The 67,867-nt window shown below is 40.8% G+C and overlaps 12 protein-coding genes and 2 pseudogenes across 14 annotated transcripts in view; 7 read left to right on the top strand and 7 right to left on the bottom strand.

Moving 5' to 3' along the window:
- The first annotated feature begins 6,268 nt into the window (after window positions 1-6,268).
- NRT1.1 (nitrate transporter 1.1) lies at window positions 6,269-8,635 on the top strand. Its single transcript, XM_089600789.1, has 3 exons — window positions 6,269-6,533; window positions 6,651-6,868; window positions 6,961-8,635. The coding sequence occupies exons 1-3, from the start codon at window positions 6,416-6,418 to the stop codon at window positions 8,386-8,388; spliced, it is 1,764 nt and encodes a 587-aa protein (XP_089456915.1). The 5' UTR covers window positions 6,269-6,415; the 3' UTR covers window positions 8,389-8,635.
- Window positions 8,636-17,604: 8,969 nt separating this feature from the next.
- On the top strand, window positions 17,605-18,385 carry LOC149405936 (lipid transfer protein EARLI 1-like). Its single transcript, XM_089600801.1, has one exon. It carries the CDS (start codon window positions 17,706-17,708, stop codon window positions 18,144-18,146), a length of 441 nt encoding a protein of 146 aa, XP_089456927.1. The 5' UTR covers window positions 17,605-17,705; the 3' UTR covers window positions 18,147-18,385.
- A 1,645-nt stretch (window positions 18,386-20,030) lies between these two features.
- LOC149405937 (Bifunctional inhibitor/lipid-transfer protein/seed storage 2S albumin superfamily protein) lies at window positions 20,031-20,837 on the bottom strand. Its single transcript, XM_089600813.1, has one exon. The coding sequence runs from the start codon at window positions 20,724-20,726 to the stop codon at window positions 20,079-20,081; it is 648 nt and encodes a 215-aa protein (XP_089456939.1). The 5' UTR covers window positions 20,727-20,837; the 3' UTR covers window positions 20,031-20,078.
- Window positions 20,838-26,050: 5,213 nt separating this feature from the next.
- Window positions 26,051-26,932, top strand: LOC149405938 (14 kDa proline-rich protein DC2.15 pseudogene; annotated as a pseudogene).
- A 5,136-nt stretch (window positions 26,933-32,068) lies between these two features.
- On the bottom strand, window positions 32,069-32,651 carry LOC149405939 (putative lipid-binding protein AIR1 pseudogene; annotated as a pseudogene).
- Window positions 32,652-32,728: 77 nt separating this feature from the next.
- Window positions 32,729-34,114, bottom strand: LOC149405940 (Lactate/malate dehydrogenase family protein). Its single transcript, XM_089600834.1, has one exon. The coding sequence runs from the start codon at window positions 33,959-33,961 to the stop codon at window positions 32,900-32,902; it is 1,062 nt and encodes a 353-aa protein (XP_089456960.1). The 5' UTR covers window positions 33,962-34,114; the 3' UTR covers window positions 32,729-32,899.
- A 781-nt stretch (window positions 34,115-34,895) lies between these two features.
- LOC149405941 (YbaK/aminoacyl-tRNA synthetase-associated domain-containing protein) lies at window positions 34,896-36,318 on the top strand. The gene is made up of 5 exons (XM_089601584.1): window positions 34,896-35,218; window positions 35,284-35,361; window positions 35,430-35,514; window positions 35,591-35,679; window positions 35,999-36,318. Exons 1-5 carry the CDS (start codon window positions 34,967-34,969, stop codon window positions 36,152-36,154), a joined length of 660 nt encoding a protein of 219 aa, XP_089457710.1. The 5' UTR covers window positions 34,896-34,966; the 3' UTR covers window positions 36,155-36,318.
- A 204-nt stretch (window positions 36,319-36,522) lies between these two features.
- RGF6 (root meristem growth factor) lies at window positions 36,523-37,864 on the bottom strand. Its single transcript, XM_089601596.1, has 4 exons — window positions 37,748-37,864; window positions 37,479-37,554; window positions 36,973-37,022; window positions 36,523-36,749 (listed from the first exon to the last, which is right to left on the bottom strand). The coding sequence occupies exons 1-4, from the start codon at window positions 37,838-37,840 to the stop codon at window positions 36,615-36,617; spliced, it is 354 nt and encodes a 117-aa protein (XP_089457722.1). The 5' UTR covers window positions 37,841-37,864; the 3' UTR covers window positions 36,523-36,614.
- Window positions 37,865-40,655: 2,791 nt separating this feature from the next.
- Window positions 40,656-41,474, top strand: LOC149405943 (leukocyte receptor cluster-like protein). Its single transcript, XM_089600896.1, has one exon. The coding sequence runs from the start codon at window positions 40,730-40,732 to the stop codon at window positions 41,291-41,293; it is 564 nt and encodes a 187-aa protein (XP_089457022.1). The 5' UTR covers window positions 40,656-40,729; the 3' UTR covers window positions 41,294-41,474.
- A 32-nt stretch (window positions 41,475-41,506) lies between these two features.
- LOC149405944 (phosphatidylinositol/phosphatidylcholine transfer protein SFH11-like) lies at window positions 41,507-44,677 on the bottom strand. 3 transcript variants are annotated; one of them, XM_089600878.1, is made up of 11 exons: window positions 43,750-44,677; window positions 43,570-43,669; window positions 43,208-43,474; window positions 43,058-43,135; window positions 42,890-42,991; window positions 42,761-42,810; window positions 42,584-42,692; window positions 42,420-42,500; window positions 42,287-42,328; window positions 42,178-42,219; window positions 41,507-42,105 (listed from the first exon to the last, which is right to left on the bottom strand). In XM_089600878.1, exons 1-11 carry the CDS (start codon window positions 44,082-44,084, stop codon window positions 42,058-42,060), a joined length of 1,254 nt encoding a protein of 417 aa, XP_089457004.1. In that variant the 5' UTR covers window positions 44,085-44,677; the 3' UTR covers window positions 41,507-42,057. The 3 variants fall into 3 exon arrangements, with proteins under 3 accessions (XP_089457004.1, XP_089456995.1, XP_089457011.1); XM_089600869.1 differs by having other exon boundaries at window positions 42,890-43,006; XM_089600885.1 differs by lacking the exons at window positions 41,507-42,105; window positions 42,178-42,219 and having other exon boundaries at window positions 42,401-42,500; window positions 42,890-43,006.
- Window positions 44,678-44,826: 149 nt separating this feature from the next.
- LOC149405945 (Eukaryotic aspartyl protease family protein) lies at window positions 44,827-46,548 on the bottom strand. Its single transcript, XM_089600858.1, has one exon. The coding sequence runs from the start codon at window positions 46,323-46,325 to the stop codon at window positions 44,928-44,930; it is 1,398 nt and encodes a 465-aa protein (XP_089456984.1). The 5' UTR covers window positions 46,326-46,548; the 3' UTR covers window positions 44,827-44,927.
- Window positions 46,549-48,819: 2,271 nt separating this feature from the next.
- Window positions 48,820-51,772, top strand: LOC149405946 (elongation factor G, chloroplastic-like). Its single transcript, XM_089600908.1, has 4 exons — window positions 48,820-48,962; window positions 49,427-50,790; window positions 50,854-51,348; window positions 51,430-51,772. Exons 1-4 carry the CDS (start codon window positions 48,953-48,955, stop codon window positions 51,598-51,600), a joined length of 2,040 nt encoding a protein of 679 aa, XP_089457034.1. The 5' UTR covers window positions 48,820-48,952; the 3' UTR covers window positions 51,601-51,772.
- A 98-nt stretch (window positions 51,773-51,870) lies between these two features.
- On the bottom strand, window positions 51,871-54,209 carry LOC149405947 (hsp70-Hsp90 organizing protein 1-like). The gene is made up of 6 exons (XM_089600920.1): window positions 53,244-54,209; window positions 52,885-53,173; window positions 52,729-52,814; window positions 52,413-52,636; window positions 52,209-52,335; window positions 51,871-52,132 (listed from the first exon to the last, which is right to left on the bottom strand). Exons 1-6 carry the CDS (start codon window positions 54,105-54,107, stop codon window positions 52,019-52,021), a joined length of 1,704 nt encoding a protein of 567 aa, XP_089457046.1. The 5' UTR covers window positions 54,108-54,209; the 3' UTR covers window positions 51,871-52,018.
- A 13,449-nt stretch (window positions 54,210-67,658) lies between these two features.
- LOC149405948 (non-specific lipid transfer protein GPI-anchored 7-like) overlaps window positions 67,659-67,867 on the top strand; it is a 660-nt gene continuing 451 nt past the window's right edge. The window contains exon 1 of the mRNA XM_089601646.1: window positions 67,659-67,867. This exon is cut by the window's right edge and continues 451 nt beyond it. Coding sequence (XP_089457772.1) covers window positions 67,821-67,867 — 47 coding nt within the window. The 5' untranslated portion in view covers window positions 67,659-67,820.

A 67,867-nucleotide genomic window follows, 5' to 3' on the forward strand; every position in this document is an offset into this window, starting at 1 on the left:
TGAATGAAGATAATTGGTGTTTATATATAAATATTATAGTCAACGTCAATGAAAAGTCAATAAACAGAATATTCGTGACATTGTTGTCTATTTAAGAGTATAATGTCATCATTTTAGTTAAACAGAGAGTATGAACTCGACATTTTTGAAAATCAAAAGTCAAAGTCGACATATCATTAAAACACAAGGTAGATATGTGTCATTTTCTCTATCTATAATTATATTTTAAAAAAATGATCGATAAATGAAATAAAAAACATATTTAAAAATCAGAAAATTAGGAAAATAGCCAATTTAAACGTTTGACATTGTTAAATAGTCAACGTTTGATAAATTTTAGGTAAATAACCGTAATGGTGACGTAGCCTAATACATAGAAGTGGTTATGTACCTAAGATTTATGTCTGTAAATATATGAAAGTGGTTATTTACCTAAAATTTACCAAATATTGACTATTTAGCAATGTCAAACGTTGACTATTTAGCAATGTCAAACGTTTAAATTGACTATATTCTGACCCTTTCAAAATATATAATATTGAGCAAAATTGGTGTAGTAGTGCGTAGATCAGATTGGTTACAAATGTTTGATGAGAAAAATGAAAAAGTGAGACTTAAAAAAAAAGTGAGCAAAATGGTAATAGGAAATCATGTAACGTGCCACAAATTCGAGAAGCCACAAAATTATGATAAGCACGTCTGTGTGTGGTTCCGCCACATCATGCATCGTCCATATTTCTATATTATCAACAGCTAAACTCTATTCTAATAACTCATTTCTTTAGTCGCTACTACCTATTTTATTAGTAATAATCGCTAAAATTATGTATTATACAGACAATACTATATTCTTGTTTATACATTGTTTGACAACTTTGTACAAGACATTATGAGAGCTAAGCTAATATATATATGTAAGTGAGGTCTGTTAATTTTCAAACATTATATTCAATTAGTTCACATTTAATATTATGAGCCGTCCAATGCGTATGCCCTAGGTAGGTCATTTATTATTAATTTAGGTCATATATATGTTTAGCTATGATACATATCTATGTACACACACACACAAATTAATGATTAAAACAAAAACAAGGGATGACTTCAACATTATCTGAAAAAGTGGCCTTTGCCCTTCTATTGTTGGACCTCTCTCTCTCTCTCTCTCTCTCTCTCTCTCTCTCTCTCTCTCTCTCTCTCTCTCTTATCATACACATATAATAATGTTCAAGCAAGCATATGGAGCAAGATGACAAAGGAGGACCAATTAGTATATTCTATACTAAAAGATCCAGTCATACAAATATAAAGTATATATAGATTTGCGTATTATTGATCCACTTGTCATAGCTTGTCTGGAGTATTGGCTCTTGGAGAACATGAAAGAATACAATCAAGGCTCGAGATCCTATCTTATTCCCTAATATTCATACTTTTATGTCATACAAAGGCAGATATCAGTTGCTTTCCATACGAGTATGGAATCACAGAGCCAAAAGGGTTAAATTTGCCTTGACTTCTTTGTAACATGCATATGTCATTTCTTTCTTTCATGTATTACCTCTCTACATTATACTAGCGCACATTTATACATATGATTACATTAAATAAATATATCACATATATATATATATTTGTTTTTTTTCCTTCGATTCTTCTACTTAAATCGGAAATTATAACTAATTAATAAATTTGTCAAATAATATATCTAAAATTAAATAACTAAAATTTTCAAAATGTAGAAGTAGCAAGTGTTCATGATTTTTTTTACCCTTATCAATAAATTTACATAAAAAAAGTTGATATATACCATATGTACATATTGTCAAATATGTCACAGCCATGTTATAGGTAATGTCTAACGTTGACTGTTTTATTAAAAAAGTTGAAAAATTATGTCCAAGTGTTGTTGGTCTAATAGTCAAGTCCTTACTTTATTTTTAAGAGGTCATGAGTTCGATTCTCACCAACACTTTGAGTACTCATCTAGTAATTGATAGTGTTTTCAGCTCTCAAATATTGTGGGGTCAGACAGAGAACAATAATTAAAAAAAAAGGTTGAAAATTATTTTACTATTTTGATAAAAATGATTAATTAGTTTCGAGTGATTGTTTTATATAATTTTTTATTCCATATTTTCCTAAATAGATTATATTTCCCAATAAGAGAATCAAAATTAACTATTTTTTTCTTCTTTATGATGCAGGGGATGCCATAGAACCAAACAAACCAAGTCTTTTTCACCTCTTGTTCTAGTTCCATAACTTTATTTTCTTTTTATTTTATTATGTATGTGTGCTTGCTTTATATTTTTATACATATATAGCTGACGCAATGATTGTTGTCTTTCTCTGACTACCTTAATTTATTATATCGATGCTCACTGATCAAACTGGAATTTGATACCAAATGTAATTGGTCGATATGAATAAGATGATGGAGGAGAACAATTAAAACCCAACTTCTATATTTTTCTTTTTTACATTTCCTTTTTCTGTGTGCTACAAAGACTTATATTCTCATTCAATTATCGTTTTTCTCGTGATATATAATGCCATTCTAGCTGTGGCAATTTGTTTTAATTTGAGATTGGTGATGGAGATGTAAGGGCTAAATGTCCCGACCTTAATCACCAGCCAATTTAATATCATGAAGATTTGTGACGACCGCTATTTTAATTTTTCTAGTTACTTAATTCTTATTGACTTCTTCATTTTCGAGTCATCATTGGTAGAATGCAATTTGTTAAACCGTCCGAAGCTTTGGAGCTTGTGGTTATAGACTAGAAGTAATTATTAATTATACATGTGACAATAGAAGAAGAAAGATTAAGAAAAGTACATGGACGTAAATAAGACATGTCATGCATATCGGGTCCTACTTTACTTAAAAAAAAAAAGTTAAAACATTTTTCTAAAATGAAATTAAAATTTTTCAGATAATATAGTGATCTTAGCATAGAACCGACAGCAATTAGAATTAAACATAGATTTAACACAAATGTTAAGGTTAATCAAGTTATTAAGAATATTTCGATCAAAATAAATTTTAAAAGACTAAAACTAATGGATTTTTTGTTTCACCCATTTCTAGAGATAACTTTTACCGAAACATACTTGTAGATATTTTTAAGCATACATATCCCAGCAATATCGTATCTTTCTAGCGCCAAATTATAGATACACAAATTTTTTAGAATAACCGCTCGATGGAAAACTCAGTTGTCGAGCAAAAAATGTCAAGTACATTTGAATTTCTAGACAAAGTTTGATATTTACATATGAATCTAATGTTGATGGACAAAATTAGTACAACAATTGTCTCAAGAAAAGCACTTGATTTCGAGCACGCGGTCTCGAGAACTCCGAGTGTCTAAGCAAGATTATCTCTAAGTACAGACGAATCTAGTAAAAGAGATAAAATAAATTAGGGTGCTGAACAATATGTGAAGTTTCTGGTGTGTGCTTATGTGCATGAAAAGATTTGAATTGTCCTTGCTTCAGTCCTATGTTCCTCTATTTATAGATCATCGGGTCGAGTACGTGGGGTGATCAATCTCACGTCCTTGACAGCTGCTGAAAAAATGTTCCTTGAACGTACGTAGTGGGTGATTATTTGCTCGTTTACTCGGTATAACTGTCGAAGTGAGCGTTTTACTTAAGTTGAATTTGTTTACACGTGTTTACGCTTGTTTTGACTAGCCTTTGACCTATCAGCTTATCTTCTATCCGAAGTTCTGCTTGGTAGGGTTCATTCTTACCTTATGAACGGATCGTTCCTTAACTTTCATGAGCCCAGGGGTCTATTTGACTCAGGCTCGACGCTAGATTCCTGGAGTTCTCGGTGCGTCCGGGCTCTTGCTCGGACCGTGCCGATTTTATGAGTAACATCTAATATAGTGAGAAAAATGAGATACATGACTACTTATCGAATTTCTAGACAGTGCTCAGTGGAAGTTGTGATACCTGAGATTTTCATAAATAAGGCTTTGAACAAGTGATCATTAAGATTAGAGCATTGCGTACTCTTAACTACTTATTGATTAGTGAATTTCATTTTGATTGAGAAGCAGCCCTCTAGATATATGTTACATTGCATCGAATTTGGTTAACAATTCATCTGTATTTATTTTACGGAGTATTTGATTTTTATCTATTGCATCAGAACATCTTGCCACAAAATTTATTGTACCGACAATTTGTTATTTAGTAACATATATGTTTAAAAGTAAAATTAAAAATAAACTTGGGCTCATCGACAATCTTTCTACCACGTGGACATACAATATGTTACTCATTAACATATGTTTAATTGTATAGCAGTAACTATTTTTGTGAATTAACAATACTAATTAACAATAGCACAAGATTATTAATATTAGATCGGAATGGATGAATAGCGAAGTTAGTTACATATAATACTCTTGGATCTGTTTCAACGTAGCAGTTGAAGTGACGCTAATTACGAAACACACACACACACATATATGTGTATATATATATATATATATATATATATATATATATATATATATATATATACACGCATGGGTGTGTATGTATCTATGTATTATTTGAGGCAATTTGTCAATCAACTGGGTATATTTTGGCATCCATCGATATATTTGACTGTACTAGAGACTGAAATTCAGCGCATCTCCACAAGTCGCGTGCAGTGATGAGACATTCAAATAAATAGTTTGTCATTTAATGGTCGATGTCAACCTATAATTGAATCATATTCTGGATCAGTAGTTGAAAGGAAAGAAAAATCCACAATGCGGGTCCTCAACCTCAAGCACGCCCTGCACTTTTTACGATATGACCTTCCATGTTGAGCTCAAACTCACTCCTAATTACGAAACACTACCACTTACGTCCAGATCCACTAATTAATGCGGCCTAATCAAGACATTTCTATCTTTCACTTAATTATTCAATAGCCTTATGTCCCCTAGCAAACTAGCACATCTCTTATATATATGATTTTAATGTTAATTACACATTTAAATATTTTTCCGGTGAATTAATACGTAAGCACTTAGCCTTCCCTAGTTATACTTATATATCGGACAGTAAAATAATTAGAAACTTGTGCATATATGCACGTACAAACGCATAGACACATAACATAATATATGTGTTATGTACTTATGGAATTGCCTGTCTAATAGTTTGTAGACACGTTGTTGAGAATCTGTTTCTAAATTTAATGGAATCGGAATGGGAACTGAGTGCGCAATAATGTAGCTTGATAATATCAAAAATAAGAAAGTTGACTATAATTGTACATAGGCTACGCCATTATAATACACGACTATTGAGACTCTTGGTTCAGCCCTTCTACCTGGGAAAAAGCGTGTTAAAATGACCAATCATATCCCAAAAGTTGGATACAAAAGCTGGTTCAATTAATGGCAATCGTCTTCCAACATATATACATAATTAAATAGATGCCAGGTGGGCCATAACAATAATAAAATAAAATACGCATATGTATTGGAAAGTAGAAAAAAAAGTTGATCTTATTCATGACTTTTTGGATGGAAGGAAGTGATTCAATACATTATACAAATGTATTATAGGGCTGTATTTATGTGATTTACACGTTAGCGCGAAAAGGAAGCAAAGGTTTTGGTAAAGAAAGCCACAAACCCATTGTTAGTCAGTAATTAATCTTCTATCTTAAAAAGAAGCAAAAAAAAAGGTATTACGTAATGTTTTTTGTCCAATTGCACCACTACGATGCCAAAGTCGTCCTTAAATAATATAAGTGGTACCTCTGTCGAATTATAAGAGAAGATTAGATTTCCTGATCTACGCATAAAAATTCAAAAATGTACCATTCGAACAAATTTTTAAACTACTGGGCAAATAATTAGTGATTAAAGGACATTTGAAGAAAACTAAACCGGAGTTGGTATATAAAATTAGGTCGGCCAGTTGCGGCTCTAATATTTCGTAATAATTATAAGACAGAGAGTGTAAATCAGGATACAGTTTAAAGCGCTATTCCATCTTAACTCAATATAATAATCGGAATATATAATTATACTCATTTCCAATATTTGACTTTTTTATTATTGTTTATAAAGTTGGAATAAAGCGGAGAGAGAGAGAGAGAGAGAGAGAGAGAGATGATGTCAATTAAGAAGGGCACAAAAAGGAAAAAGAAAAGGAAAAGAATATACAAACTACGACCCCAAACGTGGGGACTCAAAAGCTCTTACTATATAAACACCACAAAGCCACTCATTCTTACCATACTCTCTCATCATATTATCTTTCCAACTACTATCTCTCTCTCTCTCACACATCCTTCCAATCCATCCAAAACTCGTTTATATTTCTTCCAGTTTTTTTTTTTTTTTGAAGGGAGAGAAAGAGAAAGAGAGAGAGAGTTTCATAAATCAAAATGGCAAGTGTTCTTCCTCAAAGTGTGGGCAAAACCCTTCCCGACGCATGGGACTACAAGGGCCGCCCCGCCGAGCGCGCTCGCTCCGGCGGCTGGGCCGCCGCCGCCATGATTCTAGGTCATTCTTCCCTCCACGTCATCATCATCGTCATCATATGTTCCTCTCTCTCTATATATAAATATATGTGTGCTCACACCACTCTCTCCATATATATATATTTGAAAATGTTTTCAGGCGGAGAAGCAATGGAGAGGCTGACTACTCTGGGCATAGCCGTGAACTTGGTGACGTACCTCACCGGGACCATGCACTTGGGGAATGCCACGTCAGCAAACGTGGTGACCAACTTCCTGGGGACCTCGTTCATGCTTTGCCTGCTGGGCGGCTTCATCGCCGACACCTTCCTGGGCCGCTACCTCACCATCGCCATCTTCGCCACCATCCAAGCAACCGTAATTCCGCCGGATTATCCATCATTTCTCATCACATGTGTGTTTGAAGTGAACTGAGTAATAATTATGGTATGGTATGATGTGGTGATCAGGGCGTGACTATTCTGACGATCTCGACGGTGGTGCCGGGGCTGAGGCCGCCCAAGTGCGTGGCCGGCGAGGCGTGCGTGCCGGCCGACGGGAAGCAGATGATGGTGCTGTACGTGGCGCTGTACCTGACGGCGCTGGGGACGGGGGGCCTGAAGTCGAGCGTGTCGGGGTTCGGGTCGGACCAGTTCGACGACGAGGACAAGGAGGAGCGGAAGATGATGACCAGCTTCTTCGGGTGGTTCTTCTTCTTCATCAGCATCGGGTCGCTGCTGGCGGTGTCGGTGCTGGTGTACGTGCAGGACAACGTGGGCCGCCACTGGGGCTACGGCATCTGCGCCGCCGCCATCGTGCTGGGCCTCGTCATCTTCCTGTCCGGGACCCGCCGCTACCGGTTCAAGAAGCTGGTGGGCAGCCCCCTGACTCAGATCGCCGCCGTGTTCGTGGCCGCCTGGAAGAACCGCCGCTGCGACCTCCCCTCCGACCTCTCCAAGCTCTACGACATCGACGACATCCCCGACGGCAGCAAGCTCAAGCTCAAGCAGCGGCTCCCCCACTCGGAGCAGCTGCGGTTCATGGACAAGGCGGCGATACGGAACCCGGACGCGACGCGGCAGGGGCGGGTGAACAAGTGGAGCATGTCGACGGTGACGGACGTGGAGGAGGTGAAGTCGGTGGTGCGGATGCTGCCGATATGGGCGACGACGATCATGTTCTGGACGATCCACGCGCAGATCGTGACGTTCTCGGTGTCGCAGTCGACCACGATGAACCGGTTCATGGGGTCGTTCGAGATCCCGGCGGCGTCGCTGACGGTGTTCTTCGTGGCGAGCACGCTGGTGACGGTGCCCATCTACGACCGCGTGGTGGCCCCCACGGCGAGGAGGTACCTGGGGCAGGCGCAGGGGCTGAGGCCGCTGCAGCGCATCGGGGTGGCGCTGGTGTTCTCCATCCTGGCCATGGTGGTGGCGGCGATGGTGGAGCTGAAGCGGATGCGCATGGTGGCGTCGCGGGGGATGGCGGAGGGCGGAGTGCTCCCCCTGCGGGTCTTCTGGCTCGTCCCTCAGTTTGTGATCGTCGGCTCCGGCGAGGCCTTCATGTACGTCGGCCAGCTCGACTTCTTCCTCAAGGAGTGCCCCAGGGGGATGAAGACCATGAGCACCGGGCTGTTCCTCTCCACGCTCTCCGTCGGCTTCTTCTTCAGCTCCGTCCTCGTCACCATCGTCGAGAAGCTCACCGGGACCCACCACCCCTGGCTCGCCGACAACGTCAACCACGGCAAGCTCTACGACTTCTACTGGCTGCTCGCCACCATCAGCGCCATCAACTTCGTTCTCTACTCCGTCTGCGCCAAGTGCTACGTCTACAAGGAGAAGCGCCTCGCCGACGCCGGAATCCAGATTCAAGAGGTTCATGATGTCATCGTCCATTAATTCATCATTACCCTCTTTTTAATATATACATATTCACGATCACTGCCCCGGTGATCTCTTTTTCCCTGTGCTATAGCTCCCATTGCTACTGCCTACGCCGTGCAGCTCCTAATAAGTTTTTGTTTTCATAATATGTATAAAAAAAAGAAAAACAAAGTGAAACACACTTGTTTTTAGTTTTCCCCTTACTTTCTCGATCGACTGTATATTTTCATCTTCCTAATATATATATCTTGGTTTTACTCTACTCAATACTCATCACTCCACTTCTAATTAAATACTTATATCACACTTTTACTTGATATTTTTGTCTCATTTATTATGTTAAAAATTAGAATCAAACTTACCTATCCTTAACCTTACAATAATTATATATAAAAAAAAATACTTCTTAAAATAAACAGAAAAATAACTATTTTTCGACCGTGGTGTGGCACGGTGTAACGAAGAACCGTGTTAAAAAATAATAATAATGGGATAAATAAGATGTAAACAAACTTAACCACGACCTTTATTCAATGACACGTCACAAAATTTCACGTACTATCTCAAAATTGGTTCTTGAAATGTTATAAAATTTGAGTTCATTAGTATAAAAATTACAATGGTGAAGTAGATATTAAAATTTGTGGTGCTTTTTTATTACAAAAAAACAAAAAAAAAACTCATGACAGGGAAAATTGAGAGAGAGAGAGGGATATTTTTTTCCTTGAGTGGATTTTTTTCCCCGAAGAGCAAAAGATAGACATACGTTTTCAATTTCAAAATAAAAAATTATTTCTTTTGTAGTTTTTTGTTTAGCATGAAAATGCTTTTTTTATTTTTATTTTTTTTAAAAACTCTAGTTTCTTCCTATACCCCTTTCTTTTTTGTTACAAATCCCTCATCAAAAGTTAATATGAACTTAAAAGTGTTTATAAAGTTTAGGGTTATACTACTCTCATTATTGATTGATTTTGCGATAAAACCCATGATGTTTTAAGCATGTTAAGATTACAAATTCACTAATAAGTGTTTATAAAAGTCATTGACCTTTCTTTGCTAAATACTTTTGAAAGAGAGGAAACCACCAATCTTAGGCTCTTGAGAATGTGATGAACCACCATCAAATGGACCTTTCTAGTATTTTTGTGCCAATAAGCCAAGTTTTTTCGAACATGGTCACCTGGTTTTCCCCTTCTGTCAACGCGGTGCTACCATGTTTCTATTGCGAAAGGAAATTCTTGTTGCCTTTTTTGTTCGGGTTTGTCCTACAATAATGAGTGCAAGGACCTGTGTTTCGTCCGGTATTTTAAAATATATATTAGAGGTGTTTTCAAACTTAATCATTATTTTTACTCAATTGATTAGATGTTACAATGTTTTTGCATATTAACTCAGAATTTTTTATTGAATGTTATAAAACTTGAGTAAGCTTAGACTATGATGGTGGAGTGTAAAATTGTATTTCCTCTTGAATGATATTTAGAATGATAATGAAGTTAAAGTAACAATTAAAATTAAGGTGTTTTCCCACGTAAATTATCAAATATCTTTTTATTCCTTGTTTAAATATTATTATTAGAGAACAACCTTCATAGATATATACGGGCCTAGTGTGTAAAATAGCCCACAAAGGTATAGGTAGAGACCACTCTATGAAATGGAGCCCAATGCACATGTTTAAGAATAGTTGTCAGTTAAGTCAATGGGGGATAAAACTGCCAATGGTTAGCCTTTGAGTTTGTAGAAGGAATAAGCCAAATAATATAAAATAGCCTTTGATGTCTCTGTCTCTTTCTTTTTGTTAGATTCTAGTGCCATATGCCGAGTTGAGACAAAAGAGGATATTCAAATCTTAGCGATTGCTGTCCAATAAAAGGTTGGTAAGCGACTCAAGTGGGTGTCTTGTCTTTGTCAAGGCCCAGAATTCAACTTGGCCCATCAGAGCTCCAAATAACGCGTATATAACTTTCCTCTACAGTTAATTGTACATCTATCCACATGTAGAAAATATCTATAAGCAAATGCGTAATAGACTTCTTTCATTGATGCATGAGTCATCTTATTTTATTTATTCAAGGGGTTTAGCTTTTATGTAGAAAACTATTATAGCTAGGCAGGGGATTATACCTATAAAGTAGTGACAACTCAGTCCTAATAACTGAAAAATCAAATGCATTGACTCTCAATTTCAACTAAGGAATATGCAGAAAGATCTAGTCTACCTTGCTCGTCAGTTATTGAACAACATTATTATGATTTTTTTTTTTTTTTTGAAATAGAAACAATATTATCTTCAATAGTGATAATTGTATGTGGTCGATCGTCTTGAACTAACAGCTGGTTGTACTGATAATAATATCTCTGTCGATTTGCTTGAGATTTTTATGAGCACGTCACAGTTTTTTTTTTTTTTTTTGGCGTGTGGAATTATTATATAGTTGATTGCAAGTTGTGTAGTAAGAGTAATAGTAGTTACTAGTTTTCGAGTCTCCAAAAAGGTTCCTCTCTATTTTTCAAAAAAAAAAAAAAAGGTTCCTCTCTCTTTGAAAACAAATACAGAAAGCTACGGACAGAGTGGAGGTCATTTGACTTTATCAATGAATATTGAAGGCCATTATGGCAATTCACTACCCACCAAAATACATACACGTCATATAACATTTTTATTTATTTTTTAAATAAAATTATCTAAACAAACATTATAGGACGAACTGATTTAGCGGTTACAAAAGTGAGGCCCAGGACAGTTAGAGGATGATAAAAGGCCCTGCGCAAGGTGGGAGCGATATGGGCAGCGGCCCAAGTCCTCTCAAAAAGCCTCATTTCTTCCTTTCCTTTAAAAAAAAAGAGGTTACGTAGCTAAATAACCAATTTAAAAGCTATGAATTTGCAAAATAGCTAATGATTGTCTTAATTTAATGAAATAGACAAAATGTACAGTAATCTGGTTTCAAAAAAAATTTAGACCCCAAGATTAATTTTTTTGAAAGCGATAAATTGTTTATAATAATTGTCAAATTTTTTAATCTTGGCTGTTAAAAACAAATTTGAAAACATAAATTTTGTTACTTTACTGAAAAGTTGAAACTTTGACTATTTTACTAATCAATAAGTTTCAAATGATTATTTTGCACAATTTTTTTCTAAAAAAAAATAATAATAAAATTAACCCTGAAATTACAGTTGCATTATTTTCTAAGTGCATACGTGCGCCATGTAGGCGTCTTAAGTGCGTCATGTAGGCGTCTTAGACGCGTCGCGAGGGAAGACTTAATTGCACTATGTGGGTGTCTTACGTGCACCATGTAGGCGTCTTAAGTGCGCTATGTAGGCGTCTTAGATGCGTCGCGAGGGAGGACTTAGTTGCGCAATGTATGCGTCTTGGTTGCGCCATGTAGGCGTCTTAGGTGCGCCATATAGGCGTCTTAAGAGGGCCATGTAGGCGTCTTAGATGCGTCAGTAGGGACGACTTAGTTGCGCCATGTAAACGTCTTACGTGCGCCACGTAGTTGTCTTAGGTGCGCCATGTAGGCGTCTTAGGTGCGCCATGTAGGCGTCTTAGGTGCGTCGCGATGGACGACTTGGTTGCGCCATGTAGACGTCTTACGTTCGCCATGTAGGCATTTTAGGTGCGCCATGTAGGCGTCTTAAGCGCGCCATATAGGCGTCTTAGGTGCGTCGCAAGGGACGACTTGGTTGCGCTATGTAGGCGTCTTACGTGCGTCATGTAGGCGTCTTAGATGCGTCGCGAGTGACGACTTAGTTGCGCCATGTAGGCGTCTTACGTGCGGCACGTAGGCGTCTTAGGTGCGCCATGTAGGCGTCTTAGGTGCGCCGCGAGTGATGACTTGGTTGCGCCATGTAGGCGTCTTACGTGCGCCATGTAGGCGTCTTAGGTGCGCCGCGAGTGATGACTTGGTTGCGCCATGTAGGCGTCTTACGTGCGCCATGTAGGCGTCTTACGTGCGTCATGTAGGTGTCTTAGGCACGCCATGTAGGCGTCTTAAGTGCGTCGCGAGGGACGACTTGGTTGCGCCATGTAGGCGTATTACGTGCACCATGTAGACGTCTTTATCAATGAATATTGAAGGCCATTATGGCAATTCACTACCCACCAAAATGCATACACGTCATATAACATTTTTATTTATTTTTTAAATAAAATTATCTAAACAAACATTATAGAACGAACTGATTTAGCGGTTACAAAAGTGAGGCCCATGACAGTTAGAGGATGATAAAAGGCCCTGCGCAAGGTGGGAGCGAAATGGGCAGCGGCCCAAGGTCCTCTCAAAAAGCCTCATTTCTTCCTCTCCTTAAAAAAAAAGGTTTTGTAGCTAAATAGTCAGTTTAAATCTATAAATTTATAAAAGGGTTAAGTAAGTTATATAGCCACATGACTATAGTGAATTGGAATATAGCAAACTTTTGGTTAATTTCTTGTAAATAGCCCAGTGGACTTATTAACAGATTAGTAAAAGACTTATTTAACACAGTCAAACATGTAAAAAATAGGTAGTTAATAGGCTGTTACGTATGCAAGTTGGCTATTTACAAAGTAATTATCAAAGGTTGGCTAATTTACAATTCTTATAGTTTAGGTGGCTTACGTAGCCAATTTTTTGTTTATTATAAAATAGATCATGATTATCTTAATTTAATCAAATAGATAAAATGTACAGTAATCTGGTTTCAAAATTTATTTGGACCCCTAAGATTAATACTTTTGAAAGTGATAAATTGTTTATAATAATCGTCAAATTTTTTAATCTTGGCTATAAAAAAAAAATTGAAAACGTAAATTTGACTAATTTACTGAAAATTTGAAATTTTGGCTATTTTACTAATCAATAAGTTTCAAATGGTTATTTTGTACAATTTTTTCTAAAAATAATAATAATAAAATTAACCCTGAAATTATAGCAGCATTATTTTCTAATCGCATTTTTTTCCTTAATAATGGTGGTTTCAAATCATTTCAAACACAATGTTTGGTCAAACTATAAAATAGCTATGTGAAATGATTTTTCTTATAAAAACAATAAACAAAGTTAGATAGTGCCTAAAATAGTATACAATTTTTTTCAAAAAATTTATAAGCATAAAAGAAATGATTATTTACGACATAAAAAATGCCGAGGAAAAACTAAAAAAGGGACTAGAAAGTTTTGTAAAATTAAGCAATTGAAAATTTTGTTTTATGTATTAAATTGATCAATCAACCTCAAACAAAGAGTCGAATGAAAAACTAACGATAGCAATGTGAATTTTACAATGTTATTTCTTTTCGTAATTAACCTAATAATAATAATAATAATAATAATAATAATGATAATAATAAGGGCCATTTTCGCCTCGACCAATGCCCGCAGGATAAAGGCAAGTACCATACCCTTCCTCCTACTTGGGACAATTAATCAGGGAAATTATGTAAGTAGCTTAAAATGAACACATACTTTCCTAAATAACTCACATTTGAAATCACTCCAAGAATACCTCATAACCTAAATATCTCTGGACAAAAATATGATAGAGATTATACATAATACCTATTACATAAAGTTAAAATCCACTTTATTTTTGCGTATACTATTTTTCCTCTATCGTCCCTAGCGAGTCTTTTGAAAAATGTCTCGTTCATTTAGGCGAAGATGAATGACTTGACATAAGGGAATAGTAGAAAATATACACAGGGAACGAGATATTCTCAAAATAAAAAATGAGGTATAAGTAAAACTAAAAGTTTAAAAAAATGACCTTTTCTTGAATCTTAAAAATGAACCACTCCACGAAAGTATAGTTGTTGAGAGATCTAAGATTATATATATATATATATATATATATATATATATATATATATATATATATATAAGTTGTATCTTTGAGTACATGCATAATCCGACCAAGGACTGAACTGTAAACGCGTAACTTGCCACGAGATTAAATCTATGAATAATCCTCCCATGATACCTAGTTTGTTCTTGTTTTATAGATAGGACACCATGTGATGTATTGAGGCTCAAGTTGATCTATGAATAATTCTCCCATGATACCTAGTTTGTTCTTGTTTTATAGATAGGACACCCTATGATGCATTGAGTCTCAAGTTGATCTATATATGAATAATTCTCCAACGAGGTTCGAAGCTTGATATTTCAGCAGAAAACGGTCTAAAGTTCATTATAAATTAAATATGTAACAAAGGACTTGTAAATTAGCTCCATATCTGTCCAAATAATGAACTTGAATCCTCGCCAGAAGATGAAGGGACTTCGACGGATCAGGAAAGGAAGACACAGTCAAAAACCAATCAAGTCACCTTATAAGACCTGATGCGCATTCTCACTGAAGACCAAACTAAATATGAACCGATTCAGGCTCAAGCCATTCTAACATGCTCGTCAATATAAACTATATGTCATTTTTCTTAACTCATTTATAAATAGAAAGATAGAATAATAAAATAAATTAATGCCGCGGTTTATTTTGATGGCAGCAACGGAAAAGGGAACATGCCATACGGACTCATAATTAGCCTGTAATATAATAAATTAGTTTTGTCTATATGTTTGAATGCGCTTGTTTTTCGATTATTTGGGTCACAAGACTAATTAACAACTGCCATTCAAGCATACCCGTGAACATTCATATATATATATATATATATATATATATATATATATATATATATATATATAATAATAATAATAATAATTTCTTCATTTCCACAAACAAAATAATCTTGTAAAATATCGTTGATTGACGAAAAGTCATCAACAATTTGGCTACCACTTGATTATTTTGTTTTTGTGGAAGCCACTTGCACTCTTCTCATGGATGTGAATGCTAATTTTGATAATGTGGATTATATTGCTGAGTATGTATTGGAAATGATTCTATACATATCCTTGGTTTCGTTGGCTATATAATTACTGGATCGAACTCTCTGGTATACGCCCTAAAACGTACGATATAACGTGTGATAATAGCTTTAACTACATGTATAATTAGCATATATATATATATATGTATATATATATGTATATATATATATATATATATATATATAGAGAGAGAGAGAGAGAGAGAGAGCAGACTCGTATATATATACACATATATATATATATACACATATGTATATATAGTAAGTTAATTGATGTTCATGTTTGTTGCCCGTGACAACTCCTTGTAGGTAGTAGGTATTAACTTCCATTCATCCACATGTAATATATGGCAACAGTGATCCAATTTTATATAAATAACTACATAGCTACCATGATCGTAGAATCACAAGGCATGTATATTTTTCAATTTAAAGGACGTCAATATTGCATGTATCCTATTCTAACCTTTGTAGGACCAAAGTGAAAACACTGCTGCCATGGATTATACATAGAAATTTTTTCCAGTTACAGATGAAATTTTTTACCTTTTTAATTATTTCTTTCAATAAAAGAAGATAATTGAGGACGATTAGTCAGATCAGGACGGTGACTATATATCGTTCATGTGCTATGATTTCTAAATCGTTTGTCTTCATCCGCTACTATATATATATAAATATATATATATATATATATATATATATATATATATATATATATATATATATATATCAAATTGTTGCAATAGTGTTGATCAGACCTAATTAAAAAAGTAGTCCATATAAAATTCAATAAAAACAAAACTATACACGGCCTTGTTTTACCGCAACTAATATGACATAAACTAGTACGAAGTTCTACACCACCGATCAAGTTAAGTTCAAAAGTCAATTAAATTTGAAACAAACCAACATGTGATTTTTTGGGCCCATCTCCATAGCTTTACTAGTTTTATGTCAACCTAGCACAGTCCCGTTGGAAATAATCAACAATGAAAGTTTGGTTTTAATTACTTATACACCACAATAAAATGAGCTCTTATCCTCAAATTTAACAAAATATATACAAGTGTTTTCTTTTAAAGTCCGAGTAATACAAAATAACGATCTGGAGGTTAAAAATAAGCCTCTTATAGCGACAAAGTTAGAATCGTACTAGTCAATTAAATTGATTTGTTTTCACACATTAACCGTTTCAATAATCAGAAATATAAAGCATGTTTGGAGAGAAAACAAATAAGAATGAAACATAGACATAAATAAATTAACAACAATGATGTGAGTATGTAGGGCATTATCAAAGCCTAATTACGGGAAGGTTTTTTTTTTTTTTTTTTTTTTTTAATTATTTGGAACGGTAGGCACTTGAAAATATATTGCAAGCTAGCTATAACAAGTTGAACACTTAAGAGCTCCTCGGATGAATATTTGCTAGTTAGATTCATACACCACGAAACTCGGACCAATTTTTGTTTTGTTTTTGTTTTGTTTTTTTTTTGTTTTTTTTTTTTTTTTTTTTTATATATGAACTATAGCTCAACTCATTCCGCATGTACATGATCGGTTCCTGCCATTTTAATTTCCGACTTGATTATGAGTAAGATTTCACTAAAGATGGATTATGTGATGAAATTAATGTAAATTTTAGATAAAAAAATGGATGTGAACTTTAACCATGATAGATCCATTTTAAACATAAGACATTCGATATTATATATCTTAAGAATTTGAATTAAAATTAAGATAATATCATTTTAAATGAAATATTTTCCAATAATTAATTTTAAAAATGTAATCAATCGACATTTTGAGTTATAAAATTTATAAAATCTCGAATTAACCATAAAGTATTCATACGAAACAAATAATTGGATCTAGAATATGATGAAATCTTCCACATTACATTACTCGTAGATCTATATATGTATATGGTCAATTTTCAACAGTTTTCCATGATATGTATACTCATCTTGTGACGTTCCTACTTACTGAAATACTCGTAGATCTATATATGTGTATGGTCAATTTTCAATAGTTTTCCATGATATTTATACTCGATTTGTGACGTTCCATCTTATTGAAATAGAGCAAGAAGGTCTTGAAGTAAAAATATTAATAGGTCAATCAAAATTATGCAAAACGCAAAGCGGCGAAAGAACATGACAAATTAATAGCCCCCACCTAAGAAAAATCCAAAAAAATACCCTAAAATTAAAAAATAAATCATGCCAGCTAAATAACTCAAGACCACACATGGTGTTCTCTAGGATATTTACCAATCTTCCTTTTGTTTATTGATTTCCCATTGGCATGTGGATCAACTCATCACGTACACCTCAATATTGGACCCTATAAAACCCCATGATCGCCTTCAACTAAGTACACCACACAAGTAATTACATATTCTCTCTCACCAAAACACAAACTAACCCTAGCTAGCTAGCTAGCCATGGCCGCCTCCAAAACCTCTGCTTCTCTGGCTCTGTTCGTTGGCCTAAACCTCGTTTTCTTTGCGCTCGTGAGCGGATGTGGCTCATGCCCTAAGCCTAACCCAAACCCGAAACCGACTCCAAACCCGAAACCGAAACCGACTCCAAACCCGAAACCGAAACCGAGCCCTTCCATGGGAGCCAAGTGCCCGAGGGACGCTCTGAAGCTGGGAGTGTGTGCCAACTTGTTGGGAGGGTTGGTCAACGCCATAGTGGGGTCTCCGCCGGTCAAGCCGTGCTGTAGCCTCATCCAAGGGCTCGCTGACGTGGAAGCCGCGGTGTGTCTTTGCACGGCAATCAAAGCCAACGTGCTCGGAATCAACCTCAACGTCCCTGTCGCCCTCACCTTGCTTCTCAACGTTTGCTCCAAGAAAGCCCCAGCCGATTTCCAGTGTGTTTAAAATCTACATATCAGTCGCGTCGTTTTCTCTCATTTGGATTTTTCTGTGCTTCAATAAAATGTGTACAATTACTACTTCTTGTACATGTCGTGTTTGTATTTTATATGTCCCTTCTCTTTGGTGCTTGACTGGGGTGTGTCACAGTCACACCTTACTTTCATATTGATTATATGTTTTGATTTTATTTTGTAATTCTACCAATATTTGTTGAATAAATGCTTCTAAACTTCCTTGTGGAATATTTACGATTCCAACTTTGTGCTCACTATAAGAATTGCCTTTTAAAATTAATTGAGTAGCAAAATAGTCACAAAAAAAAAAAAAAAAATGTTAGGTTTTGAACAAATTAGCAGTTTAAAATTGTTTTGACAGCATCATAATAAAATTTTGACGTAATATATAAATAATTTATCATTTTCAAAAAAATTGATCACAAAGTAATTTTTTTTTTTTTAATGAAATTTGATACTTCCAATTTTTATTTATTTATAAATTTTAGCTATTTTACAAATGTTATACAAAATTTGACTATATTACAAAGTTATTTATTGCAATTAACTATTTAGCTATAATACCCTTTATTTTAATTTTAGCAACTGTAAACCCGTGTAATCACTCTGACGACAAAATTTTCCGATGGTCACAAGTCTTACTTTTATATAGTCTCCAAATATATAAAACCTGATTTTATTTTTTTTGCTCATTTAATGTGTTATGCAAATTGAACAGTGGTTATATGGTATTCTACCAAATGCATGCTGCGTATAAGAGGTGCGCACGTATAAATTAAAGAGAAAGAAGGTATGTTAAATTGGATAGTCATGAATAAATAAATTGAACATACGCGCATATGAAATTAAGAGAGAACGGAAGTTTTACTGTATAAAATTGTAGTTATATAGTATGTAGAGAAATATCTACAATTCCGTTTGTGGTTAAGCTTTTATTAATATAATAGATCAGACACTACTAATCGTGTTTAATTGTGTATAATTTTTTCAAAATCCATGTTGTTGCCTCATAAACTAACAAAGTTCTACGTATAATCACTGATTTCTCAAACTGGGAAAGACGAACGTCTAATATTTGTAATGATTTTCGATTTTTGTTTTGTAGGAAAAGAATGAAGATAACTGTATGGTTTTATATGCAAGTTGATCTGCAATATATATATATATATATATATATATATATATTTATAAATATATATGTATATATATGCAAGTTGATCGTCCATGATGAAGCAGGGGATCAAAGATTCGTTGATGTCAATTTGGTTAAATTCAACATCTGGTTTTAATTGCTTTAGATTTCGGTTCATCTCCGTTAACTTTTGCAAGACATATATAGCTATTTTATTTAATACTTTATTTTTTCTGAATGAGATAATGATATCAATTATAGAGGCCCCACTATGAAATATTCTGTCCCGTGAACAAGCCTTGGCTCCTAGCAAATAGCTAGCAACCAAAATAACATTGAATATATCCGAATGTTACTTTAATTGGTCATATATGTAGTATATACGAAAATGACATCTAGTTGGTGTTTGTGTTCCCAAATGAGGAAAAAGATTGTATTCGATATACACGTCACGTTGGCGCATGCACAGCGTAAACAGTAATTAACATATAGAATCCGGATCTGGGCGAAGACACATCGATCATCAATTTAGAAAGAAAAAAAACACATAATCATTAAAAAGCGATGGTACTAAATACGTCAACAAATATGGTTGACATGAAATGACACAACACAAGCGATGAAAGCAGGAGCGTAGGGATATCTGTGGAAATAATAAAAGAGAGAGATGAGTGGTAGCTTGGATAGCCTAGTGGTAATTCCACACCACCTCCTGTGTGTGTGTGGAGGTCGTGAGTTCAAACCCCATGGCAGCGAAGCTGCCTTCAAAAAAAAAAAAAAGGAGATGAATCAGAGGGGAGGGCAGACGAAGCCCGGGGGAGGGGTTTTGCCGCAGGTGATGAGGGCTTGGAGAGCCAAAGGGATGAATATGTTTAGGTTCAGCAGCTTTACGCGAATGGCGACGCACAGGCACACCGCCGCCTCCAGCTCCAGCAGCCCCCCCAGCACCGGGCAGCACGTGTTCTCCACCGGGTCCCCCAGCCCTATGTGCACCAGCCCCCCCAGCACGTCCACGCACGCTCCCAGCTTCAGCGCGTCGATCGGGCACGTCTTCCCTGTCGCCGGGGCCGACGGTGGGCCCGGACTCGGAGTGTAAGGCGGGTACGTCACGGGAGGAGCCACGATCACCGGCGGAGTAGGAGTCACGACCACCGGCGGAGTAGGAGTCACGATCACCGGCGGAGGAGTCACAATCACCGGCGGAGGGTACTTCGGATGACCTCCTCCTCCTCCGCCGCCGCCGCCGCCTCCTCGGCCGCCGCCTTTGCTGTGGTGAGGTGGCTTTTTGTGGGAGGGGGGTTTGGGGTGGGGAGGGATTTTGGGCTGCCCTGGCTGGTGGCATGGCGCGCATGCATTGATCACCGACACCATGCAGATCATCACTATCAACACCGTCGCCGTGGCTTTTGAAGAACCACCACCCACCACCATCATCATCTTCTCGCTCTTGTGTTATTAGGGTTTTCTTTCGTACCAAGATGTGTGTTTGATGACTTTATTTGCTTTCTAGGCTTCGCTTGCTTGCATGTATATATAGCCTATAAACTTATATAACAAACAAAACCCGTGACTTATGATATATATCAAGTTATCAACCATTAAAGCTATCAGAACAATGTTTAGAAAAACAAAACAAAAAAAAAAATTGAATCGATTTATTAGGGTAATAAGTTAGAGAACAAGTTGGCTACGAATTAGCTAGCCTAGATACATGAGAAAAATATAGAATAATGGAGAACTTCGGTTGCGAAATTTAATTAGGTTTTGGAGCGTTGTTTGGTCCGTCGCAAACTTTTATGATAAATATGTAGTCCGTGATTTTACTGATGCAGTACAATCCGTGAACATGCTCAACTTCAGAACCACAGTCACACATTTCCATGGCATTTTCTGTTTGTTTCTTTTTTCTCTTTCTTTTAGCCCTGCTTTTCTCTCTCACTCATGTAATATTTTATTTTTATTGCACTTGTAGTTTCTAATTACGAGATTGCCTTTTCTTACATGGCTTACAGCTAATCATAAATCGCACCTAAAGTCCTAAACAGAGTTATATTATAAATATGATCAATAAGGATGTTTTAGATAGAGTCATAAAAAGACTAATTGCATTATGAAATTATCAAATCTATTCAAGAGATTAGTTGATATTAAAAAATGGTTAATTAATATATTATCTTGTCATATGATCACCGCCCTTTTGCAAGGTTCTATAGAAGACTTCGAGATTTTTACAAACTAATATCGACAAAATATGAAAGGTCTTACAGTCTTAAACCAAAAACCAATAAACATATAGAAATGAAGAGAAATATAAAAGCAGAAAAAAAAAACACAAAAAAATCTAAATTGGATACAAATGGCCAAAAATATAAACCGTCATTTGAGGGTCAAATCATCCGAATTTGAATAAAATCACCCTAAGTAGACTTTCTACAAACTAAAATAGACAAAATATGAAATTATACAGTCATAAAAAAGACTAATCGCATTATGAAATTATCAAATCTATTCAAGAGATTAGTTTATATTAAAAAAAATTAATTAATACATTATCTTGTCATATCACCGTCCTTTTCCTTCGACACTATAGAAGGTTTGCAAGGTTCTATAGAAGACTTCGAGATTTTTACAAACTAAAATCGACAAAATATGAAAGGTTTTACAATCTTAAACCAAAAACCAATAAACATACACAATGAAGAGAAACATAAAAGCCGAAAAAAACACCCAAAAAAAAAAAAAACCAAAATTGGATACAAATGGACAAAAACATAAACCGTCATTTGATCCGAATTTGAATAAAATCACCCTATGAAGACTTTGAGATTTTTTACAAACTAAAATAGACAAAATATGAAAGTTCTTACAATCTAGAACCAAAAACCAATAAACATTCACAATGAAGACAAACATAAAAGTCGAGAAAAACAAAAAGAAACAAAAATTGGATACAAATGGCCAAAAACATAAACCGTCATTTGAGGGCCAAATTATCCGAATTTGAATTAAATCACCCGACCCAGTGTAAACATGTCTTCTCTTCATTATACCATTTCCAATAAAAAAAAAAAAAAAACACTAATTTTACCTCCATTTTCGTTACGACGATACCAAATTTTCAAAAATTGTAATCCAATTTGCCATGCATTATTTCACATAGGGTTTAGAAAAAATTTCCTTGAATTTGATGCATCTCCAAGTAGTGTGGATGAAGGATGATCTTCTTGATGAACTATAAGTAATGGAACTAATATACATCAACATCGTCTTTTGGTACGTCATAGGTTTCATTGATCACCAGAGTAAGAAGTATGCTCACGTCTTCTTCTTTCATGTTGAAATATTAGAATGCTGCTCCAATATGATATCTATTTCTTTATCACTTCCATCGTAAATTGCATCACCAAACGATTCAAAAAAAAATATTCTTCATTTTCGCCATCAAAGTTGAACACATATGAGACATAAGTTGTATGAAGCAAAATAAAATTTGCTAGTTCCTCGTAAATGGATACTGCAGAAAGTGGAGACATTTGACTACCTGATCGTCTTCACTCGGCCAAGACCACCCGGCCGTCTTCACTCGGCTAAGACTACCAGGCCGTCACTCAAAGAAGAAATCAAAGGGTTGAAGACTAGGATTCAAGAAAGATTACGGGTTGAAAGAAAAGCTTTGAAGATAGATGCAAAGGGTTGAAGGCGAGAATTCAAGAGAGATTATGAGTGGACGCAAGACTTTGGAAAGAGATTCAAAGGGTTGAAAACTCAAAGAAACAAAGACTCAAAAACTCGACGAAGAACGCGAAGAAAACGAAGAACGTGGAAGATCCTAAGACTCGAAAACTCAAAAACCCGAAGATCCAAATAATACGAACACGACGAGAATGACAAACTCGACGAACGAGAGAAACACAAAGGAGATTCATTGATGTGACAGAAACGATGAGAAGAGAAGAACTTCACCAAACCCAACCTACGTGCAGTCATAGGCTCCGACCCTAGATCGAATCACATACGTGATTAACACTAATTATATGAATAAATATTTATAATCTCACATTGACTTTGTAATCACTCTCTAAGTAGAACCCAGATAATCTTTTAATTTATGTCACACAATTCAAGAATATGCTTACTTTCACATGATGTCCTCTGATGTCCTCTTTCCAATACCATTATTTTAATGTACATAATTTGGTAATAGGTGGCGATCTGATAAACTATGTATATTTTTGTTTTGAAAAATTAGTCATATTAAGTCACTTGAAACATTGGTATTGCAATCTAGCTAACGTTTCATCTAAGTTTTAAATCTAGCCACAAATGATGACGTGACTTTATTATTCATTTAGCAAATTACTAGATTATCCTCAATTAAAATCAGCTAACATCAACATGTAGCCAACGCTTTGATCGGCCAAATAATGTAATTATTACACGTCAACTTTTAATAGTCATAATATTTTATTTCATTTTTATAGTTTAATTAGTTGATTTGAAAATGACATTCAAATCTGTGTAATCCATAATGTAAGACAAGTATTCTTAGTTTAATTTCAATTAATATCCGTTTATTTTACACGTGATAAGTTTTGGTTGGCTGAAACGTTGATGGTTAATTTCAGTTAATTTCCATTTATTTTACACAGGATAAGTTTTGGCTAGCTGAAACGTTGACTAGTAATTGATTTCTACGGTTTATGTTACATAAGAGTATTTCAGATATTTTTGAACCGTTATTTTTTTAAATGGAAAAGTTACAAAATTTATCAAATATTGATTACTTTCTTAAAATCATGTTTGAAATTGACTACGTCGCTAGATTTTTTTTTTTTGGTTTGAAAGTTCATGTATAGGTTTATTTATATATAAGATATCTGGAAGTTAGCTATGTAGTTAATTATAGGTTTTGAATGAGACTCGTAAATATTGAGAAGGTGGAACATAACATCAGCCCATGCCCCACTTCTATTTCTCATCAATTATTTCCAACATCGTCCTTCTAATTTCCAGATCATTTTCTAGCTATGTGACAATTATAATCACATGTACACAGTACCAAGTTTCGAATTATGATAAATGGGAATATATAATTTAAATTAATTTTTTTCTTTCAGTATTATGAATTTAACAAATATCTAAAGTTATTACCCACCATCAACCCAAAAGGCGAAAAATAATAAAATTATATGTAAAATGATTGATGTCAATATATGCGTTTATTAAGACATTTAGTGAGGGACAGCAACTAATCATTCAACGGACTCTTTTAAGATTTTAGTATAAATTTAATTTTATTAAAAAATAATCCACAAATCCACGATAATTTAAATTAGTGAAAGAATTAATTAAGTTAGCTTTTTAATTTACAAAAAATTGTCTACATAAGCCACCTAAACTATAGGAATTGTAAATTAGCCAACCTTTGGTAAATACTTTGTAAATAGCCAACTTGCATATGTGTCAGCCTATTAACCACTTAAAATATATGTTTGACTGTGTTAAATAAGTCTTTTATTAATCTGTTAATAAGTTTACTTGGCTATTTACAAGAAATTAACTAAAGGTGAGCTATATCTCAATCCACTATATCCGTGTGGCTATATAGCTTAATAACCCTTTAATTTATTTAATGAACTGTTGACTGATAGACTATTTTTTCAATTAAATGAAACTTGAGTTACTTTTTTAACAAGATGATAAGATATCGGGCTATTGATTAAATAATGTTTGCGTATTTTTGCCCTATTTATGTTTATATTTCTTTGAAGTGCAAGTTTTTTTGGTTATTCGTAGAGAGTGAGGATAGTACTTTATAGTGATTCACATGCAAAGTTACATCCATTTTGTCGCTGCAAATTCTTACTAAATTCAAATTCGGAAAAAAAAGTGTTTACAACTCTCTTGTGTTTTTCAAAGAGTTAACATCGGCGCATATTCCTTACAAACATTAGGTCGATCCACAAATCATGATAAAATCTTTAGTCGTCAACTCGTCACCTCAATGTTTGTCACCCCTAACAGTATGCAAGTATGCAGTACAAAAGGTGATAGTTTTTATATTAAAAGCGAACCATTGCTTCTAAGTATTAGATCAAACTTGAGGCTCAACCGTTAAGATTTTAGTTTTAATTTTAAATAGAACATTAGTTCAAAGAAACAAAGAAGTGATATGTGTGTATGTTTTCGTTTGTACTGTGCGTAACTTAATTTGCATGGTGATCAGTTACCTTTTCCGCCACACATTATTTGATGGTTCTTGCCCTGAGAACTGGCATGAATATTAAGTCTCTAGTATATTAATCTATATTACAAATTTTGAAATATGGTAATTAAGGTAAGTTATAACAACACTGTAAAACTAGCTAGTTCTGGATCGCTATCATTTAGAGATCCACTTTACATCCCGTACATATTACTATTTTGGAGATCTCAATGCACTACTGAACATGAATTTTTCTGTCAACTAGTGAATAAGAACAGCGTAATGAATTTCGTATGACATGAATATATGAGCACCGACAGCCAAGTGATATGTAGAGAGATGTAATATAATTGTTAAAAGTGAAATGTGTTGTGGACATTGAATCGCTGATGATAAAAATAGATCCACCACCACAAGTAGTGATATTAAATCTCTAGTTGAAATGAAAGAGTATATGTAGTGACAACCAAGGGTGACACAAAACTCCAAAGTCTTCAATTCCAGAGTCTTATCTTCCAGCTAGTGTTGAGGGTAGAAGCCCACATGCCTGATAATATTATATCGTAAACGAGGCTCGAAACCCTAAACAAGCTTGGCTATAAAAAGCAGTGAGAAGCATCAGCATTTGCATCACCAAACACAAATTAAGCAAATAATTACTAAATATATACCATTTGATTAATTAATGGCTAAAGTAGTATCCATTGCCCTAATCGTGGCCATCAACATAATGTTGGTGAGCTCGGAATATTGCCCACCCAAATCAGCAGTGCCGTCAAAGAAGCCACCGACGTCAGCACCGGCGATGCCTTACAACAAGGGAAAGTGCCCGCGGGACACCCTGAAGCTGGCGGCTTGCGCCAACTTGCTGACGGACTTGGTGAACGTGGTGATCGGAACCCCACCGAAGACGCCGTGCTGCAGTCTGATCGGAGGAGTGGCGGACCTTGAAGCCGCGGTGTGCCTCTGCACCGCTCTCAAGGCCAACGTGTTGGGACTCCTCCAAGCCAACCTCAACGTCTCTCTCTCTCTGCTTCTCAACTACTGCGGCTACGGCGTCCCTTCCGGCTTCCAATGCGCCTAGTCTCTCTCACTCCTCCTACCTTCCTATTTCATCATCGTTCGTGCCTTTTCTTTCCCCTTTGCACTTCTTGTTATTTTTTCTTTAGCATTTTGCCATTGTTTCTTGGTTTGGCTGATTCATATCCTCTTTAATAATTCATTTTCATTCATATGTATATCGTGTTATTTCCATTTTTTATTTATTTATTAAGGATGTAAGGGTTGGATCTTCACATCCTGTCATGTATCTTTGTATGATCTTATTGGTTTGGTTGAATTTTTATGTTACGACTTTGTATTCATCAAGATCCATTATTATTGAAATTGTGTGATCAATAATAATCAATATATGAGCGTTTGTATTGGCTTCCTCTAATCTGCTTGGCTTCTATATATTTCCAAATTTATTATCCTCCTTTGCCCTCAGGTTTTATCTGAAAGGGCTCTTGGCTTGTTAAACATCAGAAGCATATGATCTACGATGCTTAATAAATAGATGATGATGATGGCTTTGATATTCAACAAATCTTTTCTTTAGACAAAGATCGATACATAATAACCTCTGTTCAATACAGAAATTGAAGTAATTATCAGAATTTTTATTTGGTTTTCTACACAATCTGACGAGATTCAAACTAGTTATAGTTTCTGGCATTTAATTAGTTTCTTTGAATTTAGATTTAAAGTGATACTGCTTTAATTAGGTTATTTTGCAAAAGTCTCATGAATATAGATCGGGCTACTACAAATAATAAGGCTATCAACCACCATTGATGTTTTTTTATTATTAGAAAAATGGAAAACTCATAAATACATTGATTAGGACTAAAGCTGTCAATTGGGCGGGGCCGCGGGAGCCCACCTGGCTTAGCCCTTATTTAATTGGTTTTGGACCGGTCCAGTCCGGATTGACGAAGGACCGGACCGACCCGATTTTTAAATTGGTCCTGATTTGGGCCTTTGTTCTAGGCCCAAAATCCGAGCTCAGCTCGAAACCCTTGAAAAGTACAAAATCGGCACGGACTGGGCATGGCCCAGACACAAGCCTATTTGAGGCCCATTTTTTTTGTTTATTCTCTAAGTATATGTATTATATATATATATGTATATATATATATATGTATGTATAAGGAATTGCCCCATTTGCCACCAATTTCATAACATTTTCCCACTTTCCACCAAAAGACTAATTTTTCCCAAAATGCCACCGAGATGTCAACATTGTTGACATCTATGTCAACAATGTTGACATCTCATAGTGAAGGGCAAAAATAGATGTCAACATTGTTGACATAGATGATGACATTTTGAGAAAAATTAGTCTTTTGGTGGAAAATGAGAAAATGTTATGAAACTGGTGGCAAATGGGGCAATTTCTCATATTATATATATATATATATATATATATATATATAATATTATCTATAACACTTACACTTCCTTAAAACAAAGTCAAAAAATTTATAATATTCTAGCTCATCCTGGTGTTTAATTCTCTAGAGCGTTCATTTTGTATGTGATATTCTCTATATAAAGTCGAGATTTATTTGATACTGTTGTACATCTTTATTTCTCAAATTGAGAACTACGAGTGGGATTTGGCTTTTTAGTTCCATGTATTTTTAGAAGTATTTTGCAAAGTCATATAAGTATTATCAGGTGTATACTATCTAACTGCTCATCTTGCATTACATGAATTAATTAATATTTCAAACGTTGTTGCTACTTATAGATAATATGATCTATTTGAGCCAATTATTTTACCTATGAAAAAAATTTACAAATTATTGGGAAAGAGTATCGCTTTTATATGCCATTGCAACTTTATTAGATTATAGATGTCAATTAGTTGATACTGATGGTTTAATATAAGGTATTGCCAAAAATTTGAATGTTCATTCGAGACTAACAATTGAAAAGGCAAGAGTTGTATTAGAACAATTGTTTGTGTTATACAGTGAAAAATTTGGCACATGTGGAGATCAACGACAACCACAATAACAACAAAATTCTCGCTCTTCATCAAATCCAACCAACTCGTCATGGAACTTGATTTATAATTCAAGATTATTAGAGAATGAAGCTTCTGCTTCTTTAAGTAGTCACATATATTTTTTTATTTATTCAAATTGTACTCTTTTCCTTCACTATAAGTTTTTATCCCGATCTCTCGAATTTTATTTAGAAAGGTTTTTAATGAATGCGGTTAAAGTATTGTAATTTTTTTTTATATTTATCAAATAAACTTTTTTTTGGGAAATTTTTTTTGTTACAATATATCAATATTTTATATACAAAAGAAATACAAATCAATCTCAATCTCAAAATAAGCCCTTAAGCAACCAAAACAATTAAAAAACAAAGAGCCCAAAACAAGACCCTTAAAAAAACCCAAAACAAGCTATTAAAAAAGCCCAAAACATGCCCAAAATAAAGTGTATTTTTCCCTTAACAATGAGAGTCACGTGTTCACAATCCAATTTCACTACAACAAAAAATAAAAAACAGCCGCGACCATGAATGTCGGTGGTCAAAGTGCTTCGAGGGATTCAGAAGCGGTAAAAAAAATCTGGAGATATAGGGATGGTGAGAAATCTAGGGATTTGAGGTGGAGCGGGGGTGGTGGTTGATCTGGTGATTCTTGGGCAGTCGAAATTGGAGATGAAGAGAGAGAAGAGAAAGAGAGAGTTAGATCAAGTAACAAAGTGAAAGAATTATTTGATGTCATAATATTAACTTAATAATAGCTGCAATTTGTCGCAGCTATAAAAAAAATCCCAGAATAATAAGTACGAAGAACAACCTGCCGTATTGAAAAACTGAAATTAGAAACAGTCACGACTTGTCGTGGTTGAACCTGCCATGTTACAGCTAATTAGCCACGGCTTGTCTCGATATTTGTTGTAGTGTTAGCAACTTTTCCTTTTTACAAGCAAAATTTAGACATACATGTTCTTTTCCAGTTTTTTTTTTGGGCGGCTAAAGAACTAGCCAAAATGACACCCCTATTTTAAAATTATAGCCCAACTATTAACATATTTAGGAAAATAGCCAATTTATCATGACAACATTTCAATATTCCAATTATACCCTTAGGTTAATATTATTAACTATCATAGTAAATAATATTATCCATAACAAAAAAATTAGTAAATCTAATTAACAATAACAAAAACTACAATAAATCTTATTTGTCGTAACAAGAATAACAGTAAATCTTATTTACCGTAACAAGAACAATAGTAAATCTTATTTACCGTAACAAGAAAACAATAAATCTTATTTACCGTAATAAGAACAATAGTAAATCTTATTTATCGTAACAAGAACAAAAGTAAATTTTATTTACCGTAATATTTTGTAGTTAATTTAACAGTAAATACGATTTACTAATTATTTCATATTAACAGTAAATCGTAATAACCATGGAGTAAATAATTCGTTTCTATGGTAAATATAACAGTAAATACGATTTACTAATTATTTCATATTAACAGTAAATCGTATTAACCATTGAGTAAATCATTCGTTTCTATGGTAAATATAACAGTAAATCCGATTTACTACATATTTGTTAGAAAATTCTAGGACAAACACTTTCAACAGAATTGCTAGCACATTTTCTAGATAATCTAACAGATTAACCATAAATAAGTGTGTTATAAGTGTGTTAGCCGGAACCTCCGCCGCCGAAATGACTCCGCAGAGACCCTGGTCGTAGATCCGGCAGGTGCAATGATGGTGACGACGCGGTCGGAGACCTCAGCACCGACGGCGGTGTTGACATAGATCTTCGATGCGGTGGCGATCCGGAGGGCGTTTAATGACAGAGCCGAATTTTTCGATCACGCCGCCTCGATCGACGCTGCCTCCTCCTTCCGCGCTGGATTTTCCGACGACACTCGACGGCCCAGATCGACGCCGCCTCCTTCCCTTCCGCACGCTGGAGATCGCCCGAGTCCGGCACCACCTCGCTCTGGAGCTCGCGACTCGGTCCCCATCTTTCCCGACGACGCCCAACGACTCGGCCCGATGGAGCTCCTCCTCTCAACTTCTCCGCGCGACGAAGACCCATCTCCACTGGGTTTGGTGGCTCCCTTCCTCTCCGGTTCTTCGCGCGACGTCTGGGTCGTCGCAGATCTGCCGACGACCTCGCTCTAGTCTGACCCACGCTCGACGAGGCCAGTAGCCTCATTCTTCCCCGGTTCGCGCGTGCAAGGACGGCCTCCATTCCTGGTGCGAGCAGCGAAGGTCCTCTCTGGACTCGTGCGACGGAGGCCATTCTCCGACGAAGGTTCGCGCGACCTGGGCTTCTTCAGATCTGCATGACGAGGGCCGGCGTTCTCTAGATCCGGCGGGTCTTCATCCTTCGTCGGCGTTCGCCGGGTCTCTTCTCCGGTGGTTCGCGTGTGCAAGGTCGATCGAGTAACGAGAGCTTTTACTCCTCAGATCCGCGCGACGGGGGTTGTCTCCCTCGGGCCCTTCCGGGCTTGGCTGACTCGGAGCGTCTCCCAAGCCCTCGCGAACCGAATTCTCGACGACGAAGGCGTCTAGGATGAAGAGCAGTCGAACCCTAGATCGTGGACGATCTCGCGGCCGCTCGACCCTCCGGCGAAGAAATTCGTCTGCACCAAGCTCCGATCGCGCCCGAGGAACTTGAAATCGATCTCGTCCTTACTCGAATCGCCGGTAGGGCACCGAATTCGAGATCGAAAAACGTCGTGGAGAAACCTGATTTTGGATCGCCACCGAGCTCCGCCGCGGTGGTCGTAGGTGAGCTCGATCTTGTTCATCTTCGGGCAGTGAGATCACGCTTCAGGAGTGTAGTCCACTGCAATTTCCCTCAGGAGTTGTGTCTCGTGGTGGTTGTTGGATCAGAGATAGCCAGGATCGGAAAAGGTGGTTGAGTTAGATAAAAGGGTATTTTTGGTACTCTGTCTAATATTGGCTATTTAGTTAAATAAACTAATAGATTGGCTACTATTTTAATATCCCATCTATAGTTAGGCTAGTTATTAACAAATCTCTTTTTTTTGTGACAGTTTGCGAATGAGAGATAGAGAAGTGTGGAAATTATGTAGAAGGGTATTTTGTCCCGAAATGGGTCAAAAAAACAAATTTGGGATATTTTGAACATAAAGAATCTAGTAAAGCTAGTTTTAAGTTTAAAAAATAAATTTATATATATAAATTGGTTAATTAAGTATAATTAATATGATTTTAAGTAAAAAAATTGCTTAGAAATAATTCTAAAACTATTTTTTAATACAACTTAAATAATGTAGTATGAATATTCTATTTAGTATAAAATATGGCGTAATACTATTAGAGTAAAATGAAAATTTGATGTAAAAAATTACGCTAAAATGATATTACCATTAGGGAGGCTCTAGAGGCGCTAGTGGGTTCTTCAACATGTGCATATTTAAATCAAATTTTATGGTAGAGTTTTGACCATTATGGGCTTGTAATTAAAAATAAAATACTTTGTCCCCAAGTGTATAAGGCAGTAACAAAAGTTGTGAGAAGAAAATAAGGCAGTGTAATATTATGATTTCAGCATCTCATTGAAGGATGACATTACAATGTATGATTACAACAACATAAGAGCCTTTATTCAAAGATGGAGATACAGGATGTTTGAAGATCCGATCGACATAAAAGAAATGAAACTAAAATAATTAGTCAAGGCTGGAATCAGGCGCAGTGGAAGCCGGAGGGGACGCGGGTGCCGCAGTGGTTGAGGATGAGAGAGATGCCGATGTTGAGGTTGGCTTGGATTCCCAGCACCTTGGCCTTCACGGCCGTGCAAAGGCACGCCGCGGCTTCCATCTCAGCCAGGCCTCCGATGAGAGCGCAGCACCGCTTCTTGCGCGGCGTCCCGATCACCACGCTCACCAAGTCCGTCAGCACGTTGGCGCACGCCCCGAAGCTGAGGGCGTCGCGAGGGCACGCTGGCCCTGATTGCCTGTGGCCGGGGCTCACCTTCTTGCGATGCGCCGGCGGCGGCGGGCAATACGTCGCGCTCGCCACGCACACCATGGCTACGACAAGGACCGCACACACTTGAGCCCGAGCAGCCCCCATATTGCTCCTAATTTGCTTATTGCTTTTGTGTGTTAAACTTAAATCGAGTCATGTACGTTGAAGCGGGTTTTAATTTATAGGGGCGTTTGTTTTAAGACGGATGATATGATATATATTTAGAAAGTTGCCCTGTGGAACAGGGTGGCATAAAACAACTCGATCGGTTATAACAAGAAACTACTGCCCAGACGGCTTCTTGTACGTGTTCTAGAGTAATGAAAACCGATTACATTACATAGGAGAGAAAGAGAAAGAGTCAATTAGACGATGAAGCGGGGTTCAAGTCGAGCTGGGAGTGGAGGGCGTGGATGGTGTCGGCGGAGTGGGTGAACTTCTGTGCCTCCTCGGGGGAGAGGGGGACGTTGGTGAGGGAGATGACGCCGTGGCGGCCGAGGAGGGCGGGCAGGCTGAGGAAGACCTCGTGTTCGCAGTGGAAGCCGGCGGCCAGCACGGAGACGGGGTGGATGCGGCGCTGGTCGCGCAGGATGGAGCGGGCGATGTTGGCCACGGAGTAGCCGATGGCCCAGGACGTGTAGCCCTTGAGGCGGATGACCTCGTAGGCGCTGTCCACCACCTGCCGGTGGATCTCCTCCAGAGTGTGGCGCTCGTACGCGATCTGCTGCCGCTCCAGGAAGCTGGCCATGGGCACGCCGCCCACGCTGATGCTGGACCACAGCGCCACGGAGCTGTCGCCGTGCTCGCCGATGATCATGGCCTGCACGTCCTGCGCGTTCACCTCCAGGTGGTCCGCGATCAGGAACCGGAAGCGGGACGAGTCCAGGTTGGTGCCGGACCCCAGCACGCGGTTCGAGGGGAAGCCGGAGAGCTTCCAGGCCACGTAGGTGAGGACGTCCACGGGGTTGGACACGATGAGGAGGACGGCGTCGGGGGACTGCCTGGCCAGCGGCGGGATGATGTGGCGGAACAGGGCCACGTTGCGCTGGAGGAGCGCCAACCGGGACTCCCCGGCCACCTGCCTGGCCCCCGCCGTCACCACGCACAGGTCGGACCCCGCCGTCACGCCGTAGTCCAGAGACGCCTTGATGGCGGTGCGCGGGAGGAACGCCGCCGCGTGCTGCAGGTCCAGCATCTCGCCGCGGAGCTTGTCGGCGTTGGAGTCCACGAGGGCCAGCTCGTCCGCCAGGTCCTGAGTCAGCATCGTCTGCGCTATCGCCATCCCCACGTTCCCCACTCCCACCACCGATATCTTCGTCCGACGCTTCGTCTCCGACGCCGCCTCCGCCCCCTCCATCGCCTTGAAGAACGACTCCGATACGCCCACGCCCAGAGACGACGTCGCCGAGCTCATCTCCGCCATACCCTCTTCCTCTGCTTCTCCGATGGATCTGAATCTGATTACTTAGTAAAGCCAACTCAGTGATTATAATAATAACGGGAATCAATAAATATCTTCCCTTTTTCTTCGACTGACTGAAGACGAGAATAAATGTGTTCGTGTCACAACTTGTGTGGTTTATTGACTTTTCTCTTGCTTTTTTTTTTTTTTTTTGACTTTTCTCTTGCTTTTTAAAAGGAGATTTAATTAACAAAAGTACAAAACCAGGGGTAAGATAAATTGCAAGCAAAACCACGTCCTACTTTTCTCTCACTTTCCTTTCGTTTCAATGGTTTTTAAAATTATAATTTAATTCACTTTTACCACCGACTACTCAACACTCATGTCATACACCAATTTTCCAAATTGTACATACCTTTTTCTTCCTCTGAATTATTAAACAAGGAATTCTTTGACTATTCATTGATTCGAGACTTCTGTTTGTATTGTTGTTCGCTTCGCTCCACCATTGAAAAGTATAAATATCATTAAATCAACCTACTCCCTTACTCTAACTCTAATACCCAACTTGCATTAAAATAAAAAATATTCTTTTTAAATAGCTTCAACCTCAACAACTAGCATAGTGATAATGACAAAGTATTATCTCACTATTTCTTAAAAAAAAATAACATTTGTAAAAGCACGGGATATTTTTTTTTATATACATCTCCTAGTTTTGAGGTAAAACACTTTGTGTTTCGTCACAAACAAACATTTCGTATTCGAAATTATAAAAAAATATAAGGTGGGAAATTATATATTTTTATATCTTTCGATGGACAGTAAAGTCATTTAATAGGGGCAATATTAATCTCTCATTAAGACCAGGTTTCTACTAAAAAAAAAAAAAAAAAAAAAAAAAAAAATTAAGACCAGGTTCTATTATTTCTAATAAAGATATTACCCAAATATAAAAATAAGAAAGTGGCGAAAGCGTAAGAAACGACAGAGGCAGAGAAAGAAAGCGTCGTTTGAATTGGAGTGATGGCTACGGAGGAGCTGCACAGAATTCAAACCGATATCTTGCGACGCATTTCGTCGATTGAGCGTCTTGTCCTCCCTCAGACTGGCTCCGGCGACACCGAGACTCGCCTCTCCGCCGTTCTGAGATCCAACGGCGTGACGAAGTTCTCGTTCAAGAGAGTGCCGTCCGATTACTACGAGTCCCCTCTGGAGCATCGTCGCCTGGCGCTCTCCGCCGCCTCCGTCAACCACCTCTGCAAAAGCATCGTTCTGGTTTGCATTTCTTCTCTTTCTCTTTGATTGTCTGGTAATCTAAATGAACAATGCGTGGCAATTAGGTCAACACACAAGCCCCTCCCAATGTCAGTGATTGCAGCGATCGCAACAATTCCAAGTACTACCTCGTCGTGGTTCAGGTACTCCTTCTTTTCTCGATTCACCCTCCGATTCGGTCATTTTTACTCTCTCTTCCTTTTGATTGCAGTACACTGCTCGATTCAACGCCGATGCCGTTAAAAACTTCCTCTACGGACTCAATGGCGGAAAGATACCCAAAAAGAAGTTCAACAGTGAGTTAGTCAATTTGATGTTATGTTCAGCAGTGAAGAGAGTGACTGTTATTGCTGTTGTTGTTGTTGTTGACAGTGAGGCTCGCACCAGAGGAGGTTTCTGCCAAGCTGACTGGGTATGAACACAACGCAGTCACATGTGTTGGCATGAACACCGACATTCCGGTACATGTTATTTCCGTTATTCTCGCATCGTATAGCATAGCCCTTTGCCATGAGAACATGAAAATCAATATGTAAAGAGAAGAGAGAGAGAGAGAGAGAGTCTAGTCTGTCCAAATTGCTTGCTCAACACAACACAATGGCCCTTGAGGAAGTTGAAGGATTGTGACATGCATGGTGATATAGTCATCAGCGATGTCTGTCGCGAGTTAAACCTGTTTTGCTGTAGATAAATAGGGTGGTCCACAATAATGACAGTGACATTGTTGTTCTGCGACAACAAAAAAACACTGGTTGTCTCATTTGTGCTTTGGAATCGCAGGTGATCTTAGACGAGGCTATTGTGAAACTTGAACCAGAATTCTTCTGGCTGGGCGGCGGAGACGTGGACTTGAAGCTGGGCATCGCAACTTCTGAATTCATCAGATATGTGAACCCTTTCATAGTCGCTTGTAGTAGCATTGGAGATTGGCATTAAATGAGTGTCTCACATTGTTGGGAAGCCCAGTCTCAATTTATGGTTATGGTGGGTAGCTACATCTTTCTTTGCCCTTTACATTCATATATAATTGATTCTTCTTTATAACAGAAATTTATGCCATGTTCCCTCATCATCATATATTCATTCATTTCCCGCTCAAATTGCAACTTGTAATGTCTTGTCCAACATAACATGTTTCCACACAGACGTAACATTTACTTGCTTTATTACTCCATAAACAACACTATATATCCATGCTTCATATCTTACATGTTCATGGTGTCCACAAAAACATAAACATAAACAAAAACAGTATATGATTCTTGTACACTCCATATCATGTATGGCTCTCTTGATCATGCATAACTCATAATGTGTAATCTTGTAACAAAAACGAAAGAGCGAATAATATTACATATTATAAAACAAGATATATCAGGTTCATGTCTAAGTATGTTCAAGGCTTTTCGTTGTGAATGGGTGGTTTGCGATGAGGCTGAGCGTAGTCCATGGTAAAAACGTCGTCTGTGGAGGCTTGTGGAATAGATTCGAGTCCAAGCTTTGATGACTTTATTGCGTGCCCATTGTGTTCCTTTAATATTATGGGAGTGGACATGTTATATGTATATAATTGGCTCAACAACATGACTTGTCTTCTCTACCAATTAATGGAATCGACTCACCACCTCATCACTACCTGATATGGTGATGTAGATGCCTAATCTTAAGCAGTCTAATCATTTTATTTATTTGTATTCAAATATGATAATATTGTGGAGTATAATAAACCATATGATTAAAAAAAATAAATGTACCTTATTAGTTTGGGTTGATCGCTTAGAAAGTGATTTTGCAAAGCCAGTCCCTGCATATTTTCCAGCCAATATTTAGAATGAGCATCAAGCAAGCACAATCACGACAAATACCATGGAAAATAATGCTTTATGATGCCATGCTCAACAAATAATCAAACCCACGAAGAGAAAGCTACTATAATATCATTAATTTAACATGCATAAATTAACCCTACTGTTCAGTGTTCAAAAATTTGTATCTTGATTTGCTAGGGGACCTTTTCAATTCATTTCTATTTTAAAAAATGAAATAAACTACTTTCTTATCTTCCAAAAACGAGGACAATTGATTAAATTTCAGCGATAACAAAGTTCTTTAAAATATTTATCATTACTAGATTGAGCAAAGAGATGTTTAGTTTTAACTTACATATGTATGTTGTTATAAAGGTTTTTCATACAAATGTTTTGAGGAGCAAGAACCAAAAATATACACAAACACAAGTGATCAAGTACAGGAACATAACCTGAGTTTGGAATAATGTTATTAGTGGGTGGTGGAAACTGTTTCTCAGCCGCCAAGGGATCATCCTTTTCAATTACCTGCACCATCAAATCCTATTCGTTTTATTGCCAAGCGTAATATTTTATAGTTGTCCACGTTGAAATTTGTATAATTCATTTTTACAAAATTTACTACATAAATCCACGGATAATCAGTAGCTGTGGTGAGAGATCTAGTTATGTAACATATACAGATATCTGTTCTATATATATATGAGTGAAGAATACTAACCGAAGCGTGGTGAGAGGAGAGGAGACGGGCATTGCATGCATGCAAAGTAGAAAGAGTGAGGCACAACACAAAAACGAGGGCAATATCAGACATGGTATTGATGATATATAACAAGTTTATAGCGTACTACTATATATAGAACAGAACCCATACCATATCATATGTATGTAATGTGAAAGAGCACAGAGGCAGTGAAAAGCAGTCCGAAGAATATGCAGTAAATAAGATCAGGAAGATATTAAATGCAGGTTGAGAGAGGCGGTCATAATAAAGAGAACGTGGTGTGGTGTTTTTGAGAAGGAAATTTAAGATATATGGGTCCTCCCTTGTTCCCTCCCCTCTCTCACTTTTTATTCAACTGTGGGCTCACCATAATTCCATTTTCATATTACATTATATATAGTCATTGGAGATGTGTGCTATATTGCATGCAAACCATGACCATTCAAATATTTAATCTTCGTGAGACGGGTAGTCATTTGATCCATCTTTATCCCACATAAAAAAAGTAATATATGCATAAAGATATTGTCTGTTTTGGAAATATATACTTAAATTGTTTAAATATACAGATATTATTCAAAATAGTTGTTCGGCATATTTATTCATCTTCAAATTAAAACTGCAGAGTTTTTTTTGGGGGGCATTTAACGTTATGCGACGGGTGTTGTGATCTCACTTGATCGCTAATACAATTATCCAAATATATACACGAAAGGTGTTCAAAATAGTATTCACAATCTTAGTGTTAGTGCTTCTGATGGTGCGTGATAGCTATTTGCAATGCTTGTGTCGTTTGTAAAAATTGTGAAGGCTTTCTCGTGGAAGTGAGAGGATCTTTAGCTAAGAGTAGACCGATAACTAGGTACTCAAAATGAATTCTTAGAATATAAGATAGTTGTATCTAGTGAATTCATTACATTATGACCCGGCCGGGCTTAGCTTGTAGTGTCCCTTAGACGTTGCCGGGTCACTGGTGGTTAGTAATTCAACCTGTTAGACGTGACTATTAATTTTTATTTTCTTAAGATTTATAGCGGTAGTATTTGATATTTTTATTCAATGTCGAACTTAAGAACTTTTATTATATAATAGGCACATGATACTAAAATAACCAGTTAATATACAAGACACTTGACCACTAGGAGATGCAATTTGAATAAACCGGCTTCTTATAGATAGGGTTTTTTTTTTTTTTTTTTTTTTTTTTTTAAATTTCTTGCACAGTTTGATGTAAATGAAATCGGCTAGACATCACAATGTATGCTTTGGTCCTACAACGTGTTTTTACATCTCCCATATTCCTTGTTTTCGTGATGAAGTTTCAATGTTTTTTTCTTTTCTTTTTGGGCACGAGGATGACTGTAACATTTGACTGATTAATTAAATATCGGATTCTGATCTTCATATATAAGCAATTGAAACTTGATAAGAACTGAAAATGAGTAGTAAGATGTAATAAAATGGTTGAATAGAAAATAAATGTGGGACAAGGAAATGGGGAGACAAAGAAGCATGGGTGAAGCGTGAATTGTAGGTTCTTTTAGGGACACCAAAAACATGCCATCAACTCCATATTGGACCGCCCTAAATATGTTTTCTATTTACCCTCTCAAATCCTAAGCTAGCCCCGCCGATCTTTGTCCACTAACAAAAACAAATTTCTCATCTACGGTTATGTTTTTCTTTAAATAATTTGTTGGCTGTATATGCTCAAATAGACTGATAGAGTGGGACACGTGTTATTTCACTAAACGCATACTTAAGTCTCTCTGAGAAGAAAAAAAAAAAAAAAACCAAACGCCTACTTGAGAATTTATTTACATCATGTTTTGGTATAAAAGCTCATTTGATTTTTGGACAAACAAACTTAGTGAGTTTCAAACACTACTTTCTCTTAAATTCAATGACATCAAGAGCAAATTCATGAATTTCGGCATAACTTGATTCGTTGATGTTGTTTGTTCGTTATCTTATTTCTCAGACAGTTCATTATATATAGATCTTAGAACAACACACAAGAAAAGAAAAGTCGTGACTTTATCGCATATCACTGACGAATCATCTTAAGAAATTAAAACCCACGCTATTTTGGATATCAAGATCCTAAAACCCGCTATTCATATTCTTGTAGTGGGAATTATACACGGTGGTAGTAGATTTTTAAAAGTTATCGCAAAAATAGTTTGTTTTCTATCAAATATATCTTGTTTACCCTTCACTTAATTATTTTGTACTTTGTCAGTGTTATCGATTTGATTTTTGTGTTAATTACTATAAATGTATGCAGTCTCATAGTTGCGTGATGATACTGTGATACATATATAAAATGTGTATATAATTTTTTTTTTTTTTTGAATAGGGCACTATCGGCCAAGATTACATAGTAGCTGGCACTCTTGGCCAAGATTATATACTTATTAGAATAAATCCTAGGGGGCATGCATTTCTGCATCCCATGGGGACTTGAATCCATGACCTTTCCGTCGAGGTGAGTGTGGGATTACCGCTAGACCAAACTAGCTACCACAAATGTGTATATAATTTAATAAATGTATATTGATGTTTTTACTAAAGTGCTCTAATGTTTTATAATTATACAATGGTTACATGTATACGAAAACTCGTGTGTTAAAAGTATATAATATATACTGAAAGTTATCTATTGAAAACTGTATACTAAAGGTTTATCGTTCTAAATATTTAAGAAAAAATATTTTCAGTATATTTTTTTTGAAATTATAGTTATTTTGGAAATGAAGCATCCAAAATACGTTAGTTTTGTAATTCTATAATCATTCATGTAAGACCCCCCATTTTCCGTAATAACTTGCAAGTTAGAAAGAGTTGGGCCCACAAGAGTCGGCATAGAAAAAGGTCAGTTAGCGGTATTAAAAACTTTATAAATGAAATATTAAGTCAATAAACATTGTTAATCGGAAAAGGAATTAGTTTGTTTGGTGTGAAATTGAATTGGATTGGATGGGAGGGCACGGTGGTCTGAACATTCTTCCCCAGAAGCGGTGGAATGTCTACAACTTCGACAACCGCGAGAAGGTCCGCCGCGACGAGGAAGCCGCCGCCGCCGACGAGCAGCTCAAGCGCGAGCAGTCCCGCCGCCGCGACTCCGAGCTCCGCCTGCAGAGCCTCCGCGTGGCCCGCAACATCCCTCAGCCGGAGATCCAGGCCGAGCCAAGCTCCTCCTCCTCAGGCGGTCACATAAACCTGTTCGAAGGGATCAAGATTCTGGATCCGGTGGAGGAGGAGCCGGAGAAGAAGAAGGCCAAGAAGAATAAGAAAGAGGAAGTGGTCTCCGTTTCGGCGGAGGACGAGAAGTATCGGCTTGGTTACGGCGTCGCCGGAAAAGGAGTGAAGCTGCCGTGGTACCTCGAGAAGCGGAGGGGAGAGGGAGAAATCGAGAGAGAGGCAGAGCAGCAGAAGAAACAGAGTCGCCGGAAGAAGACGGTGGAGGAGCTCCGTGAAGAGCGCCTCCGGAGGGAGAAGCGGGAGAAGGAGAGAGAGCGAGCCCTGCTCAGAAACAGGTGAATCGCCTCTTTCTCAGATTGTTATCAAACACTCTTGTTTTTACTCAATCTAAGAAAAGCCAAACTATCTTCAGTATGTGTTCATTAAGTAGTGATATGATAGTATATGATGTTATGATGAATGATTGTAAATAACAATTAAGAATGCAACAAAAGGTTGATGAGATATCATTCCCAAGAAACCAACCAAGATGGCCTAAAAACACGCTGCAACAATCACAATCCAGTCATACTTAGATTAGTAGAATTGCGTCGAGTTTCTCGATATTGGATCGTATCTCCGTCCTTGTTCATACAACTGAAAGTGAACAAACAAACAAAACCACAAGAAAAACAGAGATGGGAGATTGTGAGACAAGGAGGCTCCAAGGAAACTTGAGCTCCACAGGATCGATCCTCACGACCTCGACCAAGGAAGAGAGAGCCGAGAGAGTGAGAAAGACAAGGCGCTCTGTTTGGGAAACTGAGACAACTAACGATTGATTTCGTGATGAGTTATCCTAAAAAACCATTTTTAGCCAAACAAATCCACTTGCTCTTTTGTTCCTTAATTTTATTATTAGATAAAGGTTCGATCACATAACGTATTAAAATCCCACATGACGATTATCTTGTCTTGTTTTGGATAAAGACTCCAAAGCCTTTGGGATATAGACCTAATAAGATAATATAGACTATTTTCTTCTTCTTCTATTTCTTCGCAAGAAGCTAGAAAACAAGAGCTTCTTAGAACTTGAATTTCCTGAGAGAATATAAAGGGGCGTGCTAAAAGGATCTCAGCTCTTCGATACGCGAAGAAAGTCCTTCCAAGGCCTGCAAAGAGAAAAGCATACATTTAGACCACAAAAACCACTCACTAATATCTAAAGCACATGAAACACTTACAGTCTTAGTTTCTTCGAGCACAGACTCCAGTGCTTGTATTTTCTGCACCGAAACAAAACACGTTTTCAATACAATCTTGTCGAATGCAACACTCCAAATCAAAACTTACCGCTTTTGCCTCTGCAAGTGACGCATCCAAAGCCTGCATTTTCTGTTATCAACGCAACAACATGTTATGTTATATTATGTTAATACACACACACACGCACACACACACACACACATGTGAATCAAATCATTACTGTATTACGAGCAAAAGCTACTTCCGTTGCCATATCATTAACTTCCTCGTCGTCATTTCCATCATCGGCCGGAGTGATTGCCTTTGCATATGAACGAACACAACGTAATTAGTAGCTAATTAAACAAAGAAAAGTCTCTGAGGTATCTCAACCAAGAATATAACCTCAAGGATTTGTAGAATATCGGGATCGTTCCAGGGTCCTTTGTCGCTTAATAAGCATCCCCCGGTCTCATCACATGTGCAGTTTCCGCCTAAAAAAGTAGGCAACACACTGCACACATCTTCTCATCTCAGTCTTTGATGACATCATTTTAATTTGCAAGAGCAGTGAGTGAATACCTTATATCGATAACTTCAAGCAATTCACTGAGGTAGTTGTGTCCTAACACCTGAAACACAACCACATCGAGACAATAAACATAGGAGACAATAGTAAGAACTGGTGATAGTGTTTCAGTGATGCTTAACATGAATCTTGGCTAGAGTGCGTGCGTCTAGAAAAGCCTTGACCGCTTTCCACAATATTTGAAATCCTGAACCCGCATTCACGATAAACAGCCGATGCAGAGTCTGATATTCATTCAACTAAATCAGCACATAAATGCTGCAACTTTCAATCACAATCACACTTTGTACCTCTGGATAGTAGTTGCTGTCAATCTTTTGGATCTCCATGAAGATAGCTCTCGCGGGTCTTGAGAAATTAGCTAGTCCCTTGGGGGAAAAAACAGTCGCTAGTGAGTGTACATGTTGAAACTAGTTAATGAATAAGACGGTTATGCTTACCACTCCTTGAACATCGAGAATGCTTGTTGTTGAAGCAATATGCTTCTTAGCTGCAATGGAGCAAGCGGGGTATCTCAAGTTCATCGTCTTCTCTTGCTCAGACACGTGGTGTTTGACAAATCTATCAACTGTGGTGGCTTTGAGGAGTTCGTTCACGTTGATCATCCCGATGCGTTCTATGTACAAGGGCCTTCCGTAGCGATCAACGCCGTGAAAACCGTGAGGATAACATCTTTGGACCTTGTCACTCTCGTGAAACTTGAACTCCTATCACATTCAACGTTGCTTGTGTCGCAAGGAAATATGGAATTGTGTTTGAAGAAGTGAATGCGAAGACAAAGACGACGAAGAGAAGATATCACCTTTGGTATTGCGTCAACCCTGTACTCTTCCCTCCACTTGAGATAATTCAGGAACGTGTCTTTGGATTTGGCGAAATCAAAGTCCCTCATCCGAAGAAACCTGGGGGAGAGATGCGACAAAGAATGAATGAAATGAAGCGAGAGAGAGAGAGAGAAAGATGGTTATATATAAGGAATAACCTCAAAAGGGTATGATAGTCGTTGTGTTTATCGGGGAGATGGAGGTCGAGGAACAGCATTTCGCGGAAAGATTGGACGAGGTGCTCGTCTTTGGGGTCGTGAGACGGCTGGAGAAGGGATGCCATGCTCTTACTCCTTCCAACCTTCTTCATCAGCGATTTGAAGACGGAAGAAGAAGAAGAAGAAGCAGAGGGCGGTTTGGGGCGCTTGAGAGGGTCGAGCTGAAAGTGAGACTCGATGGGCGCGTGAAAAGTCTTTGTCCGACTCGGAACCTTTCTGATGCTGCTACTACTCTCCCTTGAAACCTCAACTCTACTATCGCTTGAGATATGCATTACCAACCAATTCACTGCTTCCCTGCTCTATGCACCTTGATCACACTCTCTGTGTGTAACCTTCTAACTATCTTTCTCTCTATATCATGGATTTTATTATCTTGACAAATATGAAGAATGGCTAGCTAGGGGTGTCTCTGATTAAGTGTAGAAACCTAATATGGAAAGGAAAAAGGAATATGCGTTGGGGGATGAGGAAGCCATGCTTTGCTTTGAGGGCCAAAGGAATCATACAACGGAAGTTCACACCTTTTCTCTTATTTATTTATTTTGGATTCTTAGCTTTGGTTTGGGATCAAGTCTTGGGCTTTAGGTTCTATGAATGGACTTGTCGAGACTAGCCAAGCGGTTTCACACCAACTGAATCAATAACATAATAAATGTGAATGCATAAAGGAATATACTTTAGTTTTATACATATATAATCAACGAAATACTGATATTTTTGTACATATATATATATTTATAATGGTGCCTTTACTTTGGTTTGTTGCATTGGAAATGAATCAACTAAAGTGGAAATGTAAGGAATTAGAGGGATTTGGAGGAGAAGTGGGAAGTTTTTGTTATGATGTGTGTGTGTGTACTTTTGTTGAATTGCTGATGTGGACATGGAAGGAAACGTGTACTAGTCAGGTCAAGAAATGAGCTGTTCTTTCTCTCAAACTCGCCTCCACGTGTCCTCGGTCTCCCTCAATTCAATATCGGCCCTAGAATCAAGACATGAGTTTATGTACCCTCCTTGCCATAAAATTAATCATAATATACAAATAAAATAATAACAAAAACAAGGAAAACATTAGATTGTAGAGGTGGAGGAAACAAAAAGAGTATATGCATGGTTTATGAGGGCGTGGGCGTGGGGTTGAGGGAGTCCCAGAGCTGGTCGCACTTTCGGTTGGCAAACCCGATCCTGCGATTCTCCAAGTCGTAGAGCACTTCCAGCCCTTGCTGCTGGTAGTTCCCCAGCGTGGCGGCGTCCTGCTCCGCCCCGCCGTTCATGACCGTGAGGCAGCCCACCTTGGCAGACCGCATCTCGTACCAGTAGTTGCGGCGCGGCAGCAGCACCGCCTCCGCCTCCCCCGCGAACCGCAGCGCCACCCGCGGCACCTCCGCCCGCCTCATCCTGTGGGCGTAGCAGGGCATGAGCCCCGTGTTGCGCTCCACCTCCCTCGCCCTCTCCCACGCCCACGCCGGCCTCAGCTGCCTCTCGAACTCCGCCACCACCGCGTCGTGCATGGCGGCCGGCAGCATCGTGAAGGTGGTCCCCGAGTCCACCACCATGCCCCCGCGCCCCGCCGCGTCCACCCTGCGCAGGAACGGCGGCGCCTCCACCGTGGCGTTCCCCACCGTGACCCCCAGCAGGCCCACCGAGTACAGGTACGGCCGCTTCGGGTTCTCCAGCATCGCCGTGTACGCGAACCCCCGCAGACGCTGGTGCTGGCGGCCCAGGATGAGAGGGCTGCTCCTGCTCCTGCTCCTGCTGCTGTTGAAGGAGTGGGACACGAGGCAGTACGAGAAGGCGGCCCCGATGTGGGGTGCCAGCTGGGCGGTCATGGAGAGGGGCCCGCGCCCGAAGCCGGCCACCCCCACGGGCTCGGCCAGCGCGGAGTGGGCGCACGCGAACGTCAAGGCGGGGAGGCGCAGCGTGGGGGAGACCGAGACGGCGTGCGTGTGGAGGCGCCCCACGAGGCTGCCGTCGGCGTAGGCGTAGTAGAAGAGCGGGCAGGGGAGGGAGCAGTCGGAGGTCTCGATGGCGTCCAGGGGGCATCCGGCCGCGGCGCACAGGTCGGACGCCCCGACGGAGTGGGCGGCTGCGCAGAGCGGGGAGGCGCAGGAGACGGCGGCGGCCCCGAGAGAGGAGGCGTCGAGTGGCGGGGCCAAGGGAGCGGCCTCGCCCTCGCACAGGATGCAGGTGAAGGGGCGGCACGGGAACCACACCAGATCGCTGCCCGTGTCCATGTACACCCACGCCGCCGTCTCCTTCCCCTTCCCCAGCTGCAGCCGCATCGTGTAGTCGCTCCCTCCCGACAGCGCCAGCGACTCCTCTCTCTTCTTCTTCGTGTTCTTCTTCGTGTTCCTGTGCAACGACCGAGCCGCGCTCGCCTTTATGAGCTCCGTTGCGGAGGCACCTTCGGACAGTGAGTGCCTCAGCGGGATGACCAGCTCTTGCTCTGACTCACGCACGCACACCATCATCACCACCATCAATAACACACACCATGACGCTGTTGAACCCATCTCACTTCACTATTCCCACTCCTATACGCAATTCTATCTTTATATGCACATATACACATCCATACCAGAGACGAGAGAGAGAGAGAGAGAGAGAGAGAGAGAGAGAAGCGTTGTTTTTATACGAGATGAGAGGGCTTGCCAATAGATATATATACATAGTTGTAACAAATTGTGATTCAACTAATATTTATTTATTTATTTTTATCTCCAATAATGATTATGAGGTTGAGTTGAGAGAGTTTGGTGACTGCCTGGCTGCTCCTACTTTATAATTATATTCCCGATTTCTCATCAAACTCTGCTAATCTTAGGATTAACTCTGCTTCATTCCCAACGTATTTACTATAATCGTCGGTCAAACTAAGTCCCCAACTTCCTTCAAACTTATCCACTTGCTGGATTAGGATTAGGATTAGGATTAGTCATTTCTTCTCTCATTAATGCTGTTATTATCAATTGGTAGCGAAATTAGGTGGGTGAGTATGGCTCACATAACACAAGTATTAAAGGGAGGGAAAGGTGAAATACGAAGCGTGTTTGTCGTGACACGAGGTCCCTCATCAGCTTTCAGAGTCTACTAAACAGACAAATCACGTCCTAATCGCGCTATTATAAATATCAGCATCAACTCGCCACCATATCACAGACAACCTTCCTATTTTGTTTCCACACCGGTTTTGACTCTTTCCTCTCATTACATACTCTCTTATCGTATTCTACACATGATACATACATATACACCCATACAATATAACACACATGACATCTCTTAACTCTTCTATCGTCAACGATACACATTAACAACATACCATTTTAAATTTCAAATGCTTTCACGATCTTTTTCTCTTCGGTATATAATGAATGCCTTTTGTCACCAAAAAAAAAAAAAAGAAAAAGAAATAAAAGAACAAAGTGGTCACGGCTTTGGAGAAGTGGACAAGATAAACAAAAAATAAAAGTATGGAAAAGCATGCAATGGCGGGATTTGATACGATTATAAATTATATATGTAAATGCAATGATGACAAAGCTTTCCAGAGAGACAAACGCGTGGCATTATTAGCTGGCTTTTCTGTCCTTCCTTCGACACTGATGTGCGTGCGTGGATATATATATATATATATATATATATATATATTGTATATGCAAAAAATAAATAACCAAGAAGATAATATCCCCTTTAAAAAAAAAATAAATAACCAAGAAGATAATATCTTTTTTTAGCATCATATTTAAACTCCAAAATTGATATACTTCTCTAATTCCCCATTCTCGTTTACAATACGTACCTATCTCTGATGTCATCCTCATTTATACTCTAAGCGCCAGCTATATCGGCCTAACTCTCACCAAACAGTAATTAAATATCTTCCTAACACTATTCCTTTTATGCCATTTTCTTTGCATAAATAATCATCGAAGAAAGGAGTGGGAGAGCTTTCTTAAACCTCTTCCTAAACCGAACCACAAAACATAATATCACCGGTTCATATGTGGGAGAATACCTAATACCTAATTCAAAATATTGTAGTCTTCTTAATTGATTTCTAAGTTCAGTCCTCATTACAGGATTGCGCAAAAAGTCACAAGTAGTGTGACTAACGATAATAATGTAAAATGCCTTGTCAGCTTCCTGTATAACTATTCCCATTCCCAAAGAGAAAAAACAAGCTGACGTTCTAATTTTAGGCAAGAAGAGATGATAGCGAGTTATGTAATAAAAGGCTTCAATCGAATCAAAAGATGATAGTGAGTCAGATTTATGATCGCCGAGATGTGTCGGTAATTAGAATGTCGTGTTTAATTAGTCGGAGGAGATAAAAGGCTTGATGTTGTCCAACAGAACGTGGGCTTCGATGAATCCGAGAGACAGATATTTGAGAAACTTCCAGCTGCTTGCAGTAGAAGGTGAGAACATTTGAAGAATGTTTGAGGAGATGAGAAAGAGAGAATGTTTGAACACCTCTCAGCGTTGACTTTTTCAAAAGACTTCAATTTTTCTCCGTTTTGACTCCCGTTTGCTTCGTTTGATTGGAAAATGACTCCATAGAGCTTAAACAAGCTCTTTTGCTCCTTTTACCCGTAAATCATAAAAAACACACTTAAAAACTATAAAAAATACTTGAGGACTCGCTGAAATAGGAGTTTTATGCGTGATTAAAAGAGTTCGTGAAGACATGACAGCCCGATAATTAGGAATAAGAATGTGTGAGTGAGAGAGAGCCCTCGCTCACTGGTTCTTCTTAATCACGTCACATTGTTATTATTGTTTGGGTACTGTTGTCGTTTATTTATCTATTATTAAGCTGGTTGATATAGCTTGAAGGGAAAAAAAAAGGCATTCTTATTAAGTTGGCTTTGGAGGTGACAAATCTTATTATTATTGTTTAAACTTTTTTAATTAGGGGAATTACAAGTTTAGGGTGACACGTTCATGCTACTAAGTGAATGTGGTTGTCCGTTGGCAATGTGATATATATTATATATATATAGGTGGCCACGTTCAATATAATTTAAAGCTACTCACCTATATATAACAACCAACAGCATCCTAGAGAGTAACAGTGACAACTTATTAGAAAACTCGTCGCAGTCGGTGTCTAATATTGCCGGAAACACAATAATTAATGACTACAGGTAACTCCATAATTTTCGCTTCCGCAGCTACATCATGCAAATGTTTATAACATGCGTAGATCACGCAAAACGGAGGATAAATTACTATATCATACTTCCTAATCAACCAATGAGTATTAGGAAAATAAACGTGTTCGTATTTTTATCTGATATTATGGATTGAATTTGTTGTGATTTTGAACTATTTCATTTCATTGAGCTGCTCAATCTCAATATGTCTTGCTAACACAAGTCAAACCTTTTTTTTTTTTTTTTCATTGTTAAGAGTTTGAAAACCTAAGCTTGGTAGTTGAGATTTCACATAATCGTTATCATTGTGTGGAATTTTGTTAGTACATATGCTCAGTATCTATTTTTTTTTGTTTTTTGTTGCATGAAAAAAAAAATATGTTGTGTATAGTGTTTGTTTGTGTTATGTATAAGTGTAAGCATTATTAGTATGCTAAAGAGATATTGTGGTTCAGAGGGAATGCGAAGCGTGAGAGTGAAAGACTACCGCAACATAGGGATTATGGGTAACATAGACGCTGGAAAGACAGCAACGATGGAGAGAGTGTTGTACTACACAGAAGACAAGTATGGTAAGATGAAAGAACGAGTAGAAAATGGAAGGATAATGATGGCGGAGAGAGGAATGATCAGCGGTTTGTGGGACAAGCACCTCATAAATATGATAGACATGCCCGACCAAGTTGGCTTCAGCCCCAAACTCGATCACGGCCTCCGCGCATTGGACGGTGCCGTTTGTGTCTTTGACAGTGTTGATGGCGTCAAGCCTGAGTCCCAAAAGGTGTGGCACTTAGCTAACAAGCACGGCGTCCCCAGAATCTGCTTTGTCAACAAGATGGACGGCCTCGCAGCCGACTTCTTTGCCACCCAAGCCATGATCTTATCCAAGCTGGGCCGCAACCCGCTAGTCATTCAGATCCCAGTTGGGGCTGGAGACGGATTCCAGGGCGTCGTTGACCTTGTCAAAATGAAGGCCATAATCTGGTCCCAACAAGACTTCTCGTATGTCGACATCCCTGATGATCTTCAGGATTCGGCTGACGCGTTCAGAGCTGAGATGATAGAGAAATTATCAGATGTGGACGAGGTTGTGATGGACGATTATGATGAAGGAATCGAACCGGATGAAGAGAGCATCAAGAGAGCAATCAGGACAGGAACCATTAAATGCCGCTTTGTGCCGGTGATGTGTGGATCCGCATCCAACAACATGGGAGTTCAGCAGCTGCTCGATGCTGTGGTCGACTATTTACCTTCACCGATGGATGTTTCGCCCATAAAGGGCACTGATCCCGAGAACCGGGAAATCCCAATAGAGAGGGGTGCGAGCGACGACGAGCCGTTTGTGGGGTTGGCTTTCAAGATCACGACAGACCCGTTAGCTGGCTCAGTCACCTTTGTGAGAGTGTATGCGGGGAAGCTGAGTGAAGGGTCGTACGTGTTGAACTCGAACAAAGGGAAAAAGGAGATGGTTGTGAGGATGCACAAAAACAACATGGAGGACTTGAAGGTGGCCTTTGCTGGTGACATCGTGGCCCTTACTGGCCTCAAGGACACCGTCACTGGTGAGACATTGTGCGATGCCGAGAACCCTATTGTTGTTGAGCGTATAGACGTTCATGACCCTGTGATCAGGGTGGCGATCGAGCCAAAAACGAAAGCAGATGCCGATATGATAGAGAAAGGGCTGATCAAGCTTGCGCAAGAAGACACGTCGTTCCACTTCTCAAGGGACGACGAGATCAACCAAACGGTGATCCAAGGGATGGAAGAATTGCACCTTGAGTTCATTGTGGACCGCCTCAAGAAAGAATTCAAGGTCAGTAACCATGGATTATAGCTCCTCAAATAGTAATACATTTGATTAATGTTGGTTTTTCAGGTGGAACCGTACGTGGGAGAAGCGCAAGTAAATTATCGGGAGAGCATATCGAGGGTGTATGAAACAAGGTGCATAGTGGAGAAGCAATCAGGATCGGGTGGGTTTGCAGACATAACAATGCGGTTTGAGCCGATGGAAGCGGGCAGCGGCTACGTGTTCAAGAGTGAGATAAAAGAAGAGGCGATGCCGAGAGAGTACATATCAGGAGTGATAAAGGGCCTCGAGGATTGCGTGAAAGACAGGCCCGTCGTTGATTTCCGTGCCATCCTCGTCGATGCCAACTACCACCACCTCGACTCCACCATCTCCGCCTTCCAGCTGGCCGCCACACGAGCTTTCTCTGAGGGAATCACTCGGGCCGAGCCCGTGATGCTTGAGCCCCTCATGACGCTTGAGGTTGTCACACCCGAAATTTTTTTCTCAGCCGTCGTCGATGATGTCGAATCTAGGAGAGGCGTTATCATGAATGTCAAATCCATGCTTGGTTCCCACCAGGTTTTAATAACTCTTTTTGCTTCTAACTTGTATTCTCTTACATTAAAACCTCTAATTTTGGTGTTTCTTCTTTATTTCTAGGTTCTGGAATCAATGGTTCCGTTGGCAACCATGTCACATTACATGGCAGATTTGAGAGACCTCACGCAAGGGCGTGCCTTTTACACAATGCAATTTGCCAAATTTGAAAAGGTGCCACAACACACCATGCAAAACAAGCATTCTTCTAAGAAGCAAAAAGTTGATGCTTGATTTCTCGTTCCTCGAGGCCAGAAGAAGAAAAGACCCTAGTTTTTTTCAGTAGCCAATTTTATTCTTTACACGTACGTTATTAAAACCAACAAACTTGTCATATCTTTAGAATCGCAGTCTCTTTTTTACAAAGTTAGCTGGTCAGTTTAATTTATATCAGTAGAGCTTTGATTGAATAAATATGTACATAGGATTTGGATGATCATCTTTCTACTTATTCCATCTCAACTTGATCATAACCATATAGGGAGGCATTTTAATAAGGGCACATGCACAAATCAATAATAAACATTGCACATCAAAATTTGGAAGCAGCAAAACTAGGGTCTGTGGACAATACAATCAATCACTGTAATTCAACACACTGAAAACGCATCATAACTGCTACTTGTTCAAGTACTAGGAGGAATACAACAAATCATCTCATTTGCACAATGCCAGCGCTGACCAGCTTCTGAATCTTGCTCATCACCATCGGGTTCTTTGTGTGCTCCTGAGCCGCCTTGGGGTTCTCTTGGAAATCAACCAATACCTGTGTGATAGCACAGCAATTAGGCACAGGGATTCACGGTTGATAATACACCAAACATGATGCAATGTGATCTCACCTGTCTCATAACAGGATCGGAGAGGATATTCTGGATCTCCGGGTCTTGCATACCCTTGGCCTGCCTCTCCTTCAGCTCGTCGGGGGTCAAGTCTCCTCGGCTGGCCTTGTTGATTTGTTGGACACATCTGCAAAAGAAAGAGTGTGAATGAACAAGAATGAAAGCACAGGCGTGAATAGAAGAACAAGATGTGGTGGGTCGTACCTGGCGACGCCGTCGAGGAGCTCGGGATTCTTGGGGTCGTGTTTGAGGCCAGCTTGGTACGTCTCCAAGGCCTTGTCGTAGTCCTTCATGAAGAACTGCACCGCACCCTTTCTGGTGTAGCCCTTTGTGAAGCTCGGGTCAAGCTCGATGCACTTCTCCGCGTCCTTGAGCCCCTCCGGCAGAGCCCCCAGCTTCGTGTAGCAAGCCGCTCTGTTGCTATACGCCTATCCCCACAAACAACAACACTGTTTACCATATGTATACTCTCTACTCTCTGTCATGTAATGTAATGTAATGTCTACGCGCTTCTTGTTACCTTGGGATCCTTTGGGTTTCTTCTCAGAGCTTCTGTGTATTGCTTAATGGCCTCTGGGTACTTGTGCTCCTTGAATAATTCATTTCCTGTAATGCGATTCATTGACAGATTCAGATAAGAAAAAGCTAATTAGAGAGTGTCGTAGACATTCATTACCTTTCTCGCGCTCCTGGTCGGCCAATTTGGGGTCAAAGTACTCTTGCTGCTCCAGATCCTTCTTAGCCTTCTCAGCGTCGTTGAGCTTCTTGAGCGTCTCGGGGTTGCGGTGCTCCGTCAGGGCTTTCTGGAAGCTGTGGATGGCCGGCTCGTAGTCCTTGGAGGTCTTTGCCATTTTCACAAAGGCGGTGCCTTTCCTGGTCAACGCTTTGGCGATCATCTTGTAGTCGGACCTCAGCTCGCGGCCCCGCTCCACGGCCTTGTCGCAGTCCTTGATGCACTCCTCGTACTAAATACACGCAAGGTCAGAGAGAGAGAGAGAGAGAGATCACCAAACAAAGAGCAGTCTGATTGATTACCTTTCCCATCTCGAGGAAAGTGGCGGCGCGGTTCATGAGGAACGAGATGTCTTGGTCGTCCAAGTCAATGGCGGCGGAGTAGTGAGAGATGGCAGTCTCAAAGTCTTTCTTCTTGTACGCCGCATTGCCGGCCTCCTTCTCCTTCAAGGCCTCAGCTTTCTTCTCCTTCCTAAGCTTCTCTTCCTCGTCTTCCTCCTCCTCCATGGGCTCCGGCTCCGGCGCGGCGACCTCCGGCTCGGGCTCGGCGGCGGCCCGGGACGAGACCTCGGGCTTGTCGTCCTCGGGCGGGGGAGGGCCGAATTTGAGGTTGAGGAGAACGCCGAGGGCTTGCATGACTCGCTGGTCCTTGAGATAGAGGTTGAGATTGGAAGGGTTCTTCTGAATCTCCTTCATGGTCTGCACGAAGTCCGGCATCTGGAGGTAGCCGCGGGTGGAGGGGTCGGCGGTGAGCTTGGCCCACATCTCCGGCCCGGAGAAGGCGTCGCCGAACAGGGGGTTCGCGGGTCGGGCCGGAGGAGACGACTCTGCGTCGGCGAGGCCGGATTTGAGGGCGGCGTTGTCGGGATCGATGTCGAGGCCCTTCTTGTAGTTGGCCACGGCGAGGTCGCGGTTGCCCAGGCCCAGGTGGGCGGCGGCGAGGCGGCCGTACCCCTTCGCCCACATCGGCTGGAGCTCCACCGTCTTCTTGGCGTCGGCGAGAGCCTCGGCGTAGTTCTGAAGGGACGCCTGGGCCGCGGATCGGTTCGAGTACAGCACGTGGTTGGTCGGAGCGAGCCCGATGGCCTCCGTGAAGTGCCCCACCGCCGCCGCGTAGTCCCCGGCGGAGAAGGCCGCGTTGCCCTTTGCTTTCGCTTCTTCTGCCATCGGAATCAAAATCAAGTTCGGAGAGGGATGATTCGGAGGTGCGAGTGTTGAGTTATTAAAAGGGTGAAAAGAGTGTTCGACGAGGGGGTTCTGGAATGTTCTTTGTCCAACTCGAAGCACAACGAAAGACTACTGTATATCTCAACGGGCCAATATTTCTTTTCCTTCTTTTTGGGCCTCATTTTGTTCTTTTCTTGCGCATGTCCCCTGCATTGTTCTAAACGGGCCAATAATTCTTTTCTTAGGCCCACTTAAACCTGGCTTACCGGTAAGTCCTGCACGTCCCGCTCCCGCTTGTGCCCGGACTCCCGTTAATTGGCCAAACGGGAGTCCCGTCCCGTTAAGTAATGGGACGGGACGGGACTTTGCCTAACGGGAATTCGGGACCCCGTTAGGCATAAAAAAAAATAAAAAAAAACTTTTTAAAAGAATTTAAATAATTAAATAGAAGGATGTAATTGTAAGGAATTTAAATTAAGTTGGTAGAAATGAAGATTTAAATGAAGTTAAATAATTATATACAAGGACTTAATTGAAAAGATTTTGAAGTAAATGGGTAGAAAAAATAATAAAAAAAATGTGAAATTATAAATGGGCCTTCTAAAAAACTTCACCGACCCATGAAAAGGTGTCACGGCGAAGAAAAATAGCACCCCTTTCCTCGTTAATTATTTGAAAATTTATCCCGGACAAGGGCCGGGATATCCCTTAGTTATACAAGTTAATCTAACCATTTATGTTTACATTTGCGAAATCAACTTCAAAATCGTCAAGAATATCGAAGCACATGAATGTTTCTTGTGCTCGATTTCTATGTTGAATCCAATCCTTACCGCACATCAATGCTTCGACCATCTCCGGTTTCAAGCTACATCTTCTATCGTCGATGATGCGGCCCGCGCTACTAAAAGCCGCCTCAGATGACACGGTTGAAACATGGATGGTGAGGATGTCTTGTGCCATAAATGACAAGACCGGGAACCTCCTCGCATTCTGTCTCCACCAAACCAAGAGGTCGATGGTTTCGTCATCCGACCTGACCCAACCACGACGTCGTGCGTCGGTTGCACTCGACCTCGTCTGACTTGTCCCAACTTCTTGTTGTTGAGGCGATGGGCTGTAAGCGGGCGCGTTGACGAAGACATTCGTGTATTGGTGTCTTCTCGGATACTGCATCTGTGATTGAGATGGTTGTGCTCGGTATTGCGGTAGGAGTTTCGCCTCGTATACCTTGAAAAGATCAAAAAAAGCTTCCACGATCCTCGGGAGATCAAGTGCAACGTAATCTTGGTCCACGAAATGGTTTCTAATGTACTTCAGGAATTTTTTTAAACCACCAAATTTACATCGGACGTCTAGTATGACTTCAAAACCGTATAATAATGGAACCTTTCCAGCCCCTCAATATTTTAAAAACTTGGCTATCATTGCTTGAATAGAATCTTGAAAAATTGTTTCGTTTTTATGTTTATCAAGATGCACAGCAATTGCGATCATAGTATGAAGACCGAGAAAAGAAGTAGGAGTGTAAACAGCAGAGAGATAACAAGTTTCTTTGTAAAAAATGTCGAGAAAAGAAACAAATGATTCAGTCATCCTAATATCATATTCAGATAGCGTTTTCGCCATGTTCGCTGTTAATGTAAGAAACAATAACACTGACGTAATGCTCGGATAAGAAGTTGGTCAACATGAGAAAGGTAGAATTCCACCTAATTTTGTTATCTAGGTGAAAGGTGCGTTCTTGGAGACCGTTTAGTCTAAGGCGTCTCTTAAGCTCATCTACTCTAGAGGTTGAACTATTTATCCAACTAATGTAATTCATAATCTTGTTGATCGAAGAGTCATAACTAGCGGCTCCGGCTTGAACTATGAGGTTTATGATATGTGTAGCACAACGTTGATGCAAAAAGGTATCGTCAACGTTAAGTTTCTCCTTTAACTCCCTAATCATGGCGTTGTTGCTTGTGGCATTATCTAAGGTTACAGATATAATCCTATTGGTCAAACCCCACTCACCTATAACACTAACTATGATGTCTAAGATGTTTTCACCAGTGTGAGAACCTTCTATCCTCCTAAAGGCAATGATACGTTTGTTTAGGTTCCAATCGTCGTCTATATTGTGCACTACAACGCTCATGAAATCCATCTTAGATTGACCAGTCCATATATCCGAGGTTAAGGCAACGCTATATCTACCAGATGATATTGTGTCTTTCATTTGTTCATTTTCTCCTAAAAACCATTTTAGGATATCGGATCTCAAGGCTTTTCTAGACATAATTTGAACGTTTGGAATTATTGTACTCATGAATCTAACAAAGCCTTGAGATTCGATATGACTAAAAGATTGATCAGTGGATACAAAATATTCTACTAAATCACGTCTGTTGTTGGCCCATCTAGGGCCAACGGGAACAAGGGCATCTCTTCGACCCACATGGCTAGTACGAGGTCTTGGGCGACGGAACCCTGACTCAACCAGGAGCCGGCCCAAACCAATGGCCAAGTCAAAGCCCAGCCATGGGCCGAGTCAATGGCTCACTCGGCCATTGGCTGGGTCAAATGGCTCACTCGGCCATTGGACAGTTCACTCAGCCAATGGCCGAGTGAACCCCTCAGCCATCAAGGCAGTTCACTCGGCCATTGGCCGAGTGAACCTTCCAGCAGTTCACTCGGCCAATGGCCGAGTGAACCCTTCAGCCGGCCGTGCAGTTCACTCGGCCATTGGCCGAGTGAACCTTCCAGCAGTTCACTCGGCCAGTGGCCGAGTGAACCCTTCAGACGGCCATGCAGTTCACTCGACCATTGGCCGAGTGAACCTTCCAGCAGTTCACTCGGCCAATGGCCGAGTGAACCCCTCAGCCGGCCATGCAGTTCACTCGGCCAATGGCCGAGTGAACCTTCCAGCAGTTCACTCGGCCAATGGCCGAGTGAACCCCCCTGCTGCCTCAGCAGTTCACTCGGCCATTGGCCGAGTGAACCTCAGCCGGCCCAAGACCTCCACTCGGCCAATGGCCGAGTGAACCTCACCACCATGTTCACTCGGCCATTGGCCGACCCAACCTCCTCCAATGCCGACCCAAGCATTCTCACTCGGCCAAGGAGTCTTCAAACCACCCCTTGGCTGCCTATAAATACCAAGGCACCCCCCTTGGTTCAGAAAATCCATTTTTGAGTCCCGAAACGCTGCCGAACTCGTACCTCGCTCGTTTCGCTCATCTTTGGCCTCTAAACACCCCTAAAACCTCTATACTCCACCTCAATCACACTAATGTTGAGCGTCGGAGAGGTAAACAGGGGCACCCCCCCTGTTTCCCCTTTGTAGTTCACGTGTTCTCTACTCCTTTTCAGGTACTTTGACGAACTCAAGGGACATCCACAGCTAAGGGACGACCCGGGACATCGGGTCCGACACGCTCGAGTCAAGACGAGACCACTTGGTCCGACCTTGGGTCTAACCGTCTTTGGCTCCTAAATAGTTGTCCGAAAAACAGCGACAACATTTTGGCGCTAGAAGGAGGGGATCTCTCGACCTTGACGACGCATTCCCTCTACCAGTTTTCTCCCTTCGTTCTCACGACTCTCGAGAGATGAGTCATCTACCCACTACCTCCGCGGGTACCCGAGCGACGAGCTCGAGGTACGACCTCCGAAACCTCGCGCACCGTCTTGAAGGGCAACCTCGCGACAGCGAGAGCCAGCCCCAAGACCCGGTGAACGACCCCGAGGCCGAGCTCCGAGAGGACACGGCCCGGCGGCTCGCGGAGCTCCTTGACCGTCCCGGCGTTGACAGCTCCCTCATCGCCGGTCTCCTCGGCTACGACGTCGAGGATCGATCAGCTCAAGATTACTCCGACCCCGAGTACGTGGAGGAGTCGAGGACCGACGAGGCCACCCCTAGCCTCGCTCAAGCGCGACCCGAGAGGGCCAACGGTGCGTTGGCCGATCCTTTGTGCCCGGCGCGACAACAGGCACGGTCACAGTCCCGGGGACTCGCCCCCTCGGTCTCAAGAGGTGGCCGGACACGGCCCCTCGCCGAGGAGAGAGCGACTCTGGTCGACGATGGAGCCGATAGCCGAAGCGCTCGCCGGACGACCCGGCCAAGGGCGACCTCGCCTCGTCACGCACCAAGCGTGGACCTTAGAGAGCGCTTGACGGCGCAGAGAAACTCCCGAGGGGAGGATCTCCGCCAAAGGCTAAATTCTCGAAGGGACGCGCTCCCCGCCGCAACTCTTGGCCGACCTCAGGCCAATGTCGTGGACCAGGCGTCCAATGAACGCCGACCGGTGACCCCCGTGGCCCCGACGATTGGCCCTGCCAACGGGCTTGATATGGTCACAATGATCCAGAGCCTCCAAAACCAAATCATCGAGATGAGGGAATCAGGGAGGCAAAGGCCGTACGGAGGGATCGAGGAATCATACTCTCCCTTCGCCGCACAGGTCCTCGCGCAGCCATGCGTGGGAAACTTTAAGTTACCGTCCATTCCCCCCTATGATGGACGCACGGACCCCCACTACCACGTCCAACACTATGAGACGTGGATGACGATGCAAGGGCAGACGGACGCCACCCTCTGCCAAGCCTTCAGCCTGACCCTCACAGGGTCAGGATTTGAGTGGTTCCAAAGTTTGAGGCCTGGAAGCATCCCGTCCTTCCGAGCCTTGCGAGAGGCTTTCCTCGCTCGCTTTGCCACGCTTGTGGCACAAAAGAAACCGAAGACCCACCTCCTCTCCATTCGACAAGGGAGAGATGAGACGTTGAGACAATACCTCGCCCGCTTCACCGAGGAGTCTCACAAAGTCGAGGGCTTCGACGACAGGGACGCCATCACGGCGATTACCGAGGGAGTTCGCACGAGCGACTTCCTCAAGTCCATTGTCGGGCAAGTCCCGCGAGACATGGCGGAGCTGATGACGAGAGCCCGCACACATATGGGAATCGAGGACTATCTCGATGGCCGCGATGGCCGGAAGTCAGGAGGACAAGGTGGTCGCCACCGCGAAGAACGGGACGAAGATCGCCCCGACCCTCAAAGCAAGAGGAGCAAGGGAGGCCGGGCCCCTAACGGTCGCCCCCTCTCCGGTCCAAGATCGTCGCACGTTGATAACTTCCAAGCGTTATCAACGTACACCCCGCTGAACACTCCGCAAGAGCGGATCCTAGCTCTGCATCGCGACAAGCTAGGAAGTCCGGCCCCTCTAGCGAAGGATCCCGCGAAGAGGGATCGGAACAAGTTCTGTGAGTACCACCAGGATCACGGGCATCTGACGTCCGAGTGCTATCATCTTAGGCGTCAGATCGAGGCCCTAATTCAAGTCGGGAAATTAAAAGAGTATGTCCTAAGAACGGTCGGGGCGGCCACGGTGCACGAAGGCCGTCCACGGCGGGGAAGGAAGGGTCCGGCGACAGTGACTGACATGAACCAGGCAGCGATCGAACAACCGGAGAGCTCACAGCTGCATGTCGTGGGCTAAGCCCGTCCCCTTTTCTCATTATGTCATTTTATTTCCGGTTTTAAGACAATCTCGAATTTCAATAAGGCCAATGGCCCAGGGATGTAATTTTTGACTATTTCCATATGGTAATTAGATTACATTTCACCTTGTTGCACTATAATTTCTAGTCTCCTCTACGAGTACACAAGAAACTCGGGGGGCTAATGGGAAACAATGCTCAACGAAACTAAAGCTCACTCGTTCAACAAAAAAAAAAAAAAAAAAAAAAAAACAACAAAAAAGACGTGCTAATCGATTATGCCTTCGTTGGCAAATCGAGAACATAAGACGCGCACAATACAACAAAGACGTGCTAATCGATTATGCCTTCGTTGGCAAATCGAGAAAAGTAAGACGCGCACTAAACGACGAAGACGTGCAAATCGATTATGCCTTCGTTGGCAAATCGAGAAAAGTAAGACGCGCACTAAACAACAAAGACGTGCTAATCGATTATGCCTTCGTTGGCAAATCGAGAACATAAGACGCGCACCATACGACGAAGACGTGCTAATCGATTATGCCTTCGTTGGCAAATCGAGAAAAGTAAGACGCGCACTAAACGACGAAGACGTGCAAATCGATTATGCCTTCGGTGGCAAATCGAGAAAAGTAAGACGCGCACAAAACGACAAAGACGTGCAAATCGATTATGCCTTCGGTGGCAAATCGAGAAAAGTAAGACGCGCACAAAAACGACAAAGACGTGCAAATCGATTATGCCTTCGTTGGCAAATCGAGAAAAGTAAGACGCGCACTAAACAACAAAGACGTGCTAATCGATTATGCCTTCGTTGGCAAATCGAGAACATAAGACGCGCACCATACGACGAAGACGTGCTAATCGATTATGCCTTCGTTGGCAAATCGAGAAAAGTAAGACGCGCACTAAACGACGAAGACGTGCAAATCGATTATGCCTTCGGTGGCAAATCGAGAAAAGTAAGACGCGCACTAAACAACAAAGACGTGCTAATCGATTATGCCTTCGTTGGCAAATCGAGAACATAAGACGCGCACCATACGACGAAGACGTGCTAATCGATTATGCTTTCGTTGGCAAATCGAGAAAAGTAAGACGCGCACTAAACGACGAAGACGTGCAAATCGATTATGCCTTCGGTGGCAAATCGAGAAAAGTAAGACGCGCACAAAAACGACAAAGACGTGCAAATCGATTATGCCTTCGTTGGCAAGTCGAGAAAAGTAAGACGCGCACAAAACCAAAAAGACGTGCAAATCGATTATGCCTTCGTTGGCGAGTCGAGAAAAGTAAGACGCGCACCACACAAAGAAGACGCGCAAATCGATTATGCCCTCATTGGCAAGTCGAGAAAACAAGACGCGCACAACACAATAAAGCCGTGCTAACCGATCACGCCCTCATTGGTAGATCGGGAAAATGAGCCACGCACGATCAACCCGAAACAAAAAGTCGTCCCTCGCGACGCACAAAGGCCGTCCCTCGCGACGCGCGAAGGCCATTCCTCATGGCACGGACCCGAGAGCGTTCATCCCGCATCCGTATAAAAGCGTAGATTTTGAGTTTCCACTCGATCTACGCTCGACCGGAAACTCGGGGGGCTAATGTTGTTGGCCCATCTAGGGCCAACGGGAACAAGGGCATCTCTTCGACCCACATGGCTAGTACGAGGTCTTGGGCGACGGAACCCTGACTCAACCAGGAGCCGGCCCAAACCAATGGCCAAGTCAAAGCCCAGCCATGGGCCGAGTCAATGGCTCACTCGGCCATTGGCTGGGTCAAATGGCTCACTCGGCCATTGGACAGTTCACTCAGCCAATGGCCGAGTGAACCCCTCAGCCATCAAGGCAGTTCACTCGGCCATTGGCCGAGTGAACCTTCCAGCAGTTCACTCGGCCAATGGCCGAGTGAACCCTTCAGCCGGCCGTGCAGTTCACTCGGCCATTGGCCGAGTGAACCTTCCAGCAGTTCACTCGGCCAGTGGCCGAGTGAACCCTTCAGACGGCCATGCAGTTCACTCGACCATTGGCCGAGTGAACCTTCCAGCAGTTCACTCGGCCAATGGCCGAGTGAACCCCTCAGCCGGCCATGCAGTTCACTCGGCCAATGGCCGAGTGAACCTTCCAGCAGTTCACTCGGCCAATGGCCGAGTGAACCCCCCTGCTGCCTCAGCAGTTCACTCGGCCATTGGCCGAGTGAACCTCAGCCGGCCCAAGACCTCCACTCGGCCAATGGCCGAGTGAACCTCACCACCATGTTCACTCGGCCATTGGCCGACCCAACCTCCTCCAATGCCGACCCAAGCATTCTCACTCGGCCAAGGGGTCTTCAAACCACCCCTTGGCTGCCTATAAATACCAAGGCACCCCCCTTGGTTCAGAAAATCCATTTTTGAGTCCCGAAACGCTGCCGAACTCGTACCTCGCTCGTTTCGCTCATCTTTGGCCTCTAAACACCCCTAAAACCTCTATACTCCACCTCAATCACACTAATGTTGAGCGTCGGAGAGGTAAACAGGGGCACCCCCCCTGTTTCCCCTTTGTAGTTCACGTGTTCTCTACTCCTTTTCAGGTACTTTGACGAACTCAAGGGACATCCACAGCTAAGGGACGACCCGGGACATCGGGTCCGACACGCTCGAGTCAAGACGAGACCACTTGGTCCGGCCTTGGGTCTAACCGTCTTTGGCTCCTAAATAGTTGTCCGAAAAACAGCGACAACAACGTCTAAAGCTTACAGGATTGATGTTACTTACCTGGGTTGACGAGGCTCCAGATTGAGTCCCCTGGCAGTGCCTGTGATGACTCCACAATAGCGACGTCCCGACTCTTGTGTTGTGAGCGCTGAAGATTTTGCCACAACTGTGACATTTTTCGGTTTTTTCGCCGTTCGCAATCACCTCTTCATAGAAGGTCCACTCAACGGACCTAGCACGACGTCGTGGTGGTTGTTGTTGTTGAGGTGGTGGTTGTTGTTGTTGAGCACCTTCATGTTGTTGTTGTTGTTGTTTTTGTCGTGCTCGTTGTTGTCGTCGTTGTCGGGTCTCCTCTTGTTGTTCACGTTGTCGAGGTCGTGGAACTTGAGTTCGAGGTTGAGGTAGTGGTGGTGGTAGGTCTTCTTCTTCCTCCTCCTCCTCCTCCTCCTCTTCATTTGGATTTTGGGTTTCATCGTCATCTTCTTCTTCATTTGGATTTTGGGATTCACGTAAATGTTGCTCGAATACTTGAAATTCTTGAAAAGCCACTTCGGATGACGGAATTTGAGCTTGATAAGCTTGCTCGGGATCCATTTGAGGGTAATATGAGATTTGGGTGTTTGGAATTTCGGTGAATTCCGAATGGTTGAAAGTAGGAGCAACATAATTTGGATCGAAAGAGTATCGGGTGTTTGGGTCGGGGGCGTTTTGAGATAAGTGCAACCGATTTTCTTCAAAACGGTGCATTTGTTGACCTCGGGAAGCTCTTCCCCTTCGACCTCCTCGGTTGTGGGATGAGGATGCCATGAAAAATTGAAAGCGTTAGAGAGAATTTGAGATTAAAATCGAGAGAGATTGAGAGTATTTGAGATTGAAATTGAGAGAGTTTGAGAGAGAGTGAATGAAAGGTGTGAAGAAAATGAATGAATTGGGGGGAGTATTTATAGATTTTATAAATAAATGGGTAAAAAAAAAAATTAAAATTTCGGCCGAAATGTCCAACGGCTATAAAAACAAACGGTAAAAATTCAACGACTCTTTTTTTTGGGCCGATCCAGATCCAACGGCCGAGATTTAAAAAAAAAAAAAAACGGGACTAACGAGACTCCCGTTACCGTTCGCCATCTTAACGAGACGGGAGTCGCGTCCGTCAACAGTGACGGGAGTCCCGCTCCCGTTACTGAGCCTAACGATAACGGGGATTCCGTCCCGTCCCGCTACCATTAGGCCAGGTTTAGGCCCACTGTACTTTTGGGCTGTTCATATCCCTAGAAATAATCCCTTCTCTATTTCTACATGTTTCCTTTAGCGTGATTTGCCAGCTCATTATATTACGTACACTAACTTATTAATGATTCTTATATTGTATGAAAGAGATTATATATTATATCATTGTTAGCCTGCGGAAGAAGACGTACGGTCAAAAATTTTCAGTTTTAATTTTATATTTGTCGTTTAGTTCAAATCCAAATCGCAAGCTGAGTCAATGGACTAGTTGAGCGAGAGAGAGAGAGAGAGAGAGAGAGAGAGACGTGTAGGATCGTTTCATAGATTATTAGGCATCATGCACAGTCTGGTGTGAAAGAGAGAAAATTACCTCACTACTTTATTGGTGCCAGGTACGAAGTACGAACTTCCTTTCCACTACATTTACCTAGCAAGACTTGTTTTTTTTCTTTCTTCTGCCAATAGCCTAGCTATGCCTAATTCTCATTATCTGAAACAATTAAGGTTATAGTTATTTGTTACTTGGCACTGGACGGACATATTATATTATATGTCATATTATAAAGCCAGCAACATAATTGTGAATGGGCCCGGAAAAATAAGGATTCGAGTGGATGGGATTTTAATGGTAAAGTGTGGAAACAGGTTTATTTTTATTGGATGTGAGAAGAGTAAATTTTTGTGTGAATGTGTTGCGAGTAAACGTGGCTTACCGGTAGCGGGACGGGACGGAATCCCCGCTACCGGTAATGAAGGTAACGGGACGGGAGGTACCGTTAAGCGTAACGGACGGGAGTCCCGTCCCGTTACTGTAGCTAACGGGATCCGCGGATCCCGTTAGCGACCGTTGCTTTTTATTTTTTATTATTATTATTTTTTTTAATCTCGGCCGTTGGATCAAAGATCCAACGGCCGAAAAAAAAGAGCCGTTTGAATATGAACGTTGGTTTTATGCCGTTGGAGCCGAAAATGAGGTTTTTTTATTTATTTTTTTTTTCCCACTTATTTCTAAAATCTATAAATACCCCCCCATTTCATTCATTTTCTTCACACCTTTCACTCAAACTCTCTCAAACTCTCTCAAATTCTCTCAATCTCTCTATCTAATTCTCTCAAACTCTCTCAATTTTACTCTCTAAAGCTTTCATTTTCTCATGGCATCATCATCCCACAACCGAGGAGGTCGAAGGGGAAGAGCTTCCCGAGGAGAACGAATGCACCGTTTTGAAGAAAATTGGTTGCATTTGTCTCAAAACGCCCCCGACCCAAACACCCAATACTCTTTCGATCCAAATTATGTTGCTCCTACTTTCCACAATACGGAATTCACCGAAATTCCAAACACACAAATGCCATATTATCATCAATCCCAAAATCCAAATGAAGAAGAAGACGACGACGAAACCCAAGATCCAAATGAACAACATGATGACGAGGAGGAGGAGGATGAAGAAGAAGACGTCCCACCGCCACCACCTCAGCCTCGAACTCAAGTTCCACGACCTCGACAACGTGAGCAACAAGAGGAGACCCGACAAAGACGACGTGCCCGAGAAGAACAACAACAACAACAACCACCTCAACAACAACAACCACCGCAACAACAACAACAACCTCAACAAGCACAAGCATCACGACGTCGAGCGAGGTCTGTTGTCTGGACGTTCTTTGAAGAGGTGGTTGCCAACGGTGAAAAAGCCGGAAAATGTCACGTTTGTGGCAAAATCTTTAGCGCTCATAACACTAGAGTTGGGACGTCGCTATTGTGGAGTCATCACAGACACTGCCAGGGGGGGACACAATCTGGAGCCTCTACAACCCAAGTAAGTAACATCGATCCTTTAAGATTTAGACGTGATTTAGTTGAATATTTTGTATCAACCGATCAATCTTTTAGTCATATCGAATCTCAAGGCTTTGTTAGATTCATTAGTTCTTTTATTCCAAACGTACAACTAATGTCTAGGAAAGCCTTGAGATCCGATATCCTAAAATGGTTTTTAGGAGAAAAGGAACAAATGAAAGACTCAATATCCTCTGGTAGATATAGCGTAGCCTTAACATCGGATATATGGACCGGTCAATCTAAGATGGACTTTATGAGCGTTGTAGTCCATAACATAGACGACGATTGGAACCTGAACAAACGTATCATAGCGTTTAGGAGGATAGAAGGTTCGCACACTGGTGAGAACATCTTAGATATCATAGTTAGTGTTTTAGCTGAGTGGGGTTTGAACAATAGGGTTATATCTGTGACCTTAGATAATGCCACTAGCAACAACGCCATGATTAGGGAGTTGACCCAAAAACTTAACGCAGACGAAACCCTTATACATCAACGTTGTGCTACCCACATCATCAACCTCATAGTTCAAGCCGGAGCCGCTAGTTACGACCCTTCGATAAACAAGATTAGGAATTACATAAGTTGGATAAATAGTTCAACCTCTAGAGTAGATGAGCTTAAGAGACGGCTTAGACTAAACGGCCTTCAAGAACGCACATTTCACCTAGATAACAAAATTAGGTGGAATTCAACCTTTCTTATGCTGACCAACTTCTTATCCGAGCGTTACGTCGATGTTATTGTTTCTTACATTAACAGCGTACATGGCGAAAACGCTATATCTGATTTGGATATTAGGATGGCTGAATCATTTGTTTCTTTTCTCGACATTTTTTATAAAGAAACTTGTTATCTTTCTGCTGTTTACACTCCCACTTCTTTTCTCGGTCTTCATACTATGACCGCAATAGCTGTGCATCTTGATAAAAATAAAAACGAAACTATTTTTCAAGATTCTATTCAAGCAATGACAGCAAAGTTTTTAAAATATTGGGGGGCTGGAAAGGTTCCATTACTATACGGTTTTGGAGCCATTCTAGACGTCCGATGTAAAATTGGAGGTTTAAATTTTTTTTTGAAATACATAAGAAACCATTTTGTGGACCAAGATTACGTTGCACTTGATCTTCCGAGGATCGTGCAAGCTTTTTTTGATCTTTTCAAGGTTTACGAGGCGAAACTTCTACCGCAATACCGAGCGCAACCTTCTCAATCACAGACGCAATATCCGAGAAGACACCAATACACGAATGTCTTCGTCAACGCGCCCGCGTACAGCCCGTCTCCTCAACAACAAGAAGCTGGGACAAGTCAGACGAGGTCAAGCGCAACCGACGCACGGTCCCATCCGGAGATCCAAGAGTACGATAGGAACGATTGGGTCAGGTCGGACGACGAAGCCATCGACCTCTTGGTTTGGTGGAGGCAGAATGCGAGGAGGTTTCCGATCTTGTCATCTATGGCACAAGACATCCTCACCATCCCAGTTTCAACTGTGTCCTCTGAGACGGCTTTTAGCAGCGCGGGCCGGATCATCGACGATAGAAGATGCAGCCTGAAACCGGAGATGGTCGAAGCATTGACGTGCGGAAAAGATTGGATTCAACATCGAAATCGAGCACAAGAAACATTCATGTGCTTCGATATTCTAGACGATTTTGAAGTTGATTTTGCAAACGTAAACATAAATGGTTAAAGTATCGTGTATAACAAAGGGATATCCCGGCCCTTGTCCGGGATACATTTTCAAACATTTAACGAGGAAAGGGGTGCTCTTTTTCCTCGCCGTCGCACCTTTTTAGGGGTCGGTGAGGTTTTTTAGGAGGCCCATATTTAATTTCACATTCTTCTTTATTGTTTTTTTTACCCATTTTTAATTATTTAACAACATTCATATTTTTCATTTCTACCCACTTATTCCAAATCTTTTCACTTTAATCCTTTCATTTTATTTATTAAATTCTTTTTTTAAAATTTTTTTTTTTTTTTAATGCCTAACGGGATCCGCGGATCCCGTTAGACATTTACCGCCTCCGTCCCGTTATATAACGGGACGGGACTCCCGTTCGGCGAATTAACGGGAGTCCGGGCGGGGGCGGGACGGGAGGCGCGGGAACTCCCGGTAAGCCAGGTTTAATTGCGAGCAACAGTCCTTGTAACTTGTAAGAGCGTGCATTGTTATTTAATTATTATTATCATTAGTGATAATGCTTTATTGGTTGTGCACGTGGTTGACGTCTACTTGTCCGCACCGCACCGCGTTGAAACTGATGTGAAACCAAAATATGTTTTATCTATTACTTTGTAGAATTGGACCAATCCACAAGGAAAGTTCGTAGGTTATTGGCTTCAAATTTTCTTTCGTCTCATGTCTCTATTGTCTCTGTCTTTTGAACAAGTCTCTGAAACGCAGTGGTAGCAAAGAGAAAGAGAAGAAAGGAGGGAGAGAGAGAAAATGATATCGAAGATGAAGATGGTGGTGGTGGCGGCGGTGATGATGAT

This window comes from Urtica dioica, chromosome 2 (assembly GCF_054948205.1).
Source record: "Urtica dioica subsp. dioica isolate 48M chromosome 2, U.dioica_male_clone48M_v1_H2, whole genome shotgun sequence".
Lineage (NCBI taxonomy): Eukaryota > Viridiplantae > Streptophyta > Magnoliopsida > Rosales > Urticaceae > Urtica > Urtica dioica.

Excerpts from the sequence above, each read along its gene's own strand:
- LOC149405936 (XM_089600801.1), top strand. The coding sequence starts at position 17,706 with ATGGCCGCCTCCAAAACCTCTGCTTCTCTGGCTCTGTTCGTTGGCCTA.
- LOC149405941 (XM_089601584.1), top strand. The coding sequence starts at position 34,967 with ATGGCTACGGAGGAGCTGCACAGAATTCAAACCGATATCTTGCGACGC. Across the intron at positions 35,219-35,283 it reads TCTGCAAAAGCATCGTTCTG|GTCAACACACAAGCCCCTCC; the intron begins GTTTGCATTTCT and ends CGTGGCAATTAG. Across the intron at positions 35,515-35,590 it reads ACCCAAAAAGAAGTTCAACA|TGAGGCTCGCACCAGAGGAG; the intron begins GTGAGTTAGTCA and ends TGTTGTTGACAG.
- LOC149405940 (XM_089600834.1), bottom strand. The coding sequence starts at position 33,961 with ATGGCGGAGATGAGCTCGGCGACGTCGTCTCTGGGCGTGGGCGTATCG.
- LOC149405947 (XM_089600920.1), bottom strand. The coding sequence starts at position 54,107 with ATGGCAGAAGAAGCGAAAGCAAAGGGCAACGCGGCCTTCTCCGCCGGG. Across the intron at positions 53,174-53,243 it reads CTTTCCTCGAGATGGGAAAG|TACGAGGAGTGCATCAAGGA; the intron begins GTAATCAATCAG and ends GCGTGTATTTAG. Across the intron at positions 52,133-52,208 it reads CCGATCCTGTTATGAGACAG|GTATTGGTTGATTTCCAAGA; the intron begins GTGAGATCACAT and ends GCTATCACACAG.
- LOC149405946 (XM_089600908.1), top strand. Across the intron at positions 50,791-50,853 it reads GCCTCAAGAAAGAATTCAAG|GTGGAACCGTACGTGGGAGA; the intron begins GTCAGTAACCAT and ends TTGGTTTTTCAG. Across the intron at positions 51,349-51,429 it reads CCATGCTTGGTTCCCACCAG|GTTCTGGAATCAATGGTTCC; the intron begins GTTTTAATAACT and ends CTTTATTTCTAG.
- LOC149405943 (XM_089600896.1), top strand. The coding sequence starts at position 40,730 with ATGGGAGGGCACGGTGGTCTGAACATTCTTCCCCAGAAGCGGTGGAAT.
- LOC149405945 (XM_089600858.1), bottom strand. The coding sequence starts at position 46,325 with ATGGGTTCAACAGCGTCATGGTGTGTGTTATTGATGGTGGTGATGATG.
- LOC149405944 (XM_089600869.1), bottom strand. The coding sequence starts at position 44,084 with ATGCATATCTCAAGCGATAGTAGAGTTGAGGTTTCAAGGGAGAGTAGT. Across the intron at positions 43,670-43,749 it reads GACTATCATACCCTTTTGAG|GTTTCTTCGGATGAGGGACT; the intron begins GTTATTCCTTAT and ends TCTCTCCCCCAG. Across the intron at positions 42,693-42,760 it reads CTTGAAGTTATCGATATAAG|TGTGTTGCCTACTTTTTTAG; the intron begins GTATTCACTCAC and ends AGATGTGTGCAG.
- LOC149405937 (XM_089600813.1), bottom strand. The coding sequence starts at position 20,726 with ATGATGATGGTGGTGGGTGGTGGTTCTTCAAAAGCCACGGCGACGGTG.
- NRT1.1 (XM_089600789.1), top strand. The coding sequence starts at position 6,416 with ATGGCAAGTGTTCTTCCTCAAAGTGTGGGCAAAACCCTTCCCGACGCA. Across the intron at positions 6,534-6,650 it reads CGCCGCCGCCATGATTCTAG|GCGGAGAAGCAATGGAGAGG; the intron begins GTCATTCTTCCC and ends AAATGTTTTCAG. Across the intron at positions 6,869-6,960 it reads TCGCCACCATCCAAGCAACC|GGCGTGACTATTCTGACGAT; the intron begins GTAATTCCGCCG and ends TGTGGTGATCAG.
- RGF6 (XM_089601596.1), bottom strand. The coding sequence starts at position 37,840 with ATGTCTGATATTGCCCTCGTTTTTGTGTTGTGCCTCACTCTTTCTACT. Across the intron at positions 37,555-37,747 it reads TCTCCTCTCACCACGCTTCG|GTAATTGAAAAGGATGATCC; the intron begins GTTAGTATTCTT and ends TTGATGGTGCAG. Across the intron at positions 36,750-36,972 it reads GATCAACCCAAACTAATAAG|GAACACAATGGGCACGCAAT; the intron begins GTACATTTATTT and ends ATAATATTAAAG.